Source organism: Symsagittifera roscoffensis, chromosome 4 (assembly GCF_963678635.1).
Source record: "Symsagittifera roscoffensis chromosome 4, txSymRosc1.1, whole genome shotgun sequence".
NCBI classification, from domain to species: domain Eukaryota; kingdom Metazoa; phylum Xenacoelomorpha; order Acoela; family Convolutidae; genus Symsagittifera; species Symsagittifera roscoffensis.
In genome coordinates this window covers 13909615-13981703 of record NC_087065.1, presented here as the reverse complement: position 1 = coordinate 13981703, position 72089 = coordinate 13909615, and the positions used below count along the sequence as shown (strand labels likewise).

Below are 72089 nucleotides of genomic sequence, written 5' to 3'. Positions count from 1 at the left end.
GACGCACTTGTAGGATTGATTGATAATTTGGACGGATACAGATTTTTCATTGGATACCATGGTCTGAACACAACACGGTCTGATTGTTGGATACGGGACAGCTGTATCGAGAACACCCATCCTCGAGGGCTTTGAATAACACGGCTCCAGGAGCACAATTTATTGTGTTTTCATTTTGTCTTGCAAAAACAGCAGATACCAAAAAAAAGTATTCAACTTCAACGTCGACTTATTCTGACTAACAATATTGAATAGTCTAATCGCAAAAATGAATACGAACTCTCGTGTCAGGATGGATTCCTGATTGTTCTGAATGCCCTTTTATGTGTTTTCAGCAAATTTTTAAAAGTTTGTCATATATGTGGCAAGTTTTGGGTCTAATAATGCAATTTTAGGATCATTTAGTCTGCCCCAATTTAATTTGGATTGATTTCTGAGCCAGATTCAATCGCGGTTGCTGCAACGCAATAATGGAAATTTGGAAATTCTGTGCAAAATGATTATCCCAAATAGGCAAAACCGCTATTTTTCAAACCCTTTTTTGGTTCAGGGAATCCGTATTCTCCTACGTAGAAAAATACGGTCAAAAACTGTTACTTAAAAATGTTGAAAAAGTATTTCAAGAAAAGCTCAACGATGAAACTGTACCACTTTCAAAAGAAATATGTACCCATTCTAATTATGTACACATTCTTTCATATCCTCTAAACACGAAGTCAATTCAGTGAGCTAAGAAATTTCCAAAAACAAAAAAAGATTTTTTTTCGGGGGTTTGTGTGAGAATATATGTTTTTCACGAACAGGGAAAAAATACGCGCAGTAAATAGACAAACTTTGGAAACCATAAATTAGACGCACTTGTAGGATTGATTGATAATTTGGACGGATACAGATTTTTCATTGGATACCATGGTCTGAACACAACACGGTCTGATTGTTGGATACGGGACAGCTGTATCGAGAACACCCATCCTCAAGGGCTTTGAATAACACGGCTCCAGGAGCACAATTTATTGTGTTTTCATTTTGTCTTGCAAAAACAGCAGATACCAAAAAAAAGTATCCCTTTCGATGATTCAAAATACTCCAATTATTTAGACCGAGGAAAAGCTAGAAATTATCTTGAATTCAATCAAATATGTTTTACAGGTTCGATAAAAATTGATATACCTTGGTATACCTTGACGACTGTCTCGACTTTAAAGACTGAAAAAAAGAAAAAATTTGCTCGACCGATCTTAGATTTATTTATTGTGTCACTCAAAAAATTTACCCTCAGCTGTTGCAAATCCAACTGTATCTAAATATGCAACATTCTAAATGCTTTTGTTTTAGCATATAATATCATATAGTCAAATTAAGATTTGACCATATTGGAAAACAAGAGTGCTCGTATCAGGGCAACGCCTTGAATGTTCCGACTGTCCAACTTTAAACTGAAAATTAAGAGCCGTGTATGGAATTAATGAGACCAATTAGCCTGCCTCAATTGAACTTGGAACGATTTTATGGCGCGGGATAGTTCGCCTTGCGTAAATAATGCGCGCTAAACTCTCAGCATCAAAGTGTCACCACAGCGCTCCTTTAGTCACGTTAGTCTATTACTGAGCGTTTCACAGCAATTTGTGAGCCAGGATAGTTTAGTAGTAAGCGCGCCAGTTCTGAGAACACGAAGATCCGCGGTTGGAGCACCCGCGAGAAATAGTTTTGAGAATTGGTCTGAATAAAAAAAAACCACCCGAGCATATATATTTCTTACTTTCTTCGAAATTTGGATCAATAATTGGAGGAAAATCATCTCTGAGCACGATATCATTTTAAGTTCTCACAATATGGTATCAGTAAGCGAACAAGACTGCTCGTATATCAGGGCCAAACAATTAGAATTTAGAATTCAGTCGAGCACGGTCGAAATATTTCTTGCTTGGGTTGAACACGATCGGGCACATTTGTCTCGGTCCAGATCGGCCGAAATATACCAATTTTTGGTCGAGATTGTCAAAACATAAAGTGAGCACCTGGGTTCTGGTTAATATCTGCAATAATCTTTTTCAGATCTGAGCTTCGCATTAGAAAAAACATAGAGTTTCAGATCTGAAAACAACTTATGTAAGAAACAAATAATTGCTGATCATTGATCATTTTTAAACAAAATACTTGCTGTGGTCAGTCCCCAAGCCCCCCATAAGAGTTAAGGGGAAAACAAGGACTATATGTTGCTTGCGAAATAAACTCTTAAATTTAAGCAACTCAGATGCTGAAACCTTTAGTTCGGCTTTTCAAATTTAAACTTTATTTTGCTTGGGCCTCTCTCAACTCTTGCCCCTATGGATTTTAAAAGATAATATTTGAATCTTGATGTTTCATTATTCCAAAAAACAGTTTGTACCGAAAATTTTTGCGTCTGAAGTTGCGTTAAGTTTTTGATTAGTGAATTTTAAAATGCGCATCTTCGGATTTGCAACTCATTTTTGGTATGCAGATGTGTTGTAATAAGGCTTTCTTACGGTTTCTCTGCAGCTGTCAGTTCTAGTAAACCAAAGTCATGTTGCAGAAAAAAAACACGCACATAACTTTGTTAAACAAAAAAAATAGTAATTTCAAATATAGCAAGACTGCTCGCACCAGGACGAAAGCCTGAATACTCTGGGAGCCCATTATCATCTGATGATAGCGCATTCAGAATTGAGAAAAAACAACGCAAGTGAACCGTTGTGTAACTGTCAGCTTAAAACATCAATTAAAAATTTCAGTCAAAAGTTTCAAATTTTTTCTGGAGAAACAAGCCTCATCAAGAGCAGATAATTGGTTGCTTCCTTAGATAACTGGAACAAAAAGACTGCTCGCATATCAGAGCGAGGCTTTGAATGGACCGACTGCAGTTTAATGCAAATTAGAATTTTTTGGTTGATTAATTGACGAAATAATCGAAAAAGTTTTTTTTTTTTTCATTTTATCCCCTCACAAGCTATGTAACAAGATACAAAGGTATGTTCAGCGTCTCTTATTGTTTTGAAAGGACTAAGATTCTGGCTTCAAATCAATTTGAAGTTTTTCAGATGATATAACAAATTTCCGTCTAAAACAGTTGAATTGGAAAATTGACTGAATAAAAAACCACCCCATACAGAAAATTATTCCGCACTTTCATACTCATATTGTAAGAACTAAATCAAATAAAGTTATAAAGGTGAAAAAAAAACATAGAAGAAAACTTACAGAACTAGGCGAATTTTAAATCTGCTTTTGTACTTCATTTCGTTTCTTTGCCAAAAAAGAAAAAAAGATGCAATTAAACAAATTATCCTTCAAAAACCATAGTTTTTCATATTTTTACAAATCAAACTAGTCGAAAACCTATTCTTCTTTATCCATACTTTTCAAGAACCGAGTTGCTTGATAACAAAATAAATAAACACAAACCCCAAACAATTACCTTGGTTATGCTAATAAGCATGAAAACCCGTTTAAGATCCATTAAAGACGAGAAAAAAGTTCCGTTTCAGTTAGATTTTCTAACGATGAAAATGAATCGGTACTTTTTGACTCGCGTGTTTCAATCAAAATTGGATCTGCCTTAATTACAATTGCAAAATATCGATGCTTGATAAATGAGACGATAATCATCAGTATTTTCTAACTAGTTTTTCTATCTTTTGTTTTCAGCACAAAAATTTGCTTCAAATGGTTAACAATACCGGCTAAAAAGACAACAAAAAGTGTGTATGCTTGATTTTCACGTTTTAAATTTTGTCCTGCAAAGGTACACATTAATGGGTTTTAGGCAAAAAGACTGAAGAAAGGTTCATGGAAATAATTTCAGACCCCACAATTTTAACAATTGACTGCAATCTATAAACGGTAACTAAGCTGAGACATTAGCATAATGATAAGAGGGCTACTTTGAGATCGCCAGATCGTGTATTCTAACCCCTGCCACAGCAATGTTATTGTGTGAAGACGAGCTCTCATTTCTAGAGTTCAACCGTGTGAAAGCCAGCTCTCTTGTTTTCTAGCTTCAAGTCTACCACAGTCTGACTTATATCGGCTGCAGTTTGTTACATTTTGAAAGTTGTAGAAGCAAAAATTAGAAACGGAAAAAATAAGGATTATGCTTAGACAGGTCTGATTATTTTTTTAGCTAGTTTTTAAATTCTCGTTTTTTTTCTCATTTTTTCTTTGAATTGGTGAAAACTGATAGCAACATCTCAGCCAGCAAATAATATATTGTTTCTAATGAAACTAGGCTTTTACTTAAAAAAATAGAGCAAATACTTGTCTTAAAATTCTGAATAAATAGAATAGCAAACATTGGATTCTTCTGATCTAAAAAATAATATTTTTAAACGGCCTAAGAGATTTTTATCCATTTAACACTTCAGCGGTTCTCCTAATGATTTAGTACCAAACGTCTTACAGTAAACAAAAAGCTACATTCTCAATTGCTCTGACCAAAATTAAAGCGATAGATTAAAATAGAATCTAAATTTTTAACTTTTTCTGTAGCCATTTTTTGCTGTTTTACTTACCTATTTTAAAATGTTTTAAAAAGTCAAAAATTTTAAAAAGAGTTTAATTATCGAACTATTTGAGTTTAAAAAGTCCATTTTATTATGAGCTTTCAATTAGTTAATGATGAAATATTTTTTGTTGATTATAAACTCAGTTAGTTCCATTAATTCTTTAGTTGTAAACCCTCATTCATTTGACCGCTCTTCAACATCCATGAGGTATAGTTATTTACTAAGCTGTAATGAAAATCCATCTACACGCATTTTCCTAACACGCTAACAAATGCAAAATGTTGTGCTTTATATCTACAAAAGTATCAAAAATTTAAAAAAAACCTCAATTCAATTTGGAAAGATAGCTTTGGGATACCTGCTTGCAAGTTAAAAGAATAAAAGACAACGCGCTGTTTTTCCAAATTTTCAATCTGGCTTTTTTAAATTCCGGCACTTTGATTACTGATTGAATTACTCAAAAAACATGAACATTTTTAAAGTGATTAAAGCTTTGGGCTCAACACATTTTTTTTCTCAGATGGTATGAAGTAATTAACTCTTGGACAAAAGTCGAAACTTGTCTCGAGAAACAATACCATCTGAGCACAAAACTTGTTCTTGTGTCGCAATCAGCATGATTTTTTAATGCTTGTTGTCATTGATTTTGTCAAATTGTATCAGACACTAACAGAATGATAAAATAATTTGTATTCTGATCGCCCTTAAGCAATGATGAGGTAGTTTTTTTTATCAAAACATTTGATTAATTCGCATCAACTCGTAAACCTTCCTCTAACACGCTATAAAAACGCTATAAATTGAAATAACTATAAAATTCTAGCGTCTCAACTCTTTAAAACATCTTAATCAGTTCGAAAATTCGAAATGATTTATAGCACAGACCAAGTTGCAGCTTACCCGTTAATAAAACGGATTAAATTGTGCTTTAATTGACGCAAATTGTTCAATATGGCAATTTCAACCGTGATGTTAAACCTCTCAGAAAAAGTTGTCAATGGTAAAACAAAAAGAGATGAAAATAAATTTTTAAACTTTGAGCTCAAAGGGCATCAAGATCTTTCAGGACATCGAAATCGCAAAAAAGTAAAGATTGGAAAATAAATAAAACTGGAAGACGGGAAAGCTTCAGAGAGATAGGCAGATTCAAATAGTTTTTCTAGCTGCGAGATTTTTTCTCCATTTTTTCACCGCTATGAAGCTATAGAATTTGAGATGGCAGGTTACATAGAGATAATTAGTTGAGTCTATGTAAATTTTATGTAAAACCCTGAGAGATGTCTGGTAACCAGCCTGTCAGTCATAGTTGTTCTCTAAATCGTCTGGAACCGCCTGAAGCACAAAAGTGCAGTTAGCTTATGATATTATGATAAGTCGGATTTAATACACTTAACAATTACTCTAGTTTTTCTTACTTTAACGTGGCGTAGCGAGCAGGATGCCACATACAGTGCTGATTTAAATTAACCGGACAAAACGCGTTAAACTTGAAATTTTAGACGCATTTTTCTCAAATTGGGTTGAGTCTAGGTGAAAACTTATGAAGACAAAAGTTGCTTAGAATTTTAGCAGAATTAATATGGTGTAATTTGTTTTGCAAAAATCGGGTCCAAATTTTTACCCCAAAAATGGGTCATTTTGGCTTTTCTTAGTTAATCAAAAATTACGCCAAAAATACCCAGTCGATCACAGACATAATTATATAAAAGTGAGCCCCTTACGTAGCCCAACAAACTTTAAGAAGGGTATTTTGTCCAAAGAATGCATATTGTTTAAAAATTGTTTTTAAATAAAAAGTTGGTATTTTATATAGTAAAAATGACCTTTTTTGAATATCAAACAAAGATAAATTAACTTATACAATGTTTTGGAGATTATACCCTTCTTAAAGTTTGTTGGGCTACGTAAGGGGCTCACTTTGATATAATTATGTCTGTAATCGACTGGGTATTTTTGGCGTAATTTTTGATTAAATAAGAAAAGCCAGAATGACCTTATTTTGGGGTAAAAATTTGGACCCGAATTTTGCAAAACAAATTACACCATAATAATTCTGCTAAAATTCTAAGCAAATTTTGTCTTCTTAATTTTTCACCTAAACTCAACCCAATTTGAGAAAAACGGGTTTTGAATTTCAAGTTTAACAAGTTTTGTCCGGTTAGTTCAAATCAGCACTGTAGTAATTGTACAATGCTGATTTAAATTAACCGGACAAAACGCGTTTAACTTGAAATTTAAAACGCGTTTTTCTCAAATTGGGTTGAGTTTAGGTGAAAACTTATGAAGACAAAACTTGCTTAGAATTTCAGCAGAAATAATTTGGTGTAATTTTAAGCAAGTTTTATCTTCAGAAGTTTTCACCTAAACTCAACCCAATTTGAGAAAAATTCATTTTAAATTCCAAATTTAACGCGTTTTGTCCGGTTAATTTAAATCAACACTGTACAACATAGCAAAATGAACATCACATCATTCGAAGCACGCCATAGACGAGAGACAAATACGTTGTTGCAAAACGTTACAAAACACTCATCGCTGCGATACTCAAATAGTAAAAACGCCGCCATTTACTTAACATTATCTTGCTTAGATAAAGAATTTGGATGATATGAGCAAATTGACTTCAATGCGGAGGATTGGGGAAAAAGTGATATTGTAATTGCATTACGAGGCCCAACTGTGCATTCTGTGCATTGTTATGCGGATTCCACAACAGGCCAAAATCAGATTTGTCGCGGAATCCGCATCATTGCTACTTTTCTTTGATCTTCGTTGCTGTCATGGATTCCACAAACAAATATTTAAAACACTGTTCCGCTCAAAATCGCTCCAAAAATAGACGAGATTGCGGAATCCTCAACCGTATTTGCGGAATCCAAAACAGTTTGTGGAGTTCACAAACAAACAGTTAGACATGTGTATAGTTAAATTGAGCTGTCGCGGAATCCGCAACTGTAAGCGGAATCCGCAAAGTGAAGTGGAATCCGCAAATTGTAAGTGGAGTTCGCATTTTGTTTGCGGATTCCGTTTACATATATGTATATGTGTAGGAGCGTTTAAAATTGTATCTTTTAAAAACATGATTTGATTTCACTAGAATAGGAGTTTACTAGATCAGTGGTTGGGATTGATGGAATTCCAATTACTGGCCAGTATTTGGGATCGATGAAATCCCAAACACTGAACTAATTCGACGATTTGCTATGGGTTGAGTTTGTAATTACTCACAACCTAATGATTCCAAATAATGATTTTATTCGAAATTATTCCAGTTTTTGGGATTCCATCAATCCCAAATACTGACCAGAGAACCCAAATATTGAAATTATTCGGTGCTGTGTCTCCAAATTACTCAAAGATGACATCCACCGGTTTAGGTAACCAAGTTTTTTAGACTTGTACGTGGATTCCGCTGGCAATGGTTCAGTCCTTGCTTTTAAATTCCGCATTGCTAGAGATAAGAATTCTAGCTCTAGATTTTAATTTCTCATATGCAAGTTCAGTATTGAACAAAACTTGGAATCCAATTACAGTTGGCGGAATCCGCTTACATTTTGCGGAATCCACCTACAGTTGTGGAATCCAAAACAAATAGCTATATTCGCTTGTTGCGGAATCCGCGACACAACAAATGTGCCGAAAAAATTTACGTTACATTCATATATACCCGGAATCCACGGAAGTTTTGTAAGTGGACCTCCCTTACATTTTGAAACATGTTTAAAGATTAGTTTTTGGAATCCAGGAACATACAGACACAAAATTGTGCGCCTATCCAGTGCACAGTTTGGCCTCGTAATGAGCCCCCCCCCCAATAGACGAGCACGGGGTTTCTGGAAGAACAAGGATTAGCCGAGCTGGACAATCATCGAAACGCATCGAAACGCTCCCTCTGAACTCAAGCAAAGAGAGCGGAGGACGCCTAAAGCATCGGCGACAGTCTTTCAAAAAAAACGGGTAAAAAACCAGTTGACCAAAAATTAGAAAAGTTAACACCACATATCGTAAAAATGGAGAAAAAGTACTTGATGAGAAGGAGCGGTGTTTCGCTTAGATCGGAACCAGGGGCGGATCTAGGAATTTCTCAAGGGGGGGGGGGGCGGATTTCCAAATGTTTTTCGAAAATTTTGTCGGCCTTTTTTAAGGTCGCCCAGGTTGATTTTTTGAGCTCTCCCAAAGCACTTTTTTTTGACAAAGTTTTCTGTGCCGCCAAAAAAGGCGTGTTTTAAGCATTTTTGGACAATTTTGACCAATAAGTTGCATTTTTTCGGCGCGCCCTCCCCCATCAAAATTACTCTATATTGGCGCCAAAGGCGCCTTTAGAAAAATTTTAGGGTCCATCACCAAAAGTGGATATTGGAAAATAGTACAAAGGGTCGGCCGGCAGGAGGTCGAATCATAGTTGACCTCTGTATCAACCGCCTGAAATTATATTTGCAACTAACTCTAAATATTGTACGATACAGACAGATTTATTACACTTTACAATTACTCTCGTTTTCTCGTGTTTAAATCACGAAGACATTAGTTTGATTTACCGTCAAAATGACAAAACTTTTGTGCAAAGGAAAAATTGTTAAGTATTGATTACAATTTTTGAATATTATTTTGTAAAGAAACCAAGAAATTTTTTTTGCCAGGAAAGTATGTCCCAACGCAGTTTTGTCAGTGGAAATGAAAAAATCCTCTTGTCGCGAACTCTAGATTTTTTCAACAGCTCTACAACAGTTCTATTGTGTCACTGCGATTTGAAGTAAGAACTACCGTCCAACACGGTAAACTTTTTCCGTCGAAACCTCTGTATGAGTTCGTTCTCTAATTAGGTCAGTTGAACCCGCTGTTATTTATGTAATCTAAGCGGGGGAATTCATTGCTCTGTAGCTTAACCTCTTTCTCATTTTCAAAATGTTTTATGAGTATCAAAAACACATCGACATATATCATTTTGTTTCATCCATTTAATTTTAATTAATTTTTTATTTGAAAATTTTGTATTTTTTTTTGAAATTCTGTAAAATACACGCTTGTAGACGTTTCAAAGCCACTTCCAATCATAATTATTACAACGTTGCATCGTGTATTAGTGAGCAGAAATTCTTTTTGCTGTGAAATACGAGATCTTTGCAATGTTTTGTCCAGATTTGAGTCCTAAAAACAGAAGCAACCCCAAATACCAGTTTGAATGTTGCCTGGATCACAATAAGATGCAATTTTACACAATGTCAATGAATTAAACGGAGCCAATGTGAATGTATGGCTTATTTTTCTTCTCATCAGATCAACGCATCAACCAAAAATTGCAAATATGGTAAAGTTTCAATAAAAAAAGAAACCTTTTATTAAAACTTTTTATTGCGGCTCCTGAGTAAAAATTTTAGCAGCAAACTACTTATCGAATTCGAATGAAAACTTTTTACTTGCCTTTTTAGCATTATTTGGCTACCGTTTGATATTTATTTCCCAACTCAATTTTGTCGGTGAAACATAAACTCAAAAAGTGAGGAAATTATTGCGAACTCCACTCTTTTTCCTTGGTTCCTTGGATTCCGCAACGAGTGAAATTACCTGTTCTTCCGTATTCCGCAAATCAAAGCAAATTCTGCAAAATGTAAGCGATTTCCGCAAATGGAAGCGGAATTTGTTTACATTTTTTGCTTATTCCGCTGAAAAAATTGCCTGTTTTTGGAGCAATTTGAGCAATACAGTGAGTTTGCTAATTTTTCGCGGAATTCAGAACAGCAAAATGAAGATTAAAAACTAGAAATGTTCTAGATTCCGCGACAAATTGGTTTTCTGCGTGTTGCGGATATCTTTGGATTTAAGTTTAATTGCGTGGTTGAGAATAAAGGTTTGATTTTGGTCAATTAAAAGATATCAAAGTCTTATAAAAACGCTACCTTAGCATAAGAAACTTCTTCGGCGATGTTGCAAATGCTTGATACACTGGATACACTATATTAATGAATTCAATGCTCTCATTTTAACTAGTGCTATCTGAATTGAAATACCGGCTTTTCGGTTTTTTTCTTTTTCTCAGGATGTTTTAGGATGTTTGTTAGTTTTTCTTCTTTTCCCACGCGAACTGATACCACAAAAAAATCATCGAAATCCATTGAATAATACATCGGAATAAAGCATTTCTTGTTGTGATTTAAGCGACCTTAAAAATCTCAAAAACTCATAAATACTAATCGTAAAAATTCAATTTAGGCTTTCAAAAATTAGTTTTAATCCATTATAAATTATTGTCAAATTGTTTTTTAGTGCTTTTTCCAATTATTGTTTTTTTTTCCACACTTATTCAATTAAAACTGTTTAGAAAACTGCCAATACTGTGCCACTGAAATGAGCACGCTTTTAAGCAAAAAAGTGAGGCAAGAAAACCCAGAGCTTTTTAGAAATGTGTTGAGTAAGATGTAACTTTGCAAAATGATGGATATTTAAAATTCCAAAAAAGTTTTTTATCTAAATATCAACCGTTTTTCATCTATTTTGTGAGCTCTTATATGTATGAAAACGGCACAAAAAATTTCAATTCAGGATGTAAAAAAAGTTTTAGGAATTCAGGAAGTTTTTTGAAGCTTCATTTAGCGCTCCGTTGGCATTAACAAATTTGTTCCAAACTAACAAAAATATAATTTGGAGTTCTTTTTCCATTTTTTTGAAATTAATTTTTTTAATAATTATTGTACTTGGCAATACATAACTGTCACTTGGTACTCAAATCAGCGTCCAACTCGTGATGTGGAATTTGCTTCCAGATTTCTCTAAGCTTACGATATGGATTTTTAGTGGCTTAGTTTGCTTGCTAGCACAAAAACGTTTGCTTATGATGAATTTTTTTCCTCTTTTTTGAACTCTGATCTTTTATTCACACCAAAGCAGAGTTTTTTTGAAGTTTTGATCTTTTATTCGCCGCAAAGGGTAACTATTTCAAAAATCGTTACCCTTGTAGTTGAAACTAAGTACTGAATTTTTTGGCACTCTAAAAAGTAGTTTAGCGGAATCATCTTTTTTATTTGCATATCATATTCCTGTTTTTTTTGCTTCTTGATTAAGATAACGCACATTCTTCATCGAAAACAGTAATTTTTTTTAGAAGTTCATAAGATCTCGTCCTGAGATCTTTATTTGGCGGTGCTATTGTTTGTCTACATATTTCTTGTTGGCTGTTTATCCACATTTTGGGTTTTTTCTCACTTAACAGGTTTGTTCTATTAAGGAAAATCAGTTTGATTTATTCCAGTTATGATGCAAGTACTAAAAAAAATTTTTTAAATTTGTTTTGTTTAAGCTACAGAGAGTTTCTACTTTCAGAAGTTTTTACTTTGTTCTGTTCGCTTTAGTCCGATTAAAATGTTGGAATGATTGGTGCTTCATGTTTTGAGATATATGAAAGTATAGAATTAGTTGATAACAATTTTTTTTTAAATATTGATTTTTTCTCTTTTTTAAACCATCGTCTGTGTTTAGAGTTCGCCACATGAGTTCTTGATTACAAAGTTTGAAAGAGAATAGATTGATTGTAGTTTTTGAAAAGTAGGAAATAGATTTGCAATTTGTTTTCATACAGCTGATGATTTTGTACTGCAAGATGTGCGAAGTTCCGTTCCATCGCAGTGTAATTTTGTTTCAGCCCCAAAATAAAAAAAAAATGAAAGTAGAATTTTTGCACCGATAACCAAAAAGAAAAAAAGCTTCAATGTGCTTTTGATTGTCTTATTGTAAATCACAAATGAGAGCAAATGTGTAAAAGAAAATTTTCAGCTGTAAGCCCAAAATACCTGACTCTTAGTATAAGAATAGAAATTTTCATGAAAATTTTTCTGAATTATAAAAGAGATTTTCCTAGGAAAATTGCTGCAAAAATTTGATTCTCGTGATACTTAAAATGTATCTTGAACTGTAAATAATATGATCGGAGTGCATTTACCGAGTTATTATAGTTCCGGTTTTCGAAGAGTTTTAGGAAGATTTTTATTTTCAAACCGGTTTTATTTTCCGGTTTTGTTTTCAAACCAAGAGGATAGAATAGCTGCTCGATGAATGTTCACTAACACTTTCAAAATGCAATTTTTTTTGTGCAAATTAACCGCCCTCTTAATCGTTCCAATCTAATTGAATCCAACTAGTTGGTTTTTTTATGTCTGATCAAATTTCGGCTCTTAAGTTTAATAGTAGCAGCACAAATTTATAGTTCATCAAAATTTGATTTTTAGAGACGATTTGAAAGTATTTGAGACCTACTAAAGTTCAGACGGAACAATCAGGGCTTTGCCCTGATATACGAGCAGTATTGTGACTATACACGGCTTTGATCTCGTCTAAATATCTTTTTTCTGAAATTCGCCGCCTGACTTTGGATCATGAAGATCAAAAATCCATAATTTGAGACAAATTCTCGGAGCTTTTATCTACAAAGATAGAAGCTATATGATCATCATAAAATCGGTTTATCTTTTTTATCGAGGAGTTGATAATTTCAGGTGGTAATAACAATTAATTTAGCGTGTATATGCGAAAAATCTGTGGTTACCCTCTCATGTTAACAGGTGCATGGATCAATTTATTGAGGCGAAGCACCTACCTTATTATATTGCAGGCGTGGATATAGGGAGAAAGGCAATTCTGAGGAACTCGACTGGTTTGTTGTTTTGCTGATAACTTCTGTTATCTTCATTATGGCAGCAGCAAGTTGCGGTTAATAGGTTATACTTCATTGATCAGCTGATATTATTAAACCCCTCAAGGTTAGAACCCTGAACTTTACCAGAAAAATTAGGTAAGAATGATTTTCACTTTTTTCTTTTTTGATTTTCCGAAAGATTTTGAAAGAGAAATACGTTAGTGTAACCTTAATGCTTAATTCATCAATTAAAATGTTTTTTTTTTCATTTTTTGTAATCTTTTTCATGCTTTGTTTCATTCCATTGTTTTCTTTTTTTAAAGACGACTTAAAAAGATTCCACGTGAGCTCTTCTTTACCCTTTCATAGTGTTATCAAGTGCCCGCCGGGTGCATTTGATTCCTTTTCTTTTACTCTTTCATTGAAAAGACATCCTCTTCACCGAATAGAAATATGCATACCATTATGGAATTTACCGCCTAAGGATATTAGGCAGTTTTTTGATAGAAACACTCCAGATCTTGTTTACAGTAGTCCCCTTTACCCTTTTAGAAAAAGGGAAACTTATATCTAGGATCAATATTGCTTGTATGCTTAACCGGTATGTTAGTTTATAATAGAGTCGGATGTTTCCTTCATAGGGGGAGGTTAGCAAGAGTCCATACTTTTTTATTCTTTTCTTGCACAGAACTGGTACCAAGTACAAAGGTTCCGATAAAAGCTGTAACTCTTAACTCCACCCATCTGCACTCAGAACTTTAAAGACAAGTTTTTGTCTGAGACAAAATTTAATCAATTGATCGTTTTCTGGTTCATTTTGGAAGTTGAACTGAAGTGCGTGGTTTTGAAGAAAAAGAGCAATCTTTCTTGTTTTCCGAGCTGATTAATTATTTCCAGTTGCAAACTGCAAAAGTGTAAAAAAAGGCCTTGTGGTAAATTAATTTGCTCGAATTCGTATTGCGGGAATCTGATACAAATCTTTTTATATAATTTGCTCCTGCAAAAAGTCCATGGTCACAAAACTATAATTTATTACATACATTAGTCAGTTGTAAAAGCTATACCTTCTGATTCAGGAAACAAAAAGTTTTAAATTTTTGCTTCCCAAGTATTTGAGAAACTGTCAACACTTGATACTGGATCTTGAAATAGAGACAGTTTTTAAAACTTCTATCTTTACCATCTGACCCATAAAAAATGTCTTCAGGGAGTATTCATTAGCATAATAGAGAAAAACTTCACTCGTTCTTTGAGTGTGCGCTTTAAAATGCTGCTTTGAGATCCATTGCTATGGTATATCCGTCAAAAATAACAAAAGAAGATCATTTTTAATGCCAAATTGGTTGTGAAATAGAAATAGAGAATGAATATCCCTGAGGAGCCGAATAAGAATAAGAGTATCTCAGTGTAAGTACCCGTCGATATTTTCTTTTGACGTTCTTTTCTTTATTTGCCTAACATAGTCACCCTAAGGGAGTGTACCTACATAGTCGAATGCTCGCGTGGCCTGATAGCTGAATTATATTTTTTCGGGTGAATATGCTACTTTATTGGCTATCAGGGTGCGAATATACTTTTTCTGCTGTTCGAGCGTTCGGCTCTGTAACTCAACACCGCCCTGAGTTGTACTTGGGTTGGTTTCTTAGGTTTGATCTCAATTGACTGAATTAATATTTTTCAAAAACCTTTAAAACTTAGATGGTTTTTTCTCAAGTTTGTTGAAAAAGAAATATTGGCAAAAAGTTACGCCTGTATATTTGATTTTTTTTTGATGATTTCAAAATGTTTACTCTGTTAATAGTCTAAGATTGACAATTGGTTAAAATTCTGCCAACTTATTGGAAGTTTTATTTTTTTCTTAATTTACAAGTTGCGATCTGCTGAAAATGTCTGCTGCTATCTATCATCGGTAGCAAAAAGTTGCTACTCGTTTTCAGTTACTGCTAATAAGTTTGCAATTTAATTTCCTCAAGTGGGAAAGAAACAGACAATGCGTCAATTTAGGTATGAATTACAGAATTGCCCCCTTTTACAATTTCTTTCCTTTTGAACTTATTTTAGAGTCGATAAGTAATTCAGCATTCAGTTCATTGAAGCCCTTGAAACCTTATGGATGTAAAAAGTAAATGTAACCAGGAAAATCGGGTCTTTTTTACTTTTCAATTGTGGATCCAGAACAACATATACTACAGTAAGTACTTTGAATAGAATTAAGCAAAAAGACAAACTGGCTTTATTACACAAGACATTTGAAAAATAAGCGGTTGACACAAATGCTCAGAATAAAGTTTATATAATTGCCTGTACGTTAGATTAGATACAGCCAAATGTATACAAATTTTACCCAATGTAAATCATTATACCTTTTTTTTGCGAATTGATCTCTATTAAAATTTAGTTTTAAAGCGACATAACAATTTTGAGCTGTGATTTTTGGAATCTGAGTCAGAACTAAATTATCTGAGTCAGAACGAAATTTTTATCTGAGTCAGTCCAAAATATCTGAGTCAGAACAAAGTTTCTACGCTGCAGATAAACTTTGCAAAATTGAGCCACAAAGACGCCACAAAATTTGAAGAAACTTCTAAGCAGCCTAAAAGATATTGCCCTGAGCTCATAATTGAAAAAATTTTTTGCCTGCACTTTGTTGTTCTGATTTCGAACAAAATGACGAAATTTTCGCGTTCGATGTAATTTTTAGACAAACTTCTTAATAATTTTAAGTAATTAAGTATTTTTTGAAAATCGCTTACTCCATACAATTTCGGCTTTTTAACTAGCAATCTGAATTTTTAAATAAAAAAGCAAAACAAGACTGCTCGTATCAGGGCGAAGCCTTGAATGTTCCGACTGCCTATTAAGGTTTATGGAGCAGTAATAACATTAAAAAATTTTAAAAAAATAAAACAAAATGAAAAAATTTTTTCTTCTAAAATTTGAAATTTTTTATAAAAATCATCACCCCACACGGCATATAAAGTACAAAAGGATATATTTCGCTACTTGTAACAAATAAATTATGGCAAATAAGCTTCGTTAAGCCAATTTGGAACGGTTTCTAAGACGGATTAACTCTCCGCTACGCGTTAATAGCGTGAAATATATCGCGCGTTAATTGTCCCAAATTGGCCAAAATGGCAATCTTTAAACCCCCACTATTTTACGAAAAATTATCACAGGTGAAATATCTTTTCAAATTAGAGCTCAGGACAACAATACCTTTCGAATGATATAAAAAATTCCGTCAAAAATGGCTAGTTAAAAAGTCGAAATTTGTCTGAAGAAAAAAAAACCCACCCCGAGCACAAATATTCCGTTACTTTCGTATCGAAAGTCGGAACAATAAATTATTGATGCCTTGAGTATTGATGCCTTGAGCTCGAAAATGAACACAGCAAACACCTCATCTGTGATTATTTTTTGAGTCGTTTTGAGGGTCTAAAGTTAAACTTTTTGGCCAGTTTGGGACAAGTAACGTACGAGATATTACGTGCTTTTACAGACAAACGGCGGATTGGACCATCTTAGAAATCGTTCCATTTGATTTTAGGCATTTCTTTTGGAACAAATTGCTTCCGAAAACATTTTCTAGGCAAAATGTATCGCATTAAATGTTCCAAAGCGTTCGGGATGATGATTTTTTTATTTTAGAAAAAACCTCAAAAAACATTTTTTTTAAATGTTTTTTTTTGTAAATCTTTCATCAATTTTTCCAAAGCAGACACTCCTCCATAGACCTCCAAGTGAGCACTACTCCAGGAAAGACAATAGTAACAATCAGTACTTCGCTCTGACACAGTAGGGGATTAGGGGGGTGGACGCCCCTTCACCTCTCTCAGAGACTCGACCCCCTGCCGATCCAAAGGGTCCCCCTTGTACTATGTTTAGATATCCATTTTTGGCTTACTGACCTTAAAATGTTTTAGAGGCGCCTTTGGCGCTAGTCTATACTAATTTTAAGGTGGGGAGCGCGCGCCGACAAAACGCGATTTTACTCTTGTTGTGATGTACACCATGTTTTGCATCTGTTGCAAAACGTATATAGTCTAATTAACTGGTCACTCCTATATGACCTTCATTGGCCATTCTCTCCGGCGGAGAAAATGATCGCTCATTGTTTTAATGTTTTAACTTACCGACTAATTCATCTTAATTCTTTTATTTTTAATAGTTTTAACTTAGAATTAGCTACAAAAAAGTAACATTTTATCATGGCGCAGTCAACTAACGAATCTAACGTGAGAGGAATACCTCCATTTTGGCAAAACCATACGGTGGACCCCCCATTCCATGGGAAGACTGGAGTGATCTGTTTCAATTAGCTATAATTGCTAAAGAGAACATTGACATAGAAAATTTACTTAATCCTTCGGAGAAACATCATCCGCAACCTCCAAATCTGGAAAACCCAACGGATGGAGAAACAGATACCCAAAGACGCTCGAGAATGGAGAGAAATAACCAGGAACAAAGACGATACGATGAAGAGGAATCAACATCAATCAAAACTGAAACCAAGAAATTCAACGGAATGCGACTAGAAGAAGCTGACAAAAAATTACGTTCGGTTCTATATCTCGCACTGGGAAATGAAGGGAAAAGGATCTTCGGACAAAAATTTACCAAGGTGAAAGTTTTACAAATTTCTTTTAAAGAATTCTGGGAGTCCCTAGCGATCGCTTTCGTAAGAAAGACAAACGTCACATTTGAACGACATAAATTGTTAAACAGAAAACAACGCGACAGAGAATCGCTCGAACAATTTTGGGGTGCTCTAGCTGAAATGGCAAAAAAAGTAAGACATAACCGCAGGAGAAGAAGAGTGGGTACGAGATATTTTCATAAATAACATGAAAAAATACGACATCCAAAGGAAACTGTTAACAGAAACCCTTCCTCCACGTGAAGCACTAAATGTAGCACTCATAGATGAAAAGGGAATTTTAAATCAACTAAAGTTAACAAACAATTTTAAATCCAACGGACCATCCGTACATAAATCAAACAATCACTTTAATGTCAAAAGAGAACCAACCCTCAATATCGAACGAAGTAACAACTGTATGAAGTGTGGCGGAACATTCTCAAAAGGACACTTAGCAGTTTGCCCAGCAAAGGACACGACTTGTTCTTCCTGTAAATTCAAAGGTCATTTTACCAGACTTTGTAGATCTCGTCGTAAAAATGTAAACATTGTAAATACTCAAATTGTAGATAATACAGATTTTAATCCGTCGGATATTCCGGATGTAAATACTGACCACATGGATAGAGAATGTTGTAGCGTCATAAACGCATGGCCGGAATCTGGACAAAGTGAAAACGACGATTTTTCTGTATTAAATGTAACTACGATTTTCGGCGAAGATGGAAAGGAATTGAAGAAATTATTGAATATCGGACTTGGAAAAGAAAACCAAATAATTTTAAATATTCAAGTGGATTCGGCTAGCCCAGTGAGTTTCCTCAAGAAAAACGTACTACACGAACTGAAATTACGCGACCCTTACTTAAAAATTTATCCTGTGGATAAGGCAACCAAAAACCTGTACTGTGGATTCACAGATAACGCCATAAATATTTCTGGAAAAGTGAAACTCCCGATCTTTTCAAACGGCTGGTCTGACAACGACTGTCATTTCTTTTTAACCGAAGGACACGAGAGAAATATCCTAGGAAACGACAACCTACCAAAAGTGGGGATACAAGTCTCTCAGAAACACTTTCCGCATTTCCAGACTAACAAGCAGTGTAAGTCAATAAATTCCATTTCACAAACAGACAAAGATAGGGAAATTCTAAACATATCAAAAACATTCAAAAATTTATTCCTTCGGATTGGAAAAATTAAAAACCAGATAAAAATCACTCATTTTAACGAACCCTTAAAACCAATCCAACTAAAGGGAAGACGAGTTCCCCTTCACTTACTGGACTCTGTCAAGACAGAAATCAATAGATTAAAAGCAGAGGGTCATATTAAAAAACTAGAAAATTGTGACGAAGACCGTTTTATTAGCCCAATAGTCATCACTTGCAAAAAAGACAAATCTATCAAGTTAGCCTTAGATTCAAAGTTTATAAATAAACAGATTTACAAGAATAAATATCAAATGCCGAACATCCACGAACTAGTAGACAATGTCGCAGCACAAATTACTAATGATTCCGTTGGAGAAGTGTGGTTTACCAATTTAGACTTAAAAAACGCTTACAGTCAACTCTCACTAGATAAATTTACTAGTAACCAATGCAACTTTAGTATCGTGGACGGTGATATTACGGGTACCTACCAATTTTTAACTGGCTTTTACGGCCTAGGCGATATGCCTAACGAATTTCAAAGAGTAATGGATTCTACATTAGGTTCTATCCCTTTTACTAACTGTTACTTAGACGACATTTTAATTGCTTCCAAAGGAACATTTTTAGACCACAAGAATATCGTGTTAAAAATTTTATCCACTCTAGACGAATATAACTTCGCGGTAAAATGGTCAAAATGCAAATTGTTTCAAAAAGAAATAGAATGGTTGGGATTCAAAATCTCAAAATCAGGAATTACTCCTTTATTCGACAAATCAAAAGCTATAAAAGACCTACCTATTCCAAAGAATTTGAAAGAACTACGATCATTTTTTGGTTCTACAAACCAATACATTAAACTTGTTCCAAATTTAGCCTCTTTAGGAAGCCCGCTTCGCCCGCTTCTTAATAAGAAATCAATATTCCAATGGAACAATGACCATACAAAAGCGTTTGAAAAAATTAAAGAAGAAATTGTAAGCCTAACAGAGAATACCCATTTTGACGTAAAACGCAAAACCAGAGTAAAAACAGACGCGTCACATAATGGTCTGGGAGCTTCGCTCGAACAACTCCACGGGAACGACTGGAAAACAACTTCTTTTGCTTCACGCTTTTTAAATCCTCACGAGTCAAAATATTCTACGAACGACCTCAAATTGCTAGGGGTCGTATGGGCCGTCGAACATTACAAAAATTACCTTTACGGATCGGAATTCGAAGTGATCACTGACTACAAAGCTTTATTATCCGCTTTATCACCAAACCACGGAAATAAAACATATCACAGTAGACTAACAAGATGGGTAGACAGATTATTACCTTTCAATTTTTCAATCAAACATATAGCAGGAAAAGATATGGGCTTCACTGACCTTATTTCTAGAATCCCATCTGGAAAAGCCCTCCCAATATCCCACTACGACGAGGAATTTGTAGTAGCAAATATTAACAAGATTAACAAATCATTTAATCCGTCATAGAAACTAAGAATTACCTGCTCAGCCATGAGTTCTAATCTGGAAAATTCCGATTACGCTTTATTACGTAATTACCTAATAGCAGCAGCACTAAAACTTATTAACTCGACTTTCCCAATTTGTTCATTTAATCACAAAAGAACAGAATTTTGTACCTCAGATTGCATTCCAACGGATTATTCTAAAACAAACACACTAATTATTTCTATTTCTAACTCCGCATTTCTTTATTTTTTAATTCTTAATTGTAGTTTAATTAATTCACCTGTAGATAAAAAAATTGTAGATACTGTTAATATGAGTAATAAGAATATTGTAATTAATCCCACCACTTCCGGTATTTCTGTAGATTTAGATTACCCGCTTTTACCAGATCATGCTAGTCTCGTTAAAAAATACCGCGAAAATTTGAAGTTGCCGGATTGACCCTTAGATTTAAATATTTTATTTAACGCCAAGTTAGTAGCTCTCTTGACAGAAGACGATCCCATGTTGAATCCAATTGTTAAAGCACTTCAAAATAAGGTGGAGAAGATTAATGCAAATTCCCCCTATTTCAAACATTTCACCCGAGACCTACGCGAATCCGACGGATTACTTTACATGGACGGTAAACTCGTTATTCCATTTACCTTAAGAAACGCGATGATGAAGACCCTCCACGAAACTCATCCAGGTCAATTCGGAATGAAGTATTTGGCCCAATACATCTGGTGGCCTCATATTAACAGGAAAATTTACTTCCACGGAATAAATTGTTCAAAGTGCACATCGGCGGGTAAGAACTTGAAAACGGTCATTCTTAATTCACAAATTAGTGAACTTCCTCCATTATCGGAACCAAATGAAGAACTTAACCTAGATTTCGCTGGTCCTTTGGATTTCCCGTCGGCAAAAATTACATCTTCTACCTCTACAAAAACAGTTATTGAATTTTTACAAGACTATATATTCTTGCACGGGATACCTTATTCAATAATGTTAGACCACGCCACTTGCTTTACAAGCCAAGATTTTAAATTATTCTGTGATTCCAACAACATCAAAATAATTTTTTGTACAGTAGGCGACCACCGTTCCAATGGATAAGTCGAAAAATTGGTACACACTGTGAAAATCAAATTACTGGCTATTTCAAAAGAACATCACAAATGTACTCTGCAAAACGCCGTTTCAAAAATTATCTGGAATTTACGTTCAACTTACCAATCAAAAATTAAATGTTCGCCTTTCGAAATCCACTATAACAGAAAACCAAATACAATTTGGAAACAATTAGCTTCTGGTAAACCCTCCTTTGGAATTTTAGACAAAAGGAAATCAATACTGTCTAAGGAACGGGCAAAGGACTGGAACGCAGATGATAGACTAGAAGACGGTTACAAGGACAGTTTGATAGCGAAAAAGAACCAAACCCCTACCGAAAAAGGCTATGACACGGACTACGCCTCATCCTCGAAAATCACGCCTAATAGATTACCAATCAAAAGTCACTTCAAAGGTAGAATCCTTCAGAAAACTAACGGTAGCATCAACCGAGACTGTTTCTATAAGGAACTAAACAAAAGAATCATAAATTCATCCACCTCGGCAGTAGAACTATCCGACGGAAAAATAATACGAAAATCCGACATTGCGTTCCCTATTTCTACATCAAATAAAATCAGACCTTTTAAAGGTAATATGTCATTCCCGTACTTTCCTAATCCTAATGTTGAAGTAGGTCAGAAACAAGAAGGCCCAAGATGAAGACCAAAAACGAAAAAGCCAATGAAAAGAACTAGCAGACAAGTGGAACAGGACCCATCTGACAATCTTACAAGGACACGTGTATCAGGGTCATCATACAAACCTTCCAGAAGACAAACTCGCCGCTCAAAGAAGTCGTCAACCCCTCCAGGTTACCTTGCTTCGGATGAATCTATGCTAATTCCTTCGGATATTTCGGATACTAGCGAATGGGAATGGATAGCGGACGGTTTTCCTTGTAGAGATGTAGCCAGAGAGCGCTTTATTTCAGATTCACTTACACCTCATTTCTCAAATAGAAATGATCCTTATTCTGGCTTAACCAAACCTGAAATAAAATCTGAGATTTTAGAAGACGACACTGACCCGAATAGAGAGCAACTTATAGACCAGTCTTACGAGTGTCCAATAAGCGTTATCCCGGCTCGTCGAACCCTTAGTACAACGGAACAGAGAACCGCGACCCAGGGAGAGGATGAACTTACCACCAAACAACGGGATTTACAAGACGAGTGTAATCCAACGGACTTTGATTCAATCACAGACTTTCCGGTCTACGAAATAAACGATTCAACAGACGAGTGCACTCCACCTCTCAATCCCACCAACATACCCGGTAAAATTCCTCCCACCATCCGCCGTTCTAGTAGAAATGTTGGCCCATCAAAAATTTACGGTCAAAGATATTTTATAGATGCCGTAGAAATTTCTCAAGAAACCTCTGGTTCAGCGGCCGATTCCATCGTGATAGAAATAGATGATACTCACGAGACTGATAACAACACGGCTCCGGCGGAGTTAATTGTGCTAGATTCCGATTCACCATCTCCGGACCAAACATCCACCCCATCAACTGACGAATCACTGAGGATGGAATTAGAAAATTTTGGAGAGCATTCCGAGCTTGACAGTGAACTTTTTAACACAGAACTAGAAAACTTCTTAAATGAATACAGAAATTTGTAATCACCAAGCAAAATTCCAACCGTTAACTTTCTTATCATTGAGTATTTCCTACTTTACAAACCGGTGCTAAACTACATGGAACTGAAAGCTTTTGAGTACATGAATCCCCACAACTAATCAATTCATTCGAATAAATTATCAGTATTTGGAAATATCATACCATACTCATAAATTATTGTTCGGATTTACATCTACTTAGCGCGATTAAATTCAGTGCTTTCATTTAAAACCCGGTGATAACTTCGTCATATTTTATCTTTTTATCTTACTTCGCTCTTATCCGTCGGATAACCGGATAACCATTTTTTCCATTTCCATCGTAGCAGTATTTAGTGCTTTAGGGGTGCTTTAGTTACCCATTTTGCGGCGCTTTAAATTCTTTTCCTCGTCCTTAAAGGGGGAGAAAGGACTCTGGTTCAGTTAGTTCTTATTCTTTACTTTTAAACGTAATTTAAGATTTTTTCCTGCTTAGAGGAATGTTGTGATGTACACCATGTTTTGCATCTGTTGCAAAACGTATTCAGTCTAATTAACTGGTCACTCCTATATGACCTTCATTGGCCATTCTCTCCGGCGGAGAGAATGATCGCTCATTGTTTTAATGTTTTAACTTACCGACTAATTCATCTTAATTCTTATTCTTTTTAATAGTTTTAACTTAGATTTAGCTACAACAAAGTAACATTTTATCAATTCTTGAAACTTTCCAAAAAGTGCCTAAAAACGCCCTATTTTGGCCTATATAGGGTCTGTATGGTGATTTGGGAGAGCTCAGAAAATCAATTTAGTCGACCCAAAAAAAAGTCGACAAAATTTTCAAAATTTTTTGAAAATCCGCCCCCCCCCCCGAGAAATTCCTAGATCCGCGCCTGCCCTGATACCAGTATTCTTTTTTGTAATTATGCAGGCGAAATAACTTTTTAAATCTGGTATTGTCGTTATAAGTTTGATAAATTTTCTTGACCTCTCTCTTTTTCTTGACCTTTTGATCATTTTTCTTGACCTAGAATGGAAAAAAGCAACGGCATAGTGTCGGTTTTTCCAAACCTATTTTCAGCCACCTTTGGCTATGTCAAGGAAAGCTTGAAGGTGGTCAAGTTTAGTATCATATTTATTTGATAGGAATTTGACAAGCAGCAGACCATAAAATTAAATTCTCAGTTTTAGCAAAAAATTAGCTTATAAAACTCTTATTAGTCGCTCTTTTTTCAACTAATTCAATTGCTTTCTACCGAAAAAATAGAGGTTATTTTGGAAACAAATCCAATGAAAATTGAAATAATTAAATAAAATTTTTATATTTGCAAACTGTTTTTTTTCTGCAAAAACATTGTGATCAAAAAGACTGTGTTATTCTATAGCATCCGGCTATCCATGATGCGAAAAGTTTTGAATTGTCTGGAGAAAAACTATGCCGAGCACAAATTGTTTGCCACTTTCTCGGGAGTCTGGCTCGTAAGACGAAAAAAGTTAAAAAGCTGAAGTTTTCGTTGAAATGCTGGTCAACTTTCTTTCAAGTTGACCACGCTGATTTATCAAACTCTCTTAGAACCCCGTTATTTATAGGCTATATGTTAAAATAATTTCGCACACGACGGTTTTGGACACTGTTTGAAACTTTTGACGTTTTCTTGGCGCCTGCTTTTTCCTCAAATGGGGTAACTATGTTAAAAATGGATGTCGTTGATAAAACCAAAGGTGGGCCTTTTGTGTAGCCTGTCGTCGAACTGCTGAGGCGTTCCCAGATTGAACAGGCAGCGGAAATCAAAAAAATTTCAATTAAGCTCCAGAGCAATACCAGACGCTGCAACTGAAACTTTATAGCTCTGATCTAGAGACTAACAATGTTCATCTAACTTCAAGAAGTGCGCAAACTTGATATCATCATCCGATAAAAGTGAACGCAAAAATTTTCTGCTGAGCACGGTATTGTTTTCTGGGATTCGTGACAACTCGAAAGTTTTAAATGGTAGACCAGAATTTTTTTTTTCAATGCATTAATTTTCCATCGAAGCAAAAAATTTGAAGTTAAGCAAAAATAAAAAAAATTAATTAAAATATTAAAAATTTTAAATTATTACAGAATAAAATTATTTTCGCTTCTCAAACTTTGAATTTGTCCACAAAATCCGAAGGTCGTCAAAAAGTCTTCTCGTTTGAGTTGTTGCCTGTCGTCTGAATTAATATAAACCCATCTTTATTCAAGCCAACTCAATTATTTTTGTTCTGTATTTTGCCAAAATCAATTTCCACGGTTATTTGTTTTCGATGATAAACTTTTCGAATTTAGTCAATACTTTTTTCCTCGATTGAGAAAAAACCAATTTTACATCGAAAAAGGCAATTTGTTTCGTATCCATTCATTGGGATAAAAACAAGCGAAGCCAACAAAAGTTTTTTTCCCTGTTTAGTCAAGCGGAAACGATCCCTGATGACAGAGGGAAAAACAAATAAATAAACAACACAATAAATCAACCACGCGTTGTTTTATATTGACGTTGCTCAAATTACATTGATGGTAGAAATTAGGCGCATTTCTATTCGTTCAGGGAGCACAGGTAAATCATCAAATTTTTCACTTCTTTTCAAAACGAACAAAAACACGTATTAAATTACTTTGATATACCGAAAAACATTTAACTTAAACTTTACTTTCAATTACATAATTGTTCCGACTTTCGGTACGAAAGTAACGGAATATTTGTGCTCGGGGTGGGTTTTTTTTTTTCTTCAGACAAATTTCGACTTTTTAACTAGCCATTTTTTACGGAATTTTTTTTATATCATTCGAAAGGTATTGTTGTCCTGAGCTCAAATTTGAAAAGATATTTCACCTGTGATCATTTTTCGTAAAGTTACGGGGGTTTAAAGATTGCCATTTTGGCCAATTTGGGACAATTAACGCGCGATATATTTCGCGCTATTAACGCGTAAGCGGAGAGTTAATCCGTCTTAGAAATCGTTGAAAGAAGCCAAATTGGTTGAAAGAAGCCTAATTTTCTTAATTGGTTTGCTACAAGGAGCAAGTTAGATTCTTTGTACTGTATATGGCGTGTGGGGGGATGGTTTTCATAAAAAATTTTAGAAAAATTTTTTTTCATTTTTTTTAAATTTCATTAAATTTTTTAATTTTATTACTGCTCCATAAACCTTAAAAGGCAGTCCGAACATTCAGGGCTTCGCCCTGATACGAGCAGTCTTGTTCATTTTCTCTCTGATTGGATCTTTCATTCAGTCATAAATAATTCCATCTGTAATTAAGTTTGACTTTTGATTTAACTTGTTTCGTCTAGAACAATTCTACATTTTGACCTCTTAATGGTACAAATCTAGCCGTTATGTCATACTGTGTAACCGTCAGTGTTATGGTTAAAGATCTAATAAGTGGCCCGCCCGTTTTTAATATGAAAATAGGTATTCAATTTGTCATTCATTATTTCTGAAAAAAAACCATTTTCCTGCTGGCAGCCAAGTCGCTATTTTCACAGGTAAAATCTGTCAGCAGTAGAATAGATTGTATGACCAACATAAGTAATTTAGCAACCCAACTCGTTTGTATACTTTAATAAACCAATAAGCGGGCTGTGTTTTAGTTAACTACCCAAAAGCAATAAACTGTTTTATTAATTTGGCATTTTAGTTAATTTATTGTTCCCAAATGCCTAATATGCCAGAAGTTCAGCTAGCCTTCAGCACACCAATTGACACTTCGATTTGAAGTCATGCCAGAAAAAGAGCCGACAATTTTGCAACCAGACGAAAGTGCACTTGACCGAAAGTCGGAGCGGAATATCTCCCAACGGCAGCTGCTGAAACTTCCTCGACCGTTTGGTGAGTTTTTACTCAGATTTGTGAACCAATACTTTTACAGTTAGAAAAATTTGGAGCTTTGCACTCATTTATTTTTTTACATAAAGTTTCTAATGACTAAAAAAAGCAAATGGTCTAAAAGGGTTTAAAAAAAAATCAAAAGTTTCGCCAAATTTTTTGATTGAGGGTAATCACTTCGCCGTTTTGGTCGCTATTTTTTCTGAATTGTACAACTTGCTCCTTAGCCTTGTTTTCAGGGGCTTAAAGGTTTTGATAAATATGTGTAAAGTCAAAATCTAACTTTGATTTCGAGCAAACTTACTACAGAATTAAAACTTTCATGTCTAAACCAACACTGATAAAGCTGTCTTGAGCTCTAATCGAACTTTTTCCAGTCCTCTCAAATTATAAAATCAGTTCTGTAAACTCTTTTTATGAAAAATGACGAGAAACGATAAAAGATTGAACAATAAAAACCCTGTTTGTTAATTAACATGTAGGAATGACCTGACATTCTTTGAAGTTGACATTGCACATGATATTTTAAGATAAAAAATTGCTCGCATCAGGGCAAAGCATGAATTGTTCTGACTGCCTTTTACTTGGCCTCGAATAGTTTTTGGCAAACTTTTTCCTGATTAACTATAATGTTTGAAATTTGTTTTGTTTCCTCCAGAATAGTCAATATTAAATAGCCGTTAAAACTTCATTGGTATACTTAATTAAATTGACCGATCAATTCAATTTGGAATAACTTCGAGTGAGGGTTATTTTGCTATGCTTAAATAGCGCTTTCGCTTTTATCGTATACAGTTGAATTTTCAGCAGTGTGAAATATTTAGTAAAAAAACTGACCAAATTGGCATTTTTCAAACTCCCAATTTCTTCTTTTCAAGGTTACGGTTATTGTTCCGACTTCACAAAAAAATAGAATATTTATGCTCGGTGCTGTGTTTTTTATTCAGTCAATTTTTGCCGAGAAAAATAATAATTTTCAACAAAATAATTTTATGCTCCATTGAAGATATCGACTTTTTCAATGTAGAAAATGTTTTTAAAAAAATTTCGCCTCCAATTATTTTTGTTAAGTTTTGGCGGTTTGAAAATTGCCGTATTTGCCATGTTCTGGACTAAATTATGCGCACCTTGAAGAGTTTATGCATAATGCTGAGAGCGTAACGCGAATTATTTATGCGTGGCGAATTATCCCGCATAACAAAATCGTTCCAAATTTAATTGAGGCTAGCTAATTGGTCGTATTAATTTCGTACGACTCAACATTTCACACTTTCCCTTTTTTCCAAAATTTTAAGGTTTTCAATATTTGATTTTCCAAAAACTATTCGATATTAATTGAGGGACAGTCGGAACATTCGTGGTTTCGCCCTGATATACGAGCAGTCTTGTTTCGATATCTAAAGTTGGTCTCCGGGAAAAGTTAGGCTAATTTTATCCGTTATTTTACGCAAAAGTTGCAGCAAAACCGTACTACTTGTTTCGGATGCAAAATTAGTAGATTGATAATCTGTTTTTTTTTCAAATTGAGGTCAAAATTCCGTTGCTTACTGCGAAAGTCTCCTTACATTATTTTCTTAAAATTCACAAACTTTAAACTGGAAAAAAGATTCCTAGTACCAAGTTGAATCCTCGATTATCCTTTGACATCTATAAATTTGAAAAAACAATTAAAACTTGAAAATCCCCGCGTTTTGTTATAAAATGTTATGAAATTGATGCATTTGGTGTCCTGAAACGTAATCAAAAGATCAAATACTTTGTCACATTTTACTTTTGAATGGTTTTTAAGCCGGATAAATTCACCGTTTAAGCGTTTGCAGGCAAGTTTTACAACACGAACTAATTGTCAAATTGTAAATGATCTTATTAGGATGATTTAAAACCTCAATCAAAAAAACTGAGACTGAATTACAAAAAACTCATCGAGCACAATGCTTCTGTCGCTTTCTTCGAAAGTTGTAACAGGAGTCTCTTTGAGATTATCATGATTATTGCTTTGGAGGGACAAGCATTTTCATCGTGTTATGCCAATAAGTGGCCACTTTATGGTTTATAATAAGAGAAGTACCAATTTTTAAGTACTACTCGAAAAGAAAAATGGTTTCCATAAATCATGTAAGGGTGGAAAGTCAACAGATGTGAACAATTTTTTTCTTGATACAAATTGCAGTTTTATAATTTCAACCAAATCTTTTCCTTGAATTTTAAATGTTTCAAAAATGTTTTATAGGTTCTCCGATAGTATTCTGATTAAGAAAATAACAAATTTTGAACGTTCTACCGTCTTCATCCTCCAAAAGTTTCACAAGATGTTTATTGTTCCGACTTTCGATACGAAAGTAACGGAATATTTGTGCTCGAGGTGGGTTTTTTTTCTTCAGACAAATTTCGACTTTTTAACTAACCGTTTTTGACGGAACTTTTTTATATCATTCGAAAGGTATTGTTGTCTTGAGCTCAAATTTGAAAAGATATTTTACCTGTGATAATTTTTTGTAAAGTTATGGGGGTTTAAAGATTGCCATTTCGGCCAATTTGGGACAATTAACGCGCGATATATTTCGCGCTAGTAACGCGTAAGCGGAGAGTTAATCCGTCTTAGAAATCGTTCCAAATTGGTTAAAAGAAGCTTATTCGCCATAATTGGTTTGTTACAAGGAGCAAAATCTATCCTTTTATACTTTGTATGGCGTGTGGGGGGATGATTTTCATAAAAAATTTTCAAATTTTAGAAGAAAAAAAATTTTTCATTTTAAATTTTTCTTACATTTAATTTTTTAATGTTATTACTGCTCCATAAACCTTAAAAGGCAGTCTTGTTTAAATGTTCTCAGCAGGCTGAAGGTATTTTTCTTAAACTTTAAATGTTCCAAAGATTGTTTTGTAGGTTCTCCGATAGTGTTTTGATTAAGAAATTAACAATTTTTGAGCGTTCTACCGTCCTCATTCTCTAAAAATTTCACGAAAGAATTTTTTTCTCATTTTCTGAGCAGGCCTAAGAAGCTTTAATAAGGTAGCTTTCAGGAAGCTTTAAAGATCTCCAGGGGTAGTTTTGCTAGCAATCTGGAAACTTAACACAAGCAGTCTTAACTTTTTTTGGGTTTGGCTGTAATACTTTTAGGATAAAATACTTGAAACTCCACCGATTTAAATTATCATAAGCACTAAAGTGTCACTTGCATTCAAGGGTTTTTAAGATTTGGAGCAGACGCAAACTATCAATCATGCTCAGTATAATTTGCATACAAATTGGCTATATTAAAAAAGTATATCAAGAAGGATAAGATATAAAAAGAAAAATGGGTTTCCAGTGTAAGTCATTTTCCACAATACTATTTAAAAAATTACCAACGCCTTAAAAAACAGAAAAAAACTCTTGGCTAAGTTCACAGTGTTTTTGAAATCTTCCAAAATGCGAAGCATAACTCAAAAAGGTACAAATGTTTTTAATTCAAATTCGTCAGATTTTCAAAAAGTCTAGTTTTTATTTCAAATATAAAAATTGACTACCAACAAAGACGTGCATTTGATTTTGAATAAATGTTTGTACAGTTCAAAATGTTAAGTCATTTAATAGTGGCCGGAGTCTTTTCTGAGGTGTACTACTGCTCAACAAGCGAGACATCTGAATGATAAATTGGAGCATGCTTAAAAATGGTGACATTGATTAAAAAATCAGTCAATTATTATTTGAATAAAAATAACCAATAATTGCAAAAAACAGTAAGCAAGATTTTATTGTTCCGACTTTCGATACGAAAGTAACGGAATATTTGTGCTCGGGGTGGGTTATTTTTTCTTCAGACAAATTTCGACTTTTTAACTAGCCATTTTTGACAAAATTTTTTTATATCATTCAAAAGGTATTGTTATCTTGAGCTGAAATTTGAAAAGATATTTCACCTTTGATAATTTTTCGTCAAGTTATGAGGGTTTGAAGATTGCCATTTTGGCCATTTTGGCCAATTTGGGACAATTAACGCGCGATATAATTCGCGCTATTAACGCGTAAGCGGAGGTTTAATCCGTCTTATAAATCGTTCCAAGTTGGTTGAAAGAAGTTTATTTGCAATAATTGATTTGTTACAAGGAACGAAATCAATCTTTTTGTACTTTATATGGCGTGTGGGGGATGATTTTGATTTAAAAAATTTCAAATTTTAGAAGAAAAAAATTTTCATTTCATTTTATTTCTTTTAATTTTTTATGTTATTACTGCTACTCCATAAACCTTAGAAGGCAGTCGGAACATTCAGGGCTTCGCCCTGATACGAGCAGTCTTGTTTGTCTGTAAAATTCATTAGTTTGAGGTTAACAGGCATAAGTTAGTTTTCTGTAAAAAAACTAAAGGCCATTATTAGGGAGCGTTTCAGGGTCTTCCTCATATATTTCGTCCGACAAGAAAAACGTAGCAAAATAATTTGGCTTTACTACGTGTTTTATTCCTTCTAGAATGGTTATCAAATGCTATCATGCTGCTTTCAACTCTCATTGATTTGAACACAGTTTTTTTTTGTATAGTTCACTGAAAAAAAATTAAATCAAAACGGTGCGATTTTTAATCATGATTCTACTGAATCCAATTTTTCTTTGAAAATTTATGTCTGGACTTGTAAACAGCACCACAAATGCTTACTAATTTTTTAACAAAAATTAAGCTTAATTTTTGAAAGTTGATTTTGTATCGACCAAACACCTATATACTACAAAAATCAATTTTTTGAGTTTCTTTCTAACTTTCATGTACTGGCTTTCTGACTCATTGATGGTGAAAGGTTTTTTTTCAAGCAGTTTTTGCAGTGTTCTGCAGTTTCAACAAAAAATTCATTGACCAGTTTGTCAGCATGGGAAACTGCAGTACCGTCTAAAACAAAACAGTCTCAACTTTCCTTGAAGACAATTTCAAATCATTCATATAATTTAGTACATAATATTTCTCATTTGTTTATTGTACATAAAACTGATCCTGGCGATGCACCACAACAAGTCATGGGCTTTGTTACAATTCTGAGCCATAATTTCCGACATCTTCCAGCAAAACACTTTTTACAAGCTTTTTACGCAAAAGTCTATACATTCCAAAATTACACTATGAATTAAAGTGACAAACATTTTTTTTCATTTCGTTCTACCTAGCAACACCAAGATCACATTTATCAATTGCTTCACGCATGAGTTTGTTGATTTTCGTTTCTGAATTTCGTCAACTTTTTAGATGGAAATGCAAGCTGTCTTAGCAAAAAAAACACACCTTTGTTCTTGATTAGTTTGAATATTCAATTTCAAATAGGTGTTTTGAACGTTTTCGCCATGGAAGGCAGTAAGCTAACTAGCTGATAAATATCACACTCTTCACAACGTCTGAGTTTACAAACGGGACAACTTTTGCCTGCTTGAAGGGTTTGACAATTAGCCATTTTGTAATTATTCCTTACAAACTTAGACCAAATTGTCTCTCAACAAATTTAGCAAGGTATAAATTTGATTCGCAAGTTGTGATTCAATATGACAACTAGGTTTTTTTCAAAAGATTGCTTATACGTTTGGCAGAAATAAGAAAATTTATGAAAAAACCGAAAGATTTAAGAGTACAACATGTCATTTTTCAAAATGTTGGGATTTTATTTATTTTGGCCACAATTTGAGAACCAACGTCTGCGCAAAAATGTTTTGATATCAATTTCAATTTGTGTTGGCTCGCTTTTTTTTGCAGAATTGGTTGGATGGAAGTTTGAAAAAATATTTATAGTTGTACAGTTTTTCTGATTGTTTATATCATTAATTGCTCGATTTTTGTTCCTGATTAGCTTTGTTACTAGGTTGCGTGGGTTTCTAATCTGACCACGACTTTTTTCCAGCAGAATCATAAATCCAAGAACGTAAAAATTTGTTTTGTTTTAGGCGAGCAGATCTGAAAATTTAGCTATGTTTTTGCTTTTTGAGTCCTAATTAAAGAAAAGATTAAAGTAACATTTTCCACAATAGTTATGTTTGTGGATTCGAGTCTTCAACTTGCGAGTCATATTGAAATATGATAAGAAGATGATAGGAGTTTTTTTTTCTCAAGCAAAGCTATGGAAAAAATCTGTTTCTTTTTCATTTTTCCAGCATCCTGTTAATCTGAATAGTTTTTTGTGCGCATTTAGTAGTCACAACTATTAACAAAATTTCGTTTTCAGGATTGAAAATTGTAGGGAATAGTCGTTCAGGCGTATGCGGGTGCAGAAGCAGAACTTTGGCTAGAGTTTTTAAAATCGCTTAAAACTAAAATTTGCCCTCGTCAATTTTGACAGCCTCTTTTTTGATTATGCAGCTATTATATTGTCTCTCTGAGAAGCAAAACCGAACCAGTATCGGTACCTGGTTGATACTTCAAAAATAACAATTAAAAAACCAGTATACGAATGAAAGCTTGAAGTAACTTACAAAATCAATTTTCCACCAGCACCTTGTAAAACTTCCGCCAGAAGTGAGTGATTACTTATTGGCGAACGAGTTAAATTACTTCTTTGCTGAAAATTTGAAGATGTGTGTGGAATCTTTGACAACTGTTAACATGTTGTCTTGTGTGTATAGCTTTTTTAGGTTACGCTTTCTCAAAAAACCGAAACTGCTTGAAGACAATGAAACTGCGATAATGCAAATGTCCATTTTCTTCTTCTCTTAAAATCTTCTTCGTTCTGCTCCATCGTATAAGTAAATTCTTGTTTTTCACTATAAAAGCGTGTCTTCTCTGCGGCCACGCTCCGTTTTTTTTAAATGACACTGATAGAGTTCTCCTTTCAACAGAAGCTATCCTCAATCATGAGGTAAAGCGACATTTTAGACCCCTTCCATTAAAAAATTTCTAACAATTTTCTTAGAGGTTTTCATTTCAATCAAATTACTGTTTATTTAAATTTCCATGATTTGGATAACCAACGAACGAAAATCAGAACATACAAGTAAAATTTTAACCGAGCATTACTGCATGCTGTGAATTTTGCCCCGCCCGAATCCAAGTTTAGGCGTAAGTAATCGAATATAACGGAATATTGTGATGACATTTTGACAATTGAAATTGATTATAATTACCAAAATTAGGTTTTTAAAGGATTTTTAATCGATTATAATCCCGATATTTTCCAAGAGATTATAATCCCTTACAATCGATTATAACTAATTTTAGTTCAGACAAAAAACCCGTAAAATCAATTATAATCGAATAAAATCGATTAAAAAACTTCAAATGTACATCATGAAACAATTCTAATAGAGAAATGAAAAAAAAACGCCAAAAATTTGAAACGATTTGAAAACATTAAAAACAGATTTCTCTTTTTTCACAGAAACAAACGTCTAAAAAACATAAATTACAAGCAATTGAGACGCAAATTTGGTGACAAAATGGGCAAACAATAGGGTTTATAATCGATTTTAATCAATTTTTGTTCAAAGCTCAAGAAATAGAAATTGCGATAAAATAATAGATTATAATTGATAATACTTGACTATAATTGTATTGAAAAATAGATAGAAAAACACTCAAAAACAATTGATTAAAATGTATTATAATTGATTATAGTTTGATTTCAAAAAGAGAGATTATAATTGATTATTGTTCCGACTTTCGATACGAAAGTAACGGAATATTTGTGCTCGGGGTGGGTTTTTTTTCAACAGACAAATTTCGACTTTTTAACTAGTCAGTTTTGACGGAATCTTTTTTTATCAATCGAAAGGTATTGTTGTCCTGAGCTTAAATTTGAAAAAATATTTTACCTGTGAAGATCATTTTTTGTAAAGTTATGAGGGTTTAAAGATTGCCATTTTGACCAGTTTGGGACAATTAACGCGCGATATATTTCGCGCTATTAACATTTTCATCTTGTTTTTTCACATTTAACTTTTTAATGTTATTACTGCCCCATAAACCTTAAAAGGCAGTCTGAACTTTCAGGGCTTCGCCCTGATACGAGCAGTTTTGTTAATGATAAAAATTTATTTTTCTCAGTTTTAGCAAGACTGTTACTAAATTCGTAAAATAATCCAATTTTAACGCTTGCAGCTAGATGCGGGCAATTTCATAGAGATTCAGAGGTTAGTCCATGCTTTGAAGCATTTTGTAAGTCCTGGCAAAAGTTCTCTTTCGTGGCTAGAAAGAGATCACGATTCACAACCACGATTCGTGATCACAACGACTATCACAACCGTGATCACGATTCTTGATCACGTTTCACAAACTTCAAAAGTTTTAGAAATGAAGTGTGGAGCGGCTTAAGCGAATTTGTAAGAGTCTTGGAAAAACTTTGCCAGCTTATGTTTTCTATTTCAGAAAAACCAGACCATTATCATTCAGATAATGCAGTGACAGTTTCATATTTTTATCATCTTCGAAGAGTCCGCAGCATGCAACAGCGCGTAACAATCTTTTTCGCAAATCAGCTGGTCCCCTCATTGCCAGACTAAACTGTGCACTATAATTTAGTTTTCAGTGCGGACGAAAAAGAATGTGCTAAATTTCAAGGACAGCTGGTTACTGTGCAAGTAGCACAGAATGTTCCGACCAATTTCTTATAAAATGATCTTAACAAAAAATTGGAGCTTAGGCGTTTTTGACAGTCTTAGTAAAATGCGCATCTTGGAAAAATACTTTTGTTGAAAAATGACTAGAAAAAATCAACAAAAAAATTAAAACGTTTTTCAATTCTTTTTGCAGTTTTTTGAACGTGTAAAGTTTTTGATTCGAGAAAAGCGCTTAAACACTGAAAAGAAATTAAATTTTCCTATTCAACCATTAAATTTTTAAGCCATTAAAATAAGCTATTGCAATGTTATTTTTTCGCTCGAATTAAGACGAGAAATAAAAAGTTACAAACCGGTTTTTCTTGACACTAGAAATAATTTTTAGGTGTTTTTTATTGTGGTTCGAATCACGACTGAAAGGGTTTTAATATGATACATAACTCAGCCCAGTCCGATAATTATTTGTGGTACCTGATTCTGCGTGGAAAACAAAAAGAAAAAACCAGGATAGCCGGTTAGTGTGCAAGTACCACAGAATGTTAGAACCCTAGCGTATTTTTTTCAAATTAGTGTTTTTTTCTGCGTGGTGTGATAAAGGGATGTGACACAAAACTATTGCTTAGGCATATTTGACTGCCATAGTAAGATAAGCCAACCGGATAATTTTTATAAAAAGATGACTAGAAAAAAAATAAAAACATTTACAACATTTTTTTCAATACAAATTTTTATGCCAAATATTTTTCTGAAAATTTTTCTGAAAATAGAGCTAAAAACTCCAAAAACTGATTTTGTTTCCTGAAAACTACTTTTTGAGACTTAAATTAGGCAAAATTAAGCTGATGTTATCTTGCTCGCTTTCTTAATTTGCTCGACATAAAACAAAAAATCAAAAACTGGGAAGTTTTTGGGAAATTTTGAATGTGGTTCGAATCACGACATTAATATGATTTATGACTCAACTCAATTCGATGATTAGTTGTGGTACCTGATTTCGCGTGGAAAAGAAAAAGAAAAAGAAAAAAACTAAAACAGACCCGAATATAAAGATCTTCCCTTTTTCAATTGTCGGAATAAAAAACAAGGATAGCCGGTTATTGTGCAGGTAGCACAGAATGTTCCAACATACTCTTCAAAAAACTACAAAAAACTTCTTTTTTCAAATTTGTGTAGTTTTTTCTGCGTGGCGTGATAAATGTATCTGAAGTAAAACTATAGTTTAGGCATATTTGTCAGACAGTTATAGTAAAATAGGCCAATTGGACCATTTTTTAAAGAAAATTGACTAGAAAAATTAAACATTAAAAAAAATTACGAACATTTGCAAGTTTTTTTGCAAATTTTAGTTTCTTCAGCTTCAACAGGTTTTGTTTAAAAAGCCTTGTCAAGTTAAGGTACTGCCTGTCATGTAATTTTTTTTTCATAACCTCGATGTATTTTTTTATATTCTGTTGCTTATGGGCGTCCATATACATCCGGCGAGACTGGACATTAGTTGCAATGATTTTAAATTTCTGCGCGTTAGTGCAGCAAATATTTCACAAGCTTTTCCGTTGATAGGCCCAAAACATGAAACTCAATTCACCTTGTTGTTCAACAAGAACATCAACATAAATCGTGTTGAAAAAAAATCACGTGCACCGTAGAGACCTAGAGCTTGAAAAGAAGGTATTAAAATCATATTGTTCTAACGGCTGTCTTCCCCGTTTGGGGCAAAACCCGCATTCTTCTTCCAAATATTGTTTCTTTTCTCTCATTTCAATATTTTGTTTTTGTCTTTGAAATTTTTGAGACGTCTTATAAAATCTTCTAAATTATGAAATCTTCTAATTATTGTCATGGACCAGAGGAGTCGTAAATCTATGGACGGCTATTTGGTTCGGTTTAGCCGGCCATAAAGATGTTCCTGTAAATAGGAAGAACAAGACTGCTCGTGTATCAGAGCAAAACCCTGAATGTTCCGACTGTTCCTTAATTCATATCGAATAGTTTTTAGGAAAATAAAAATATGAAAACCTATAAATTTTAGACAATATCAAAGTGTGAAATGTTGAGTCGTACAAAATTAATGCTACCGATCTGATTAGCTAGCCTCATTTCATTTCGGAACGATTTTGTTCTGCGGGATAATTCGCCACGCATAAAAAATTTGCGTTACGCTCTCAGCAATATGAATAAATTATAAAAGGTGGAATAAAAGAACCACACCGAGCATAAATATTCCGTTTTCTTCGAAAGTCGGCACAACTATCCAAACATGACTTACTAGCTAAATCAAAAAAACAACCTGGCACAGTTTTGGTCTTTCTAGCTAGAAAAAAAGCGCGTCTAGCCAATCGCAAATGACACTTCTCTATCAAGGAACTCTTATGCCTCAAATAAATGATGTCAACTTTTGATTTGCAAGAAATTAATGTTTCATAAGAAGTCATATATTGGTCTGTGTTGAATGACAAATCGTACGAACAGATTTTTTTTGGTTGTTTGAAACTAAGCAAGATCGATACTTGAAAAATCGCTCTTCATCACCGGTAACGGATTAAAAAATCTCTATTAATGACCTTTGCTTAGTTTCAAACAACCAAAAAAGTTCAGTACTACCCATTAACACGAACCACTATATGCTTTCTTATGAAACAATAATTTCCTGCGAGCCAAAAAAATGATATCATTAAAATTGAGACAAAAATTTCCATAAGTTTATTTGGGGAAAACTCTTTTGAGACCTTGGGATTTATGGTTGGTCATAAAGAATTTGAAAGATGGTCATTGGAAAATTATAAAGAATTTGGGTTTCTGTTAAAAAGTACGCATGCTCCATATTGCAAGAACACTTTGAATCAAAAACTGGAAACCATCATAAAAAAACCATGGATTGATAAAACTTTAGTTCCGTAAGCAATAAACATAGGTAGTTCAAAAATATAGTAGGTAGTTCGTTTTGAAGCAGCGCACTGCCAATATAAAAAACTGAGAATTTCGGTCACACAATTTTTGGCAATGCTTCATAAAATGATCACATTGATTTCTCTCAGAAAAAAACTGTAGATAAAAAGTATTCTCAAATCAGTAGTAATTCGCCAAATAGACTTGAAAAATGGCAAAAAAATGATTCATTTTAATGAAAATGCATATCGGTTGAATCAATTTTTTTTGCAAATTTGTTTTTTTTTGTTGGTGAAGGTATACCATGGAAGTTAAAAGAAAAGTTAAGAACTCTAGTGCATGACTTTCGTTTCGCCACAAAACATTATTTACAGAAGAAAACAGATAAGTTACGGTTAACCAAATCTTCAAGGCCTATGGAAAAACAAGTTTTCTGATTCTAACAAGACACTTTTGCGTTCCGAACGCACCGTTAATTCGCCAAAAAGGTAAGTATCATGCAGAACCATTTTTCATCATTCCTTGAAGAAGCATAAAAAAAATCAATTGTCTTCAAAAAAGATAACACCAAGGTTTCATCAGACTATAGGCCAATTTGTGTGACATTGGGCGCAAATGGTTTATCTCAAATCAAATTCGTGATTAAAAGTCAACCAATGCTGGTTGCAGGAAAGGAAAAAAAATCCGCGACTGATGTATTTATCTTCTTTACCGAAACAGTTTGTTAAAACATCGATCAATCAAGAACAATAAATGCATTTTTCTAGGTTTTGATAGTTTCATTTCCATTTTTTCATTTCGTTTTTTATCTAGATCTTGCTAATTTTCCATTCGAGTCTTTCAGTTCTTTTCTCACTATTGTTTTTTTGAAATGACAGAGAAAATTTCAAAGAGGCCATCAGCAACGTAAAAACACATAGGTAAACGATAACACATAGGTTAACACATAGGTAACATAACACATAAATTTCATCAGAAAAAAAACGATAACACATAGGTGTCCCCAGGTTCTAGGCCAATTGGTGTAACAATGGTCTCAAATGGTTTATCTTAAATCAATTTCGTTATTAAACATCCACGAGTATGGATTGCAGAAAAGGAAAGCACGTCTGCGACTGAACTACTTATCTCTTTTATCGAAATGGTTTGTGAAAACATGGATCAATCAAGAAAAATAAAGACAATTTTTCTAAATTTTGTGACTTTCAATTGTAACTTTTACCAATGCAACTTTCATTTCTTTTTCTTAATTTCCATTTTTCCTAGATCTTACTAGTTCTCCATTCCAGTCTTTTAAAATTTTTTCTAATATTTTTAAGAGACCAACAAGTTTGTATTTGTAGAAAAATTCAAAATCCTTATACTGACCAGAAAACAGTCAATCAGTCAATCATGGCGTGCCACAAGGTACTGTGTTGGGACCATTGGTTTTCATACTTTATGTAAATTATTTTAGGAGTGAAATCATCAGAAGCTTAAACATAGGGCAATTTGTTGATGATAAAGCGTCTTGTTCTTAGGAAACTCGATTATGGACATAGAAAAATTTCTAACTTTTCCCAACAATGCTAGCAAAAGTCAGAAAAAGTATATGAATAATTGAATGAACACAAGCTTGTCCTCAAAGTTGGAAAAAAATTGTTTTAAAGATCAAACAATTTCCGCGAAGGAACATAGCCAGTTATCTTGGCGTGTTAGTCGAAACATTTTTTCAGCAGAGTTGAACCAATGTTTACGCAGAATGGCTGTTGCAACCAGGTCAAAATACTGCGTACGACATATGGTACCATTAGAAACAAGAATTATGCGTTTCAGATAAATAATTTTGCCACATTTAGCTTTTAGTTTAGCTTGCACATGCTTTTTTAGTTTAGCATAAAACAGAAAAAAAGTCAGAGAAAGAAATCTGTAACAAACATAAGTTGTAATAGACGGAACAAAATAAACCTAAATCTGAGAAAACATAAATCTAAGTAAAAAATTAAAAAATTAAAGTTGAACTTAATTTTTTTTTGCTAGATTAGTTCGTTTCGAGATTATTTCTGTCTCATATAAGTACTGTTGTATACTTTTTTTTAATTCAAATAAATTATAGTTGTATTTAGATGCCGGTGTAATTGTTGATTCTTAACTTATTACGTTATAGTAGCATGTATGTTTAACCAAGTGGTTTTTTTTGAATTTACAAGTTTGTGAAAAAAATCGCTTTTAGAAAATTGTGTTGGAGAAGTTAGGTCCTTAATTATCAATTAATTCTATTTTCATGTAGCAAAAAAGCGTTTGCACCCTTTTCCCCGCAACCCCCGCAGTCTGGAGGTGATTCTGGACCAGTTTACGGGGGAGGGGGACGAGTGTAGGAGTGAGGAGCCGATCTACAGGGCGGGGCAGCTGCTTAGAGGAGCCGTCAAATTCACCCTTTCCGAACCCATACATTACAAAAGTAAGGCGTTTTTCATTCATTTACCCATTAAGCCCTTTGAGATGTTATTTTTTTGACTATTTTTATGTTTCCCTCTTTTTTTGAGTTGCAGCTTGTCTCAATTTTGCGTTATCACAAAAAGCAAACTTGACGTTATCACCAAAAGCTAATTTACTATTAACAAAATGTAAAAAAACTTAGCCTATGAACTTATTAAATATTCTGAGCACATGTGTTGTTTGTACCTAATAGAAAATATCACGCGTTTAGTCATAATAGTATGAAAATGGAAAATTTGCAATGTAGGAGAGAAGGGGTGCGGGCCCGCACTGGAGTTCCATGGATAAAAATCGATTATATTGTCATTTTATAGTCAGTATCTATAAAATTACAAAAAATAATCGAATATAATTCATCTAAAATGAATTATAATTTTAGTATTTTTTATATCAACATAATCCAATATAATCGATTGTAATAATCATAATCGTTTATAATCAATAAAAATGGATTTTTTCGAGAGGTTGGTCATGAAATTTTTTTGAGAGGTTAGTTTTTCAAATTTATCACATTTCCTGTTTAGTGCAGTTGCTACGTAATAGGTTTCATATAATGTTACATTTCACTTTTCTATTTTTATATTTTTTGTTTTTTATACCCCGTTTACCCCTCACCCCCCTCAGTTTACCCCCCTCACAGTTTACCCCTCCTCATTTCACCCCCACCCCCATCTTGGTTTCCAACCCCCCTTTATTGAACGTGGGCGGGGTAAAAAATGGGGGGAGGGTGGAACAACTGAGTAACCTCCCTCTCCCGTCCCCGTTCAAAATGGTATACAAACTGGGGGGGGGGGGGGGGGGGGTAAACTGTAACTTGGGGGCATAGTGGGGTTTATTCGAGTAGGTTTAGATTGCGAGTAGGCCGCAAGTAAAGCAGAAATGTTGCAAGTTTTGTAAATGATTTTGCAAAAAAATGTACAGATTATAATCTGTTTTAATCATTTATAATGAATTTTAAATGGATTATATTCCATTAAAATGGATTTTAATGGATTGTGTTTTTACGAAAATAATCGATTATATTGACTAAATAATCGATTTCGTGGTCTAAATTTGCAACAATAATGGATTATAATGACATCAATTTAGACAACAGTTTTCCATTATAATCGATTATTATCCATGGAACTCCGGTGCGGGGGCGGGAGTAAAAAAAGAGGCCAAATTTTTGCATTTCTGTTCTCAGGGGCTAATTTAAGGGGATTCAACCCCCTAAAGTTTCTCAAAAAATCTCCCTTTTGGCACAATTTTTTGCCATCCCTTTTTGGCTGACCAAGTAAAGACGCCTTGCTAAAGACTTTTAAATTTTCAAAAACAAATACAAGTGATACATGGAAAAAATAGCAGAAGCTTATAGATTGCAACTATTTTCCAATTTTCTTGTAAAATTTGACAAAAATTAATTGTTGGTCTCATAAATAGACAAAATGGAACAAAACAAGATCCTGCACATCTACAACGAAGTAATAATCAAGACAATCAAAACTTTGTTCAAATATTTTGGTAGTTTCTTTTTTTTCTACGTTTCTTTTTTTGCTGTTACGGGTACATCACATTACTTTGGACGATGGTCATATTGAAGCATATAATTTACTCGATAAATGCTATTGAATATCTATTTTTTTAATGGTTAATAACCCAGAAATCATTTTTCTTCATTACGCGGATATTTTTAACAAAAGAGGTTTTGTTAATGTTTATCAAGTCTGGAAAATCAACTTGTTCGTTTGGAAAATCACTAAAAGAAAAAAGTCCCGTTTTTCGGCTGTTCTGTAGGGTTGCTAGTGCGCTTCCATGGTCTGGCCAAAGTGTGGTGGCTGGAAGGCACGGGGGACCAGAGGAGGGAGTACCAGAACCTGGACACTTACTTCCACGATGTGCTAGTCCTCAAACAGGCTACAGGTCAGTCACTGTAGCGATTGAATCACGATTCAGAAGGATGCAATGTAATAAATCATTTGGCCGCATCTAAAATTTTTACTGGTGGTAGCTGATTTTGCATCAAAAATCACCGGTAGTCTTTATTTCCTTCCAAGTTCAGTGATCAGAGCAAAAATTGATCAAGCTAGAATCCTTTGGTCATCTATCATTTGGAGAATTGTCTTTATCCATCTTTTATTACGTATCTGATTGTTTTCAGAATCAGAACACGATGAGTTATGTGAAGGTGATCACGTGTTCGAGTTCCAGTACTGTCTGCCCCCCAATCTCCCTTGCTCAGTTGAGAGGGTGGGGGCTTACATCCGATACTCTGTAAAAGCCATCATGGACAGGTACCATTAAGAGGTCATTTAAAAAATTGTAAAATGCACGAAGTTTTATAGCACAAAATTCCAAGCAAATAACGACTTTCTTGCTCCTTGCTATAAAGTTGTACAATTTTGTTTAAATCGTTTTAAGACGATGTGTTCACTAAAAAGAAAGGAGCTGTGCAGCACCTTAAGACGTACCATTGTTCTGATCTTGCCCAATAATTACAGTTATTTGGTTAATTTTCTGGTTAATAATATGCTGTTTATTTGGTTAATTTTCTGGCTGCGTTGTTTTGCCCAGAAGCCACAAGAGCAGATCTCGGTGAGCCTAGATCCACCGGCCTTTCAACAGAGAAAACTTAACTGTTTTCGCTTGGAATTACCGCTGCTAAAATTCTAAAATTTTTTAAATTTTCTTTTTAGCCTACCTTTTGTTTTGACCTGTCATTACCTTTTATTTCAGACTGGATGAAAGGTTAGCATCACGTCACCCCAAACTGTTTCCTCCTTTTGATAGTCTTAGATATGTCAATCATCTTTTCGAAATCTCTGCTATCTCTATATCTAAACAGCTGATATATGACTGTTTTCATGCGCTTATGTGGCCTATTGGGATAAACAGTTTCAAAAACTTCAAACTAAGGCTCAATTCAGCAAAATTTATTTAAGTTAAAAAAATTATTAGTTGAAAAAAGGACAATTTGTCGTTGAAATGGGATACCGTTACTCCGATCAGTATCCTTAAACTCGCAGTCAATTTTTGCAAACTTTAATTATTTTATTTAAAATATAGCAACACTTAGTCTGAATTTGAAGTTTAGTCTAAATGTGAAACATTTAAGAGCGTACACCTTTTCGGCAAAACAGACTCGTTGACTCGCGGATCTAGGAATTTCTCGAGGGGGGGGGGGCAGATTTTCAAAATAAGTTTGAAAATTTTGTTGAACTTTTTTTTACGTCGACCAAAATGATTTTCTGAGCTACCCCAAACCACTAGAAAGACCATAATTTGACCAAATTTTCTGCGCCACAGGCAAATTTTTGAAAAAAGGCGTTTTTAGGCACTTTTTTTGAAAATTTCGACCATAAAATCGCGTTTTTTCGGCGCCCCCTCCCCCCTCTAAATTAGTATAGATTGGCGCCAAAGGCGCCTTTAGAAAAATTTTAAGGTCAGTTAGCCAAAAATGGACATCTCAAAATAGTGCAAAGGGGGGACCCTTTTGGTTGGTCGGCAGGCGGTCTGCCTCCTCTCCCCCCCCCCCCCCCCCCAATCCGCTACTGCTCGTTTTCATTCAATAGTTCTCAGGGTAAGCAATTATCAATGGGCGTTATTTTCTCCAGTATGATGTTTTTAGTTTACGATTAATTGGCAACTTGAAGTTGAAAAACATCTGTCAAGTATCCTCAAGATTATGCTTCTGTTAGATCTTCAGAAAAATTGGCCGTGTTCAAAAGTGTAATCAGCATATTCATTTTCCTGTATGTTTTCTATTCACATAATTAATGGTTTCAAATTTGAGAAGAAGTCTTTCAAAAACACGCGAACAGACAATAAATATGCGGCCCTAAAGTGGTTTAATACCAAATTGATATTCTAAGAAAACATTGGATGTTTTTCAATAGATACATATGGTAATAGTGACGGATAAAGGAGTGTCTCAGGGGGCGGGATGTTGATTTTCAAATGCTCTGTTCAGATCGATAAAAATTATAAACAGAAATGGATGCTAAACATAAGCAGAATAGTAGCAGGTTACACAAGTGCGAATAAGGATTCAGCGTGAAACTCTATTGGGACCACTTTTGTTCAGAGATTCCTTGGGTGGTGAGGGCAGGGGCGGATTTAGGGGGGGGGGCAGACGCCCTCCCCCCCCCCCCCCCCCCCCTCAGGGATTCGACCCCCTGCCGACCCAAAGGGTCCCCCCTTTGATACTTTTTCAGAAATCCATTTTTGCCCGACCAACCCTAAAAATTTTTCTAAAGGCGCCTTTGGCGCCAATATATACTAGTTTTGAGGGGGAGCGCGCGCCAAAAAAAAACGCGATTTTTTTGTCAACATTTTTCAAAAAGTGCCCAAAAACGGCTTTTTTTGACTGTTTTTTCAAAAATTTGCCTGCGGCGCAGAAAATTTAGCCAAAATGGGGGCAAAGCACTGCTTTTGGAGAGCTCGAAAAATCAACTTGGTCGACCTAAAAAAAAAGGTCGTCAAAATTTTCGAATTTTTTTTGAAAATCCGCCCCCCCCCCTCGAGAAAATCCTAGATCCGCCCCTGGGTGAGGGCAACGAGTTCTCCAATGATGGGGCTTGCATCGTCATTCGAATAAATCCGCCTTTGAGGTGGAGCGCATCTGATTTTTTAAAAAAATGTAATACAAACTCTGTTCTCGACAACTCTGTTCTCAGAATTTTCCAGCGCCATTTCATGAACACTTCATTAGATTTTTCACAAGTTTCTTATCATAATTTATTAGCTGTATTTCTATGTTTCCATGTTTCCTGATATTGTATTCGCAAGTGAAGTGATGGAGATGAGAGAGTGTTTCAGGTCCTGGGCATCTCTGAACCCCACCTCTAAGAAGTACTTCACTGTGATCGATGACGTCAATCTGAACGAGATCCCAAATGTTCTAATTTCGTCTTCTTATTTTAAGGTATATTTCCATTGCGCCACTTTATCAGGAAATTTTTTCTTAGACTGGTTTTTTTGGTCCGACTTTCGTAACGAAATTAACGGAATATTTGTGCTCGGGGTGGGTTTTTTTTCTTCAGACAAATTTCGACTTTTTAACTAGCCATTTTTGAAGGAATTTATTAAGTATTGTTGTCCTGAGCTGACCTTAAACTTGAAAACATATCTCGCCTGGGATCGTTTTTTGTAAGGTTATAGGGGCTTAGAGATTGCCATTTTGGCCAATTTGGGACAATTAACGCGCGACATATTTAGCGCTATTAACGCGTAAGCGGAGAATTAATCCGTCTAATAAATCGTTCCAAATTGGTTGAAGGAAGCTTATTTACCACAATTTATTTGTTACTAGGAACGAAATCTATCACTCTGGACTTTATGTGGCGCGTGGGGGGATGATTTTCACAAAAAATCTCATAATTGAAAAAAAAATTGTTTTTATTTTGTTACATTTAGTTTGTTCATGTTGTATTACTTAACAGGTAGTCGGAACATTCAGGGCTTCGCCCTGATACAAACAGTCTTGTTTATGATTTCTTGTACATCAAAGCAAGTTCGTACGAAATATAATGTGGTCCTGGTTGTTTATCATGGCTTTCTTTTTTGTCATTATCAAAATTGAACACAAAACTGTCAATATAATCGATATTGGAATTAAAATTCAGACGGCGATATTGAATGTAGTGCCGAAATATCAGGCTATTTAAAAAATAAACTCGATCCGCCAATTTACATCTATTTATAATTGATTTACCTCTTTTTTTTAAAATTGGAATAGATAAATTTTGCACAATTTTTACATAAACTATTTCTTAGGCATCTATTCTTATTTTATAGGTTACAATTGAAAAATTATTCAAAAAATCAATAAAATGAAACAAAAAGAGTTTAGAAAAAACTATTTTTTAGAAATTGAAGAAATGATGCTTTTAGATGTTAATTATAAGATTTAAAGCAATAGAAATAGAATAAAATGTTTATTTATCTTCAGTTTTTTGTCGATTTTGTCTATTTTTGTTGTAGATTTTCAGGTATTGAGAAAAATTGTTTCTATCTAATTTTGTTTGCTGGAACTGCCGTTAATTATTTTTCATTTTCGGACTGTTTTGCGCTGATGAGTTAGGACCGATGTGGTTAACTCATAGAGTAATTTCGGATAGGGTACACCGTCTGCTCGTCACGCTATCTTATTTTCGGCCGGATAGATTCGTGCAACTTCTTAGTCTAATACCGATCCTAATCTTACTCTTATACTATCTAGTCTCAGGTTGTTTAACTAGTCTCTGCTAGGCTCAATAGATCTAGGGTATACTGGTTTATTGCGGCTGCTGAAGTCTTCTTGGAGAGTCAACTAATTTCTAAGTTAAATTCAAATCTCTCTGGTGCTGAAATTACAAGTAATTCCAGCACTTACAAATAAGTGGGTTGTTAGTTTGATGGATCATGATTGGTTAATATTAAATACTTTACAGTGGTAAAATATCTAATTTATCCAATCATAAAATGTAGTTTAGATCAGGTTCCACCCATCCGGGTTTTACAGAGTTTTTTAGAATAGTCTTTCTGCAATTCAAAGGATGGATGATGGACGTTGGTATTTGGCGAACATCATATTTCGTCTGCGTTCTCTTGTTGGAGAAGTTCCAGGTTCAATCGTTGTGTCTTCTCATGACAACGACTGGGTTTTCGCAACAAACTCAAATCTGATTTCAGAATGGTTGGCTATGACAGGTTTTTTCGTTTCATGTAGAGAACTTCTTTGTGTTTGACCTTGTCTGGGAATGGCGTGGAGATTGTGCGTGGAGGGGATGCCTGGTTACTCGGATCTGTACGTATACTTGAACATCGAGGTGGTCATTGGTCTAGTTCAATGAAGTCCTTTTCTGCGAAGTCAAGTCGTACTCTAAATCCTTTGAGTTGTGATTGTGGGCGGCGTATTCTTTTTCGAGTGTATTGGGGTCATTTTGTCTTTGGATGTTCGTCTTTGGTGTTGTATGCTGATCTATATGCTGCAAGGTATAATTTACATTTTATAAAATTTTTATTAGTTTGGTGTTTTAATTATGATTTTGGTTAGTTGTTTTCACAAAAGCTTTTTGTTTTAGTTCGGTTATTTTGAAGAGTTACTCACCCTTGAGTACCTCTTATTAAAAATAGGAGTGTGGTCACAAAGCGTGGATGTAGCGCGGTGGGTTAGGCCGGCTATAGAGCATGCTCAGGACGTCCTCTCTGGTGGGTTAGGCCAGGAGTGGGAGTATGATTTCGTGCGGTTTCTGTGAGAGGTCTTGTTATGTGATAACGTTTTATGTTAGGTTTATTGTGGTTTTTCTTATGTTTCGTTGGTTGTGTCCTTTTTTCAAAAATCAAATTGTTTTTGGTATGGGTTTGTCTTTCGACTTTTTTGTGTTTTATTATTTCTTTCTTAGACTTTATAATAGTCTTCAAAAGAACAAATTATCCAGTTTTAAACTGGGTTAATCCGGTTTGGGTACCGTTGGTTTCCTTTTCTCAGTCATGCTGTTATTCTATGTGTTGTGGTGTTTAGTAAGCTGCATTGGTTAGTTTTGTTTAGTATATAATTCCTTTCCAACCGGGTTAAAGGAAAGTTTGAAACTTGTTATCGTGTGTTAGAGTTGTTGAGTGTGAAAACTTAAAACTGAAATTCATTATTTAAACAATTCTTCGTGGGCGAGCTTGTGCGAGTTTGGATAGAATTCTTGTGTGAGTGAATGAAAATATCAAAAGGTTAGTACTGCATTTGCGTTTTATCAATTTATTACATATAATTTCAATTTTACTGCTAGTTTTGGGGAAAAATTAAGTTACAAATTTTCACCATTATTAGAATTACTGCTTTTAGGGAAATAATTTATAAATTAATTTACTACATTGGTATGAATTTTATTGAATTTATCTAGTGTAGAATATTAATAGAGTTTTTAAGAATTTGAAGAAGTTTTCGATTTTTTATTTTTCTTTATTGTATTTTGCAGATGATCGTGAGATGAAGACTAAAAATCTAAATAAAACATGGATAAAGAATGGTTAGTGTTTTATTTTAAATTTGTTAGTTAAGAATATATATAAATTATACTTACCTGTTAGTCGTCGGGGAAAAAACCGTGGGGGAAGATGTCGTGGAGTATGTCGGAATTTGTTAGTAACTTTGCTAGTGTGCGAATGATGTTTTTAGTTTGAAGCAGTGGCCAAAGCAATTGAAGTGCTTTAATGGTTTTTAGTTCTTCAGTGCCAACTGCAAAATCATAAGGTGTGTTTTGGATGAGATTATATAATTTGTGGTTATATTTAGTGTTGTGGATGAATTCTAATATGGGGATTTCTATAGGTTGAACAAATTCATGTGGGATAAGGAAGGGTCTGGATTCTTCTGCGTTGAAGGTCTTTGTGATGGGACAAAAAATATACATTTGGGTTATGGGATCATAATTGCGAAGAATACCGTGAAGGTTAGTATCTTTGATGCAATATGTGAAGTTAAGAAAAAATGGTGATGTGTATTTAGAGTTAATAAATTGAAAACGATGGTGTGGTTGTCTTGATGGAGTGTGTAGGTCAAAGTGATTTTGTATAAAGCGGTAATATGTATATGTGTGGGTTTGTTTAGTGCGTAACATAATGTCGTGTGAGCAGTGCAAATCTCGTTCATGTGGTGCAAGGAAATGAAAGGTTAGTGAAAATAATTGAAATCTTTCTTTAAAACTTTCGTAAGCTTGTGTGTCGGTTAGTGCTTCAGAAATGATGTGGTCGAATTTGCGATCAAATATATTGAGTGTAAAAACATATGGTGTTTTGATGAAAAATTTTTCTGTGATTTGTGGGTTAGCGAAGCGATCATCATCTAAAAATTGGTCTTGGTTAGTTCGGATGATGTTATGATCGTAATATTCTAGCGTATATTCGTTAGCTCGGGGTGCAGTGTATGTTTTTAGTGATTTTTTATATCCGATGTAAGTAAATTGTCTATGTGTTAGTGGTGTAGTGAGTCGATATAGCATATCTTGATTTCGTTCTATATCGATGTGAGTATTAGATAAAGGTAGGCAAAGGGGGTTAGTAAAATGATAATCTGATGTCCAATGAAGTGTAGGCATTAAAACTTGTTCATCTACAAAACTACGTGTGTCGTTAGTGTCGTTAGGGGTATTTAAAGTATACTGTGGAAATGAGGGTAAGGTGATGGCTAAAAAATCTTTCGTGTTAGTGTGATTTGGATGATTAATATATTCACGGGCTGTTCCTGGTTTTGTTGGAAATGGATGGTTTGGGAATTTTCTTTTGAAAGTGCGATAAGCTCTATTAGTGCTAATTGATGATTCGGTGGATGTGGATGATGGTGCTAGTGATGCGGTATAAGCTGAAGAGGGTGTAGGGGTAGGTGGGTTTGATGATTCTATGGTTGATGAAATCTGGTTTATAGTTGAGGTGTCAAGGTGGAAGGGTTGTTGTTGTAAGGTGATAAAATTATCTAGTTCTTGGGAGATTTGGGGGGTGTCTGGAGAATTGGATGATCGATCTGAATGAAGTGAAGAGTAGGTTGGGGTAACTTGTGAAGCATAGGAGGGTGTAGAAATGGATGGGAGTGGGTTATATGGTGGGATTGGTTGAAAAGGGGGTTTCGAAAAAACTGAGGGATTGGTTTGAAAATTATTAGATGGAGATGGTTCAGAGTCGGCAAATTCATCAGGGGTTTCAATATCTGGGTTATTAAGTTGTGAAATGGAGTATAAAACTGAGATATGTGAGTTAGTGTCTGAATTCATGCCTGATGTTACATTATTGGTTGGGAAATCGGGTGGCGGGAAAGCAAAAAGTGGAATTATTGTAATTGGATTGTTGAGGTTGGTTGGGTGGGAATTTGAGCGGTGTAGGGATCCAAGTTGTCGGCTCATCGTGGGCTAAAAAAATTATTATTTTGAGACTGAAAAGCAGTTGTATGTGGTTGTTCTATAATTTGTTCATATGTATTTTCATCTAGTGAATTGTGTGTCATTATATGTTGAATGGAACTTTGTGATATGGTTGGTCTGAAATTTGGAGTATGTGTTATTGCTAAATTTCGAAAATTTCGTGGGACTAGTGATAATGGATGGTTATGTGGTAGGGGTGGTAACTGTGGTGCTGTAGGCGTAATGTGTACATTGTTATGTTCTTCGTCATATGTGTTCTGTCTTGTTGCTATTTTTGTGTTGTATTCTTTTATTTGTGCGTCTAAAAGAATTTTGTGTATTGATGATGAAAAAATTCCAAAAAATCCTGCAAATAATATGCGTGCTACACTTGCTTGTCTATTTACTTGTGTGTGTATAGCGCATGTATTATAGATTCCTTTTAAGAGTGAGAAAAGAAATCCTATAAAGTTAAACATTGCGTATAAAATAGTTAATTTTTCTAAGATGTAATAGGGCCATCCTAGAAAATCAAGAATTTCATTTTTGAGTGTAACAAAGCTAAAAATATTTATAGGTGAGATATCTTGTGGTCGGTATTTTTCACCGTTGAGATATATATAGTCTTTAATGTCTTCAAAATATCCGCTATAATCTTGTGTATAAATGTCTGCAAATCCTGCTGTTTCGGCAAGTTTGCGTAAGTTTTGGTCAATTGATTGTCTTTGTATCGTGTCTATTTGTGTTAATAATTCTTGGAATTGTTGTGTTCTAATGTGATGTTGTATATCGGATTTTGAATATATTCCAATTGATTGTAAGTCAATATTTGGGTTTCGAACAATAGCTCTAATGCTTTCAGGTGAAAATTTTTTGAGTGATTGCATTAATGTGGGATATGGGGTAAGAAGGTAATATTTATCTTCATCAGGGTTCAGTTGTACTACATTGTGGCTATTTTCTGATCCACATGGGACTGCGGTATCCCAGAAATAGGTTCGTTTTGAAAGAGTGTCAACGAAGTGTACTTTATTCTTATAAAAGATAGGGATTCTTTTATAGCATCGTTTATCTTCAAAAACATATAGTGGTGATACTTTTTTGGTACAGGTATAAAACCATAAAATGTTTCCTTCATAGTCTAAAAAATTTGATCTATTGCCTGATAATAAATATCCTGCGTAGGGTATTTTTAATACTGCTAATGCAAGTGATTGTAGGATTTGTGTTCTTTCTAATTCGCATAGTTGGTGAAGTGTTTCTAATTCAGAGAGTGACATTTCTTGAAAAATTCGGCTAATTGTGTAGTCTAATTTCATATCTAAGTGAATATCATAGTGGATATTACCGAAATATGTACTATTCATTAGTGATAGTTCTTGTAAACGTGTGCTTCTAGTGTCATGGGGCTTTAGATGTCCACCGGGTTGACCATTACTTTTTTGAAAATTAACTGGTATATATGATGTTCCTTCGTTTGGAGGATGACCTGTGGCATATGGGTCGATTTTTATTTTTCCAGTGGTCATGTCGAATCCTTTTTCGTATTCAACTAATATTTCAGAGTATTGTGTTTTGTGAAGTGGGTTTCTGTATTTACATGCAAGTTCTGTTTCTTGATATATTTGAAAACGTGTCAATTTACTTTCTACATTGTGTATGTTCCCAAAATTAGAACTTTGTTTTCGTGATGGGTTTACTTGTTCATATGGAATGGACTGTATAAAATATTTTTCGTGAAATTTTATCATACGAGCGTGTATTTTTGCTACTTGAAATGTTGTGCATGTGTCTTCGGGGAACCAAACAATTGTTGCTTGTGTTCGTGTTGTAGGGTCACAATAGCCTTGATCGTTTTTACAAGGTAATCTAATTCCTTGATAGATCATTGTGTTGTCTGATAAATCGCGTGTGAGTTGTATTTTTTCGAGTTGTATTTTCCAATCGAAAAACATTATTTCTTGATATCCTTTATTTTTTGTGTCTGCTTTGCAGTTTTATGGGTTATTTAAACCAATATGTGGTATCCAGTGTTTATCGTGTATGTCATAAGTTAATCTTCCGTGTGCGCCGTTGTATGGATACTTTTCGTCTATTTTTATATGTCCTTGATATCTTTCAAGTTCTGCTTGATGTACAGAATCTGAAAAAACTTGGAAATATACTAAATTTCTATCTGTGTTTTTATTTTTTGTGATATTTAGTCTGAGTAACTCGTTTTTACAATCTTCGGGATTGAGATGTAAAAGTCGTTCTATATTACTCTGGTAGAATGATTCGTGGTCAAGTCGGTTTTTATTTCCATTTGAGACTTGTGAACAATGTACTTTCTTTTCAGAAAATGTTGCTGTGAATTTTTATCCTATAACTGTTGTTGCTCGGGCTTTTGAATAAAGTGTCGCTATTACATTTGTTGTTTCTATGGCTTGTGGTTCTGTTTCGCATTGTGATACTTGATTTATTGCATGTTTGTTTAGTGTTTTTTGTTTGTTTTCGTCACAATCGTAATGTGTTACTAATAAATCTTGGGGTCCTGTGCGGGGGGAAGGGTTTATGTTTTGATTGGAGATTACTAGAAAAAAGAGTTGGAGAAAAATCAATATTTTTAGAATATACATGTGTATGATAATCCTGAGTATGGGTTATATAATGTGATGTAACCAATTGTCTTTTTAGTATATCTGTCGTATTTGTATATCACTTCAGTTGTTATAAATGGTGGTGGTAGGGATTGTGCTGTTATATTTGGTGGATTTAATGGATAGGGATGTTGAGTAATGTTGTTTAATTTAACCGTGATTTCAAATTTTAATTGTAGACTATTCTGTTGGAGTATTTGGATGTTATGAGCACGAATGTCTTCGTGAATGTCTTGTCTATATTGTAGTCTATTTAGTGCCCAGTTATGGAGTCAGTTACTTTCTAGGTGTTGTCCAAATAATGGTGGAGGTGCTGTGAATGTATTCCAGTCTAGTCTTAAAGGAATATTTGTTTATGATTGTTCTCGATATCTAGCGTCGAGGTTATTTGGGAAATTTAAGTTAAAAGGTGGTGGTGAAATCTGGCTTATTGATGGTGTTGATGGTAGTGATAATGTTTCTGGTAGTGATGAGGATGTTCTTGTATCCGTAGAAAAATCTATTGGATCATTGATTAAATTTGGTTCACCTTGTGTGAATTAATGTGTTGTCCAATATGGTAGTCGTGATGTTTGGTTTGTAGGGTTAAAGGGATTTTCACGTATTTGTTCAGATGTTGGTGTTGAACCTAAGTAATCTGAGGGTAGGCTTGAGGTGCTACGTTGTGAAAGAAGCGTAGGGGTTTCTGGTAATATACCAATGGGGTTTTCTGGAGTACCTTGTGATGGGGATTGGGGTCAAAATGAACTCGGGGAGTTTGAAAATTTCTGTTTCGTCGAGGATGTATAATTTGTCTATTTATTTCTACTGTATTTTGGTTTTGACTAGGATTTCGTATACTACTTAATTCTTGTGGTAATGTTGGGTATAAGTTATATGTTGGTTCACTTAGAGGTGCTTGTCGTTGAACTGGTTCTAGTGGTTCTGATAAGCGAGCGTGTCGTTCTTCAAAGGTATATGGGTTATCTTGAAAGGAAATTCGTGTAGATGTTTGGGGGTTTTGGGTAGTTGAAGGTGGTGTTGGGTTTTCCTGGGATGATGTCGGTGAAGACTGACTGTGTGATTGTTGGTTAGCAATTTTTGATGGTTTTTGATCTATTCTTTTAGTGAAAAAATTTATGTTTATTGTAGTATTCTTCTAGAAAAAGAATTAGGAGGATTGTTGCTAGGGCGAATGTGATAATTGCTTTCTTTATACATTTGCATATGGTCAAGATGAGAGATGATAGAAATGTTATAAAAATTACAAATAGTAAGAAAATATCTGTTCTACTAAAAATGGTTCGTATCATTTAGATAAGTTTTGTGAATCGTACCTGTGGATATAGTCAATAGCTTTTAAAAGCTGGAGATATAGTTCAAATATGGAATAGAAAATTAAAAAAATATTGCAAAAAATGATTAAGATTATTATAAAAGATTCAAAGGTATCAAAAAGAAATATGATGAAAAGTTTAAATATTATGAAAAAGTTTGCGAGAATGTTTAGAATTATGGTAATTGGTCGAGAGAAGAGCATTTAAGAAATGGCTTCTCGATCGAATATTTTTTGTTGTTTGAGGCAATTTTCAAGTGTGGTCGAATTATTTATTGGTTTTTTGACAAGTGGGTCGAGTTTTGTGAAAAATTGTTGGGGGCAAATTTTATGGTGATCGGGAGGTCTTCTTTTGTCTTTATTTTCATTTGTCAAATGATCTGGGTTATTTTTGAGATTTTTATACTTTAGGCTAATTAAAATGGTCGTTCTTTTACTTTAGGCTAATTTAACATATTTGTTTGGGGGGTATTTGAGGTCTGAGTTGGGGAAATATTGTTGATCTTTGGTTTATTAGATAAGGGAGGGTTATGATATTATGGTGATATTTATTTTAGTTTTCAAGTTGGAATGGTTTGCTTATTTTTGACCTGGAGGTCGCAAAGTTATAGTTATAGATATGCCTGGAGTTTAATATCGCTCGTCTAGTTGATCTGTGTTAGAGTTAGAGAAGGTGACGGATTGGATGAATCCTATTGGCTAATTATGAACTAGAATCGTTGCGTGTTTGTCAGCATGTTATTTTGAAAAATGAAAGTTCAAAATATTTCAGAGGTGCAAAAATTGTCAAATATAAATTTAAAGCTGTTTTTGAAATTCGACTTTCTTTAATATTTTAGATTGTGGAATGAATGTTTTATAGTTTTTACGTGGTTGATTTCTAAGTCGTGATGACTCTCTATGTTCTGATTTGTCGATTTGTTCTTGAGGTATTATTTTTTCTATCATTTTTCTATTTTTTCTTTCTTTTTGTGGTGTATTTTGATCTAGCTTTTTTGTATTGTTTTTTGTTGTAGTTGATTTTGTATTTTGGTTTTCGAGGTGAATGTCATGTTGTTCCTTTGTTTTATTTTCCGTATGTGGGTAATTTTGAATAACTTTTAAACCTGTGAAAGAATACAATTGAGTTAGTTCGCGTAGTGCGTATTCTTTTGGGTAATAAGGTAATAGGTTGTTTCGATGTTGAACAATTTTTTTTTGTTCTGAGTCGGTGATTTTATATGTGACATCAGTGGGTTTGGCAATTATTTGGTATGGTCCTTTACGAAGGGGTTGTAATTTTTTAGAAATTCCTTTTTGAGTGTTAAAATTGGGTATTAAAACAAATGTTCCAATTTTTAAATCGGAGGCTGGTGTAAAGCGTGAATTTATTTGTTCATTAATGTTTTGCCTTTGTAACAACTTTTTTGTTACTCTTTGGTAAATTTCATTGTGTTTTTTATCTCTGTTTAAAATCCATTCGGTGTGTGTACCGGAGGCTAATTTAAGAATTTGTGGGTGATGAAAATGATCTTCATCGTGTGTGTGTAGAGGTAGATTATAACAAATTGAGTCTTTATTCGGTTGACAATAACTTTGTGCATTTTTATGAGAGTTTGCTGTAAACATAATCGGTTTGCGTGGCTTTTGATTAAAAACCATTTCATATGGTGACATTCCTAGAGTTGTCGTGATTTGTGAATTATATGCTAAGGGAAATAGTTTTACATCTGCTGACCATTCGGTATATCTTGCATCATTTCCATTGATGATACATCTAAGATATTCTTGTAGTGAACGGTTCATACCTTCGACTAAGCCGTTTGTCCAAGGTGCGTGAGATGTACGTGGTTTGTGTTTGATATTATATAGATGACATAGTGTGATGATTTCATTATTTATGAATTCTGTACCGTTGTCTGTAACTAAAATTTCTGGTAGTCCGAATTTAGCTATCCAGTGTTCATAGAGTGTTGTGTAAGCGTAATAAGCGTTACAATGTGGTACTGGGTTAAGTGCTACATAATGTGTAAACGCGTCAACAATTACCATAATGTAGGAGTTTCCTTCGGATGAGGGTGAAATTGGTCCTTTTGTGTCAAATGAAATACGGTGGTTAAAGTACAAACTTTGTCCTTTGAAATCTTGTTTTTGAGCTATTTGTTTTTGATTTGGATAAGGTTTATTTAGTTGACATACTATACAATCATTGCATAGTACTTTTATCCAAATTGGTGCATTTGGAAAATAAAAGTTTTGTATGAAATTTGAATATGTTTTCTCTGATCCAGAGTGTCCTTTAATGTTTTGTGTATGTGAAATATTAAAAGCTATAAGAATCATACTTAGAGGGAGACAGGGAACTGTAGATTCATTTAATTTGTATTCTAGAAGGTCTGTGTTTTCGTTAATTGTTGTATTATTAAATTTTCGAAAATATCGGAGGAGTGTTTTATTTCCTAAAATAGTTGTATCTGCCTTGACGGGTTTAGTTTTATATTTGTGCCATGATTTTAGTTGTCTAATTACTGGGTCAAGATTTTGATATTGTTTCAAAGTATTAATTGTAATTTTATCTGTTGGGGGGAGAAAAATGTTTTCTATTTCTAATTTAGATAAAGGAATTGTATCAAGTGGGTCATGGAGGTCAAAAACTTGATTTATTGTGTATTTTGAATCGTTTGTTTGTGGTCCTGATAAATTTATTTTGTCAGTTAGGTTTTCTTTTTCAATTAATGGAAAAAAGTCTTTTTTATGCGGGTGTTGTTTTACTCTTTTTTGTTGGGTGTTATTTTTTATCCATTGTGAGTATGGAATTGGTTTGAAAGTTGATGTTCCAAGTAGATCAACTTCGTAGTGGTTATTTTGGCAATCTAAATAAAGTGGAAAGTGTTGTAGGTTATTTATCTGTGATTGTTCAACTTCGGTTTTTACTGCATATTTGCATTCTAGTCGGGGTGATGTTTCGTTTTCTGCAAGGTAGAATTTTATATTTTTGGGTATTTCTACTGTAGTTTTACGTGTAAGTAATTCAGGTGGTGTATTTCGACTTAAAGTGTCTGGTAATGCAAGATTATTTCCTGCTGTCCAAATTATATGTAAGTTTGGGAATTTCATTAGAATTAATTGAAATCTATAAACTCGGTGATTTGGATTAGATTTTTGTGTAAAGAGAAAAATGATTGGTTTGTGATCTGTGAATAGAACTGTTGGATGTTTTGATCCAAGTATCAGAAATTCATATTCTGTTAGTGTGTATATTATGGCTGTACATTCTCTCATTAGAGTTGAGAGTCGTAGCTCTGCTTGAGTGAATAATCGAGAATTTGCTGATATAAGATTCATTTTGTTTGTGCCATTGTGTGATTGTAATAATGCTGCGCCGATGCCAAAATTCGAAGCATCGCACATTGCATAGAATGGTTGATTTGGATCTGGAATTGTATTCGAAATTTGTTCAGTTAGGAGTTTTTTAACTTCTTCAAATCGTGCTTGATGTTCTGTGTTCCATTCAAAATTATTTTGTTGTCTAAGTATATTATAGAATGGTCTTAGGTATAATTACATTTTATAGACATATTTGCTTAAAAAATTTAACATTCCAAGGAATTCTTGGATTTTCTTTTTGTTTGTTGGTGGTTGGAGTTTTTGAATAGCATCAATGCGTGATTTTAATGGAGTGATTGTTTTTCTTTCTATATTATGTCCTAAGAATTTAACTCGTGTTAGAAAGAAGTGTGATTTATCGGGGGCGGCCTTCAGATTTTCGTTCTGAAGTATTTTGTGATAGTGTTCTAAAACTTTAAACATTTCTTCTTTTGTCTGTGATTGCATAAAAACATCGTCTAAATAAGTGATTGCAGTTTTCTTGAGTATTAGTGGTCTAAAAATTTTGCTCATAAAAGCTGAAAATGCTGCTGGTCCTATGGATATTCCATAGAATAGGCGGTTGAATTCATATTGCTGATTTCCAATAACAAATTGTGTTAAGCGTCGCGATTGTTCATCTAGTGGCATTTGATTATATGCACTATTCATATCTTCGGTTGTAAAGTATTTTCCGTTTATTTTTGTTAAAATAACTTGTATTGGTTCAATAGGCCAATTGCATTTTGATTCGTCTATTAGTGAATTAAGGTATCTAGCGTCTAGAACTATTTTTAATGATTCTCCTTTTGCTAGGATGATAACAGGGTTGATAAATGTGTTACCTTTTGGTTGTTCTTCTTTCTTTACCGGTGAGATAATATTGTATTGTTCTAAAATATCGAGTAATCTGTTTACTTTATCATGTAAGTGAATTGGTACTTTACTTGCTCTTTGTTTTTTGAAAACTGCGTCAGGTTTTAGTGGAAGGTGTAGTGATGAGCTGATTTTGCCAACATCAAATTTAGATGTTGCATAGACTGATGAATATTTTATTAGCTGTTTGGCTAATTTATCAAATTCGTCTTGTGTTATTTGTGAATGTTGAAAGTTAAACATTGTTAAAAACTTCTGTTGAGTCTCTGTGTAGTTACTTATATTGAAGGTAGGTTTGAAATATGGAGTTTTTGTGAAATAATCTGTATTTCTTTTTTCATTACTTATTATATTATTTATGGATAATTCTTCATTAAGAATTGTGGATTGACAAATATCTAATAATTGGAGTATATTATTTACGCGGTATTCTTTTTCGTGTATTGGTGATATCGTAGCGTTGGTTTCGCAATAGCCTAAAAGTCCTAAAGGTAATGTTACTTGATAGGGTGTATTGATGTATACATGTAGAGATATAATATCTGAATTCGAGTTTTTCAAATATTTTATGGATGAGATTGTGATTTTGAAAAACTTATGGATAGGTTTGAATTCAAAGTCTGACATATAGAGTTGTTGTTTATTTTGTTTTTTATCATATTGGTGAACTTGTTTTATTGAAAAATTATTTATGTTTCCTGATAGTGGTTTCAGGTGTTTTCTTTGTTGGTTATATATTGGATAAAATTTTGAAAAGAATGGTGGTTGTTTGTTTAATCTTTGGAAAAATGTTAGGGATGTGTCTTTTGTTTTTGTGTATTTATCTTTGATTAGTATTTTACTGTTTAAGATGTTGATTGTTGGTATATATTTAGAGATAAATGGTATTCCTATGATATTGTGTTTAATATCAGTGATATGAAATATTTGTTTAAATGGTTTATTTAAAATTTTATTCTGCTCCATTGTTCTTGTGGGGAGAAGAATTAATTGAATTTTTCCATAGTTTACCAATGTTGATCCCTGTGCTGTTGCTAGTTTACTGGAGGTTTCAAGAGGTGTTAATTTTGGGTGTAATGTTTTTATCTCATTCCATGTGGGAATGTTTATTATGTTTGATTCTGCTCCTGAATCAATTAAAAAATCAGTTTCAAGATCTGGTGGTTGAAATTCTTTGTTTCTTGGACTTTCTAAAAGAAATGGTATTGTCCAAATTTTTTCTTTAGGTTGTTCTTTTTGTATATTTTGATAGATGTGATTTGTGTTCAAGCATTTTGTTTTGTCGTTTTCATTGGATTGGTTTGTAGTGTTGATTTCGTTAGTTTCTTGTGCCGTTTGTGTGGAATGGATGGGTTCAATATAATAATTGTGAAGGAGTTCTAATTGATTTTCATATATATGTGATGAAAAAGGTTGTTCATATATGATAGGTTCGTAGTCATTTTCGACTGCTATCATATTTATGGAGGTAGTGTTTTAGGTATCACTTTCTGAATCTGATGATTCACAGTTTATTTGATTCAGTTGTAGCTCGTTATTTCCTGTGTCATCAATACCTGGGGGTCTGATGTTGTTTCTGGATTTGATTGTACTTGATTTATATTTCTTTGATGTTTAGGTGTACTACTTCTGTGGCGATTATTAGAATTTTTATAATGGTTATTATTCCTGTGTGGTGATTGGGAATAATTTCTATAACGATTATTATAACTTGAATGTCGATTTTGTGAATTATTTCGTGATCTGTTTTGATAATTATTGTTTGGTCTGTTATAGTTTGATCTATTATATGAGTTATTCCTTGATCGATTGTTCGGGTAATTCTGGTTTCGGTTGTTTGAATAACTTCTATTTCGATTATTGGAGTAGTTTCTATTTCTATTGTATGATGAGTTTCGTGATTGATTGTTTGGATAGTAATTATTCCTTGATTGGGAATTAGATCTAGAAACAAATTGTGTTGTGTTCGAATTTGATCTGGAGTAGTTATTTCGACTATTTGGTCTATTGTAATGATTTTGTGACGAATTTTGTGTATTTCTTCGTTCTGGTGATCTTCCTCTATAACTTGAGTTATATGGTGATTGAGTTCTCGTGTAGTTGGTATTGTTCGGAAGTGGTTTTCCTGAACTGTTGTTGCTGTATACATTTTTGTTCGGTAGATTTTGATCTTTCTTCATATATTGGTAGAATGATTTATTCGGTTCTTTATATTTTTGTGGTTTGTTTTGATTGTCCTGTTGTTTTTGTCTACATTCAGAAATACTATGTCCGTATCGTCGGCAATAATTACACCATTTTTTGAAAGATGGTTTGCCTTTAAAGTTTGGATGTTTTTCGTAAATATTGAGTATTTCAGTGATTTTTTCAACGAGGTCTGTATCTGATTCCTGTATATTATTGATATTTGTGGTATTTGTTTCAATTCGGTTAACATATTGTAATTTCTGATTTTCTGTTTCTTCAAGTTTCATTGTGATTTCCGCTTGCTCTAGCTTGTCTACTAGTTTTCGAAAATCTAAATCGGGCTCTCGAATTGAGGAGGGATGGGATGCTCTTTTTTTTATTGCTATTTTCCTTAATTGAGGTGTTAAGGTCATCATTAAAATTTCTGTCATTTTTGTGTTTTTATAATCGTGTGTATTTAATGAATATGCTTTTCGAACTAGTGTTTTGATACGTACTGCTAATTGTTTGATGGTTTCATTTGGTAATCTGCGAATTTCATTACATAAAACTCTTTGTTGTTGTTTGTTACTTTCGGAGTCAAACATTTTTGAAAATTCTTGTGTAAATCTCTTCCAATTTGATTTTATTTCTATGGGCAATACTGAAAACCATTTTTGGGCTGCGCCGTCTAGGGTTGTCTGTATCAACGCTGTGCGTCGATGTATCCAGTTTTGATGTAGTGGCGTATTAATTGGTTCAGGTCCTATATTTAAAATTAAATTTGCTGTTACTGCATTTAAATAATCTTCTACAGAATATTCAGGGTCTGTTCCTGTGAATACCATTAATGGTTTGTTTGATGTTATTGATGATCCACCCATAAGGTATGGATTCATTGTCATTTGTAATGATTCTGCTGCATTTGGCATTTGTGAAAAATTAGAAAGTTGATTTTTTGTTATTTCGTGTTGTTGAAGATAATATGGAAGTGGTATTTCATTTTGCATTTGTGTTGGTTGATATGAGTGTGTAATCATTGGGTTTTGTGGCTGAATTGGTTGAAAAGATTGTGTATTAATTGAGTTTTGCATTTGTATTGGTTGTTGATTTTGTGTATCTATCTGGTGTGGAGAAAAATTTCTATGATGTGTATATGGTTTCTGCATTCCTTGTCCGCGATATTCTTGGGTATATGGTGCAAATATATCTGGTTGTAAATGATCATCATCAGAGGATAGGTAATCTGTTTGATGAGGTGCTTGTTTTTTATTTTTATTCTGTTGAAAGAATGGGTAATTTTCACTATGATCCTGTGGAGGATGTGGATTAGCTTGAAAATTTACTGAATTGGTTGTTGCCATTGGATTATTCCAATATCGAGATCTGATTTGATTATTATTATTATTTCGTGGAGGATAGTTTGTTTTTGATGAATGTGTATAATTATAATTATGTTCCGCAAAATTGTTTCTTGTGAATGTTCTGCGTGTTTTTGACGGTAAGGTCATGGGTCTATATGTTTGGTAATCCATTTGTGAATATTTTGGAGCAACCGAAGGTTTAACGGTTGATTGTAAGGTTACCTGTGCTAGCGAAGTGTTTGTATTTCTTGGTGTTGTTAAATTTGGACGTATTGGTGAAATACTTTGTTGTGTAGTTGTTGTTGTTTGGACAATTTCTTCATTTATGAAGTGTGATGGTGTCTGAATATCTTGTTGAGTGAGATTTCTAGTTCCATTAAGGTTTTCATTGTGTATGACGGTCGAAATTAAACTGTTGTTTCGAGTATCAGGTAAAAATGTATTGTAGTTTAATGGTGTTGCGTCAATGGTTAATGGTACTACTCTTACATAATCTCTTATATAAGATATTGTACTTATTGCTTGACTTGCAATTGATTGTGGGATATTTATAAATGCATAATGAGACCATTCGGGGTCCCAAACGTAGTCTGACTGTTCTGTGATGGCGGTATCATCGTTTGAATTTTGAGGTCTAAAATTTTTTCTTGCTTGTGAAATTAAATCTATATTATGTGTGAAATAATCTATTATAAACCATGCCAAAATTTTTTGTAAGTCATGTTTTGTATGTTGTGAAACATCATCTTTAGTGAAATTTTCTTTAATTATATTTAGAAAAGATGAAAATAGTGTGATTTCATGTCGTACCCTTATATGTTTAGATGTCTCTGTCGGTGAGACATTTGAGATTGGGATTTCGTTTTCTAATATTGAGATATAACTATATATTATTGCAAAAACTTCATTAGTAAATATGGAGTTTGCTCTTTGTGAGTTATGATATTGTATGCTTTTTATGTATTCTGAGAATACTTTTGAAAATTCTAAATCAAGGTCGTCTGTTTGAATTACATATTTGCGGTGATTCGGATTTGGTGAGGTGAATTCTATGGTGTAGATTCCGTAGTGTTGTGTCAAATTACATATATCTTTCAGATAGTGATCAATAATTTGTCTTTTGATTTTTACATCTGGGAACTCTGTTTTACATGGGCTGATTCCGGGTTCAAACAAGTTTAGTAGTAAATTCTTGCAAAGTATGTGCTGTCCTCTATCATTGGGTGCATCTACGAGGAAGGGGAAGATATCGTCATCATCTGGACTATCTTCACTTGGAGTGTGTGTTTGGCTCATTTTTTCGTTTAATGACTGTTAATAGGTAATTATCGATGTGTCTAATTGGTTGATTCCAGTTATATAAGTGTACTGGTTTGTGTTTATATTGCTTTTTTATTCGTCTTTTTCCTCTTTTTGATGAATTTGAAGTTGTTTCTGAGTCGGAAAAATATAATTGATCGTGAATGGGACAATTTTTATCAATTGATTCTTTTAATTTATAAAGTTCGTCTAAATTGCTGGCTTCTGATTCTGAAAATGCGTTTCTATTTTTGGAAAATCTTTTTCGTGTTATTTGTCTTTGCTTAGTTATTATTTTTCTTTTTAGTGTTTGTCGTTTTGTTCTAATATATCCAACTGTTTGTGTATGAGGTGTGATTACAAGATCGTATTTTTTGTTATCTATTTCACAGTTGTGTAAAACGATTGTTTGTTTGTTTCCTAGACTTTTAAATGACATAAGGTTTAGGATGACGGATGCAAAAAGTTGTTAGATGATTTCTATTTTCTTAAATTGTTAGTCCTTACGATTTTTTGGTTAGCGTAACCTGGGTCTATTTGTTCAGGGTTGGAGAGAAAAGTATATCGATTCCGAAGAATGATTTTTTACTTTCTCGTGGCTAGTATAAGCTAAGGTGTTAACTTACTTAATCTTACTTAGGGGTAGTGATTGTGTTCAAGGGTTGGAGAATAGTAAATCGATCCACAAGGTTCAGGTATAATTAGAACGCGAGTAGTTCGTTAGATACTATTTCAAACTTACTAAGCCTAAGATTTATCCTGGGTTTGTTAAGAGGGGGGATCAAGTGAAGGATGAATAACCGAAGTTCTTCACTGTTTATCCTAATTTGAATGGTTAGTTTTGTTGAAAAATTTCTATTAGTCTTGGGTTTTTAGAAAGGGTTGGATAGTGAATCGACGTTTCAGGTCGTTAGACACTAGTTAAGTGGGTGGGGGAGAACAAAATTGTTCTTTTTGATCCAAGGATAGGCCTTGATGATCAAGTTTTAAATTTAATCAAATAGAAAATGAATTAAGATCCAAGGATAAGCCTTGATGATCTGATTTTAAGTTTAAATGATTTTAAGTTTAAAATGATTTAATTAGTGAGCTTATGATTGCTGTTATGTTTTAGGTGATGAAGCTGGGACAATTGGATGATTTATGATTACTAACAGTTTATTGTCATGCTACTAATTTTTATTTTGATTTTTCAATAAATATTTTCCAAACATGTTTTATAGAATACTGCAGAATTTTAGAAAAACCATCTGAGATCTTTTTATCAATCGTTATTGTATATTAATATTTTGTTTAGCGCCTGAAATGATCATGAAGATTGACTTCAAGATTTAAGTTTGCAAATGAAAATCTAAATTCATTGCTAATAAGATTCTAAATATAAAAGTTTGTGTTGGCTTTTGCCGTACTATCATATAACTATTTGGTAAGTTTCTACTTTGTCGTATGTCGTCTCTGGTTCGAGGTCTTCTTCCAATTCCGGGTAGTTCTCTTATCGTTCGGAATATTGGCTTTGATCTATTGAGTCGTAGAGACATTTCGATTAAATTATCGTCGTGTAACATTTTAAAAATGTTTTGTCTAAATTCTAATCTATGTTTGGTTAATTCTAAGCTATTAAGGTTTTGTTCGAGACTTATGGTCGCACCAGATGAGTTAGGACCGATGTGGTTAACTCATAGAGTAATTTCGGATAGGGTACACCGTCTGCTCGTCACGCTATCTTATTTTCGGCCGGATAGATTCGTGCAACTTCTTAGTCTAATACCGATCCTAATCTTACTCTTATACTATCTAGTCTCAGGTTGTTTAACTAGTCTCTGCTAGGCTCAATAGATCTAGGGTATACTGGTTTATTGCGGCTGCTGAAGTCTTCTTGGAGAGTCAACTAATTTCTAAGTTAAATTCAAATCTCTCTGGTGCTGAAATTACAAGTAATTCCAGCACTTACAAATAAGTGGGTTGTTAGTTTGATGGATCATGATTGGTTAATATTAAATACTTTACAGTGGTAAAATATCTAATTTATCCAATCATAAAATGTAGTTTAGATCAGGTTCCACTGAGTTTGTTTCTGGCATCGCAATATTGTTTTTCGGTATCAAAAGAAAAACATTTTTCAGCTGTCGAGAATTGATAAAGAAAGATGGTTTTCTTGAGTAGAGATGCATGTTTTTGGTAAACCTTTTGTAATAATAATCACCTTTTACAGACAAGTTGACCAAATTTCAAGAAATCAACTAAAAGACTGATTTGTCAGTAATTCATTTACCAAACTTGAGACCAATTAAAGGGCAATCGGACATTCATGGCTTTACCCTGTCAGAGCAGTCCTCTTGTTTTTACATTCAGACCTGTTTTACAATGAAACCAGCGTATGGGTTTGGAAAACTTGCAAAGCAAGTATACGGGCACTAGACTAAAATGCAGTTGGCTGAACTGCTCGATTAATGTTTCATATTTTCAATAGGCGAATTGTTCATGCGTGGCAATTGATCTGAACTAATAATTGGGTGGGGCCAACTAGATGGTTATATTAATATGCCTAAAATTTAAGCATTTTATTTTGATATTGTTCAACAAAAAATATTTGGGACCAATTTAGAGGTAGTCGGATCATTCGGGGTTTTGAAATGATATAGCAGTTTTTTTTCTGTTTTATTATGTTTTCCATTAACTTTTTTGGTTTTGGGATCTTATTTGTTTTGAGCAATTTTTTTGATGATTTATGGCTTTTAGGCACTTCAATTGATATTAAGAAGACGCCGGAAAAGTGTTTGGTTCGAAATTCTCAGTCAATCAGAATAACGTAAACCCTCAAGCAACACTAAAGCAAACTAAATACAGGCGCAGAAATTTGGATGTTAACTTAAGAAAAGCTCTATCTTCTGTGAATATGGCGCATTTCGCACCAAACACTTTACCCCATTTTGTTATGGGAGTTTGAGTGGAAGATGTGCCACTACAAGTAAGAGATGCAAAATGTGTGCAGACCATTTTATGCTAAACTTTTTCGTTATAACTGAAAAAAAAATTTTTTTTTGCTTCAAGTTACTTTTTTCGCGATCTAGAACAAGAAATTGTTGCGTGGGGTGTGTGGTGCTGGAAGTCTGCGGCTAGTGGCATTCACAGACAGGTACGGCTACTGTCCCGGAGAGACCATCTACATCACAGTCTCCTGCACCAATAACTCACTATTCACAGTCAGAAAAGTTGTCATCTCACTGCAACAGGTACTAACACGCCCACTACAAGGGTCGGATTTAGGGGGGGGGGGGAGCACGGGGGGGGGGGGGGGCGGAGGCGGCGGAGGTGGCGGACGCTACTATTCAGGGATTCGACCCCCTCACCATCCAAAGGTCCTCCCTCCTCTTTGGTATTATTTTGTGACAACCATTTTCGCCCGACCAGCCCTAAAACTTTTCTAAGGGTGCCGTGGGTGCCAATTATATAATAATTTTAAAGGGGAGCGCGCCCAAAAACGGCATGTTTGGCGTATTTTTTTTTTGAAAAAAAAAATTGTGAGAAAATTGTCGACCTTAGAAAATCGTCAACAAAAATTTTGAAAAGTTTTTGACAATCCGACCCCTCCCCTCAAAAAATCTCAAAAATTTTTAAAAAATCGGAAACTTTTTTTTGATCTTTCGTAGTTTTTTCTTCGAGCTTGAGTTACGCAAACATCTGCGGTCTGAAAATAATTTCAAGTACTATTTGCTACCAAATATTGTGATAATTTTGACAAATTCGAAACAGGAGCTCATTTAATCAGGTGAATATTTTTTCTCAAACACTTGTTTTTTTGCTTGTTTCCAGGTAAAATGAAAGATTTAAATAAAATAAACAGATGCACGAAAATTCTAATGTTTTCCCCAGCTGGTGATGTACACTTCATCGACTGGACATCGGAAGTGTCAGTGGAACTGTCTGCTGTCCTCCACAAAGGGGGGCTGCTCCAGACAGGGGGGAGTGTTTGGAGTGAGTCATCTGCCCCTCCACATTCCCTCCATCCCCATGACCTGTGGGGAACACAAGTGCAGATGCATATCCACATCCTATTCCATAAAGGCAAGTCATCTCTACTGCTAACAAATACGGTTGAAACTTGTCGCAACTATTATAGAAACTCGAGAGGCTAGGGTCTATAGCGGGCATATAGAACTTATAGAGTCTCTAGAAAACTCAAAAGTCAATGGTACGACCCGTCAAGTTTTACAAAGAGCTCAAAAACGAAGACGTTCATATCTGTAGTCATAGATGGCATTGAATCCACTTTTGACAGATCCACTTTCTAAAATCACTTCTTATTAGTACCATTGCGGCCATGCTGAAGTTAGTATGTGTTTCAGATCAAGTTCCGGATCCGTAAGGGGCTGGCGTATACGATTGATTTGCCAGTGGTGATCGGCAGCATACCAATCAGCATTTTTGCATCCCTCAAACACGGAATTATTCATCGTAAGGATCGGAATATATTCAAATTGGATCGGCTTTTCGCAGCAAAGAGCAATTTAAATAAATTTCATTTTGTGGCAAATGAACATGAAACTTCTGTGTTAATATTTATTTTGAAAAAAAAGCTGTCAATTTTGAACCCTTTCTGTCTGTTTTTGCCCCATCAGCCCGCCCCACCCACCTCGAATGTGTGATGAAGGGGGGCAGCATAGAGGACGATGATGACGTCACCAACGCATGTCCGGGAGACGCTTGTCAGTTGCACTGCTTCACCCCCGCCTACACCTACTACGACTGGAGGGGACACTACCCCGCCCCCCACAAACTACCCTACGTCATCACCGGAAACAAACTCCTCAAATATTGATGCGCCGAAAATTAATACGATGGAAAAAATGCATCCTTTTTAAAAATCTGTGTTCGATCCGTTCCTACTATTATATTTTATTTTTATTTCTCATTTCAAAGTACATTGCGACTTTTTTTTATTAAAAAAGAAATATCAGGAAAAAGTTTGCATTTTCAGGCATATACAATTTCAAGAGCGAAGATTTTGATTTTTCTGAACCAAAGTAGAATTTTTCACGTTGTGTTTCGTTTTGGTTTCATTAAGTACCTTCATACTATGAGTTGCATTCATTTGCGTTATCCTTGAAAAAAAAATTTGGTACGAGGGAATGGAAATGGTTTATCCAAGAAATGATCTAATTTTGTAAAACGCTTTTCCAGAATTGCATACTCTACTTGACAAAACCTACGAGAAAAACAGGTTTTTGTTCTTTAAAACACTTGCTTTCAAAGATTTTTCTGAAAAAAGAGACTTCAAATAAAAACAAGTTTTTTTCATAGACCACTATAGCAAATTATCCTAGCTAACCCTCTTTGAATTCGCGCAAACTGAATTGGTCTTTGTGAGAACGTTACTAAAATTGACTGTTTCATATTGTCGTGCAGTGCACAAATCCTAGTGCACAGGAGAAAAATTGGCGTTATTAGATTCGGTTTAAAAATTTTAGGAGCAAAAACCTGAACTTATGTTTTATGATATCCACTGGGGTCTTTTAAAACCAAAATTTTATCTACAGTTTTCACTTTTTGTCATGCATAACTTCGTTTGTTTGATATTTTCAAAAATTTCAACGTTCTTTATTCATCCGATTGCACTTAAATTTCTTTGTTAACCTGAGCTCACAGTTGTGAGACATTTAGTACATTAAGAAAAGCCGGATCCTCATCTTGATTCCATATGAGGAAACGCTTCCAAGAATTAATTATGACCTACAAGGAATAGTTCGGGCGATAGAAAACTTCATATACTATTTTATGACAAAGTATTTAATTGTTTTCGACCAGCAAGCCTTTTTAAGTGCACTAAGCGCATCAAAAAAATCAAAAACATTACAATCGAGGCTAGCCAGAGGGGTTGATAGAATATTACCATTCAGATGCCTTATTCTACATATGGCAGGATCAAACTGGGATTGACTGCCTATTCATTTAAAATTTAAAATCCCAGTCAATCCGATGGTATCAGCGACCGATTCTGATGAAGAATTTGAAGTTGCACAGATTACCGCGTCTATTTCAAAGCTAGAGAATTTGGACAAAATAGTGCTTAACACGAATTAACCACCAAAAACAGAGCAGCAAAAAAATCAAATCACACGAGAAAGGAAGAATGCAAACAATTTGATTCAATCCTAAAGTCACAATTGAATCAGCTACCATTCAAATTCGTCAGTTCAAATAAAACTTAGTCTGAATCAAATTTATATTCAATCAATGTCAAAAAATTGTTCGAATACCAATCTTGGAAAAACAAAAAATTTGAAACGAAGGAGAAAATAACCCTGACTGGAAAAATCAACAAAAAAAAACTATGGAGACAAACAAACGCAAGCGAAGAAAACAGAAGAAGAGAAAACCGGAGGACAAAACCAGCTGGAAGAAAAACACAATCTCACGTTCACTGTAAGAGTGCGCCAGAACTAGAGAAGGCGCACAAAAAACGACACGTGAAAAGGCCAGAGACATAGTAGCAAAAATAGAACAAGACTGTTCCGACTGCCTTTTAAAGTTTATGGAGCAGTAATAACATAAAAATCATTAACAAATTAAATGTAATAAGAAAGTGAAAAAATTTTTTCTTAAAATTTGAAATTTTTTCTATGAAAATCATTCTACCATATGAACTACAAAAGAATAGATTTTGCTCCTTGTAACAAATCAATAATGGCAAAAAAGTTTCTTTCGACCGATTTGGAACGATTTCCAAAACGGATTAAATCTCCGCTTACGCGTTAATAGTGCGAAATATATCGCGCGTTAATTGTCCCAAATTGGCCAAAATGGCAATCTTTAAACCACCATAACTTTACGAAAAACGATCACAGGTGAAATATTGTTTCAAATTTAAGCTCAGGACAACAATACCTTTTGAATGATAAAAAAATTCCATCAAAAATGGCTAGTTAAAAAGTCGAAATTTGTCTGAAGAAAAAAAACCCACCCCGAGCACAAATGTTCCGTTACTTTCGTATCGAAAGTCGGAGCAAAAACTGGAAAAAGATCTGAAAAAAAAACAATCGAAACAACAAGCCAAAAAAAACATAACACACCAAATAAATAGAACCAAATTTCATCAAAGAATAACAACAATTCCAAGTGAGGGACAGCTGGGACAAAAAAATTCGCAATAACAACGTATCAAATGCAGACAGCTCAAAAACTTGTATACAAATAGAGAAATAGATTCATGAGGGTAAAAACACTAAGAAGATTGATAGAGAGGTATTCGGACCATGCAAGAGAAATTACAAAAAGATTGTACTCGTCTTGAATGACGACAACCAGACGAAGTGGAAAAAGGCACAAGGGTCAAAGATAAAACTAGCGAGTTGAAACACCAGAACAATTTTTTCAGAAAACCATGACGCCCGCAACAACAAAAACACCAGAAAGGAAACTGGGCCTAACAGCAATTGAACCCGAAAGTTTTATTTCCATGAAGATTAAGTTTACGACAGAATAATGTCAACTGATTTCAACAATTGATAACAACCCAATTCCTATGATAAAAACAAACCAGAGCACGATGAAGGAGGAGGGCGACTCAACCCCACTCAACAGAAGCAAATTGAACAAAGTACTGAGACCATAAACGTCTGGGCGGTTGGTTGGTCGTCGGTGACGGGGTGGTCATCTTGATGCAATTACAAGACACTGTGTCACAGTGTGTTCATCTAACACATCCATGAACAGAGCAGAAGACATATGAGTCCTGCATATCCATCAAGCAAAATAGCAATGAGACAAAATTTCAAGGAGTGCCGAGAGCAAGGTCCTTACCTGAAAGCAGTAATAGACTAAAAAACCCCATTTCGATTTCGACATTTCCAAAGAACCTCACGAGGTGGTACCATTAGAATTTGCAAGACCGACGCCGGATGAACTAACTAAGGACGCATATATACTAATTACATAGATATGTTTGCATAATAACCAACAAACAAGAAGGTATCAAACTCAATGCAGACACTGCACCAAAATTATTGTGGACGTCATACACAAAAACCAGAAAAACTAGGTGTGACAAGAACAAAGGTCTAGGGCTCAAAAGTTTTGATGTAAGGACAACAACTTTAAGTTTTTTTGTACCATCGTACAATCATGGAGCGATTGGTTTAGTAGAACGTCTTATTCAAACGAAAAAGTAAAGCGGGAAGTAGTAAAAAACACCCAAAGAATAAGTCATACAAGCTAGCATCAGATGTGGCAGAACTAATCAAAAGCTTACGGCTGTTACAAAATATCATTGTCTCACACGCTGTTACAAAATTAATCACACGCTGATTATCTACGCTGTTACAAAATATCATTGTTCAACTTGCATATGGGAAGCGCCCAAACAACATTTTTCGAACTTAGCAACAATTAATAAT

The 72089-nt window shown here is 34.2% G+C and overlaps 1 protein-coding gene across 5 annotated transcripts; it reads left to right on the top strand.

The window, feature by feature from the left end:
* The first annotated feature begins 13094 nt into the window (after positions 1-13094).
* Positions 13095-68581, top strand: LOC134843731 (arrestin domain-containing protein 17-like). 5 transcript variants are annotated; one of them, XM_063859980.1, is made up of 12 exons: positions 13095-13305; positions 25562-25708; positions 26791-26981; positions 40639-40809; positions 42624-42749; positions 42988-43120; positions 43563-43574; positions 45645-45750; positions 66768-66929; positions 67570-67761; positions 68043-68151; positions 68316-68581. In XM_063859980.1, exons 3-12 carry the CDS (start codon positions 26873-26875, stop codon positions 68513-68515), a joined length of 1320 nt encoding a protein of 439 aa, XP_063716050.1. In that variant the 5' UTR covers positions 13095-13305; positions 25562-25708; positions 26791-26872; the 3' UTR covers positions 68516-68581. The 5 variants fall into 5 exon arrangements, with proteins under 5 accessions (XP_063716050.1, XP_063716053.1, XP_063716054.1 ...); XM_063859981.1 differs by lacking the exon at positions 13095-13305 and adding an exon at positions 14349-14556; XM_063859982.1 differs by lacking the exon at positions 13095-13305 and adding an exon at positions 15260-15340.
* Positions 68582-72089: the final 3508 nt, after the last annotated feature.

What these genes read in the sequence shown, in the direction of transcription:
- LOC134843731 (XM_063859983.1), top strand. Translation starts at nt 26,873, where the DNA reads ATGCCAGAAAAAGAGCCGACAATTTTGCAACCAGACGAAAGTGCACTT. An exon ending in GAAACTTCCTCGACCGTTTG is followed by an intron (nt 26,982 to 40,638) that starts GTGAGTTTTTAC and finishes ATTTTCATGTAG; the next exon opens with CAAAAAAGCGTTTGCACCCT. An exon ending in TTTCGTCTTCTTATTTTAAG is followed by an intron (nt 45,751 to 66,767) that starts GTATATTTCCAT and finishes TTCGCGATCTAG; the next exon opens with AACAAGAAATTGTTGCGTGG.